This window comes from Enoplosus armatus, chromosome 2 (assembly GCF_043641665.1).
Source record: "Enoplosus armatus isolate fEnoArm2 chromosome 2, fEnoArm2.hap1, whole genome shotgun sequence".
In the NCBI taxonomy this organism is placed as follows: Eukaryota; Metazoa; Chordata; class Actinopteri; order Centrarchiformes; family Enoplosidae; genus Enoplosus; species Enoplosus armatus.
In genome coordinates, this window is record NC_092181.1 from 9,433,408 (window position 1) to 9,505,496 (window position 72,089).

The 72,089-nt window shown below is 45.2% G+C and overlaps 1 protein-coding gene and 1 non-coding gene across 2 annotated transcripts; one reads left to right on the plus strand and one right to left on the minus strand.

Moving 5' to 3' along the window:
* Positions 1 to 7,218: 7,218 nt before the first annotated feature.
* vegfc (vascular endothelial growth factor c) lies at positions 7,219 to 50,511 on the plus strand. Its single transcript, XM_070924835.1, has 7 exons — positions 7,219 to 7,341; positions 24,994 to 25,231; positions 25,861 to 26,051; positions 34,021 to 34,160; positions 41,069 to 41,211; positions 46,407 to 46,728; positions 50,040 to 50,511. Exons 1-7 carry the CDS (start codon positions 7,219 to 7,221, stop codon positions 50,146 to 50,148), a joined length of 1,266 nt encoding a protein of 421 aa, XP_070780936.1. The 3' UTR covers positions 50,149 to 50,511.
* Positions 24,701 to 24,774, minus strand: trnan-guu (transfer RNA asparagine (anticodon GUU)). Its single transcript has one exon. It is a non-coding gene; the product is annotated as a tRNA-Asn (tRNA).
* Positions 50,512 to 72,089: the final 21,578 nt, after the last annotated feature.

Below are 72,089 nucleotides of genomic sequence, written 5' to 3' on the forward strand. Positions count from 1 at the left end.
CTTGATGTGTTTTCTAGTTCAAAGCATGTCTCAGTGTCACACAAACACACACACATACACACACGTCCAATCCTCTCCACCACTCTGTCTGGTATTCTTGTGTTGATCGGTCAGCGAAGGAAGTAAAGAGTTAATCAGGGATTTACATGTCTCCATGTTAGCCAAATACACAAGCCGCACACATAGAGCACATGCAGTTCCACCCCCAGCACGCACACACACACACACACACACACACACACACACACAGGCTCACAGCATTCTGAACACACTGGCTGGACCAAACAGAGAACTTTAGCAGTAAGCTGAAGCGCACTTGGGCAGACTGAGAAAAAAACATCCCGCGAACAGGTTATAACGAGTTGGAGTGTACGCATCGGGGCATATTGTGTTACACATCCGTACTCTGTGAAAACACGCCGCTTGTTACGACGTCCGAGCGAGCCAAAGTGAAGCAATTATTTTCATATCAGCTCAAATTCCACAGACGCCTGTGATTGCACGACCGAAAGCATAGCATTCCAATTAGGGAACACACACAAACACTGACGCACAGAGGGATGAAGACACACACACACACACACACATTCTGGTTGGTTCTCAGTGCGGACGGCCCTGACCTGCTGTTTGTGGTGGGTCCGAGCTATTAGTCTTTGGATGTACTGTGTGTACGTGTGTGTAATGAATGGCCTAACCAAGAGGTCAATGTTGAGCCAAGGATTTGTTGTTTATGTAACTGAGGGCTGGAGAGACGCAGGGAGAGGGAGAACGACACAAGCTAACCACCCCCCCGCAGTAACATCATTCCAATCAGGAGGGCTTAATTGAAAAAGAGGCTCGGAGAGTCATTCTGTTCATTTCGTTGACATTGGAAGTCAGGAAGTCGAAGAACTATGGGAGGAGTCTAGACCCAATCGCGACGTCATCGCTTTACACCAATACCCCCCCCCCCCCAAAAAAAGAAAGTATTGCATTCCTCTCAGCGAGCTGGCCGGCAGTAGGAAACGCATTCAAACACACACACACACACACACACACGAGCTATTAGTTAGGTCATTGACCAGTTTCCCTTGGCCCAGTCTAATTAATGGTGCTCAAGTGTCAACCAGCTAACAAAGGAGGCTTATCTCTCCACTAACATGCTTTTCCCTCCAGCCACTGTGTGTGTGTGTGTGTGTGTGTGTGAGAGAGAGAGAGAGAGCGAGAGAGAGAGAGAGAGAGAGAAGGCAAGGATTTTTTTTTTCCCCAAAGAGTACAAATATAAATATATGTGTAAATTGGGATACCTACGTGAGAAAATATTTCAAATACCTACCTACCTTCCTTAAAATATAGAATCTCATACAACAATCCAAAAAATAACCTCTCTGACAAGTCCCAAAAATGATGTTTTAAGTTACTTATTACTTTATTTATTAATTCTCTGTTTTATTTTTAACGGCTACAATTTGATGGTTAACTTGTACTGGTGACTTTTCCAAATTCCATTCCAAATTTCAACACGAAGCGTAGTTTTCTTGAAAGAAAAGAACAAGAAAAATGGAAAGCCTTTTTTTCCTCCAGACCTTCAAAACACCACATGAATTATAGATAGGCTGAGGCTTTTCCACTTCATGAATTGTTCACATAGCTGACACACACACACACACACACACGCACACTAACAAAACACCCTATTACCACCCAGCCCATTGTTGTTCAGTTCCGGTAGAATAAAAATTCCCACAGTTGGAATGGGTGGCTGAGTACACACACACACACACACACACACACACAGACACACACAGAGACAAATATGACAAATGTAAAGTTTCCCCCCCATAACTGCAAGTTCTTTGGAACTTTGGAACTGCGGTCTCACAGTCAGCTGTGGAGTCACTGGGAATCCACATTAAAAGTGAGTTCCTCCATTCAACCACCTCCGTTCAGTCTGCAGCACAACTCCCAAGGATTATATTTATTTATATTCATGTTACATTATTCAATTATGAACGAGTCCTTTGGATCATATGACGTCATGTGCTTCTTATTGCCAGACAGTCTCCTGTCCCATGTAGCCCGTGTACTGTGTATACAGTATATTAGCCATTCTTTGTTATAGGAGACCGGATCTGTGAAGCGCTTTGGGAACCGTTCAAGGTTGAAAAGCGCCTTCACTGAAGTCCATTTAGTGAAGTCTGTTTACAGCTAAATGCTATGTAAGAGTAACGCTGCACTACCTGATGAGCGACGGAAAGGTCTGAGGTTGCACCATGAAGCACAGATGGTTGTTACGGGTGCATCTGTCCCTTCAGTACTTGCAGAATCTCCCAAAACCTCATAACACATTACATCCAGCTATGTTAAGACTCCCAGGTTCTAGTGATCGCAAAGTTAAGTTACAAATTATGCCCTCATATCAAATGGTAGGTTTTACGAAATAGGGTGCTAATGCTTGCTAACAACAGCCACTATGCCAGCAGCTGGCTTCGACATCCCATCCTGAACTCCGTCATATTGCAGGGGATGTAATCCTCCAGTCTAAAATACAGATGCAGCAGTCGAGTCCCTTCTCTAGCACCGGCCATTTTCCCCGGCTAGGATGCAGACTTGATGTCCTCGGAGGCTGGAGTTTTTGCAACCTGCGCAAACACAATAATTCACCATGATGAAAAATGGTGAAATGCGATGTAAAACTACCAAAATTCACTTTTTAAATGGTCATTTTCAGGAAAGGCTGCATGTTAATCCCTCGCGGACATGGCTATATCTTTGTTTCTAGATACTGCCGGCTACATTACATTGTTGTTGTCATGGTGATAAGTGATCCGCAAACACAGTTGACCTAGGCCTGTCCTGCAATCCTTGGATTGACCCTTGACCTCTGAGGCACACAGGCCAATCAAAACAATGCAAAGCCAAACAGTAATCCCCGTTTGGTCTGATGAGGAGCATGAGACACACACACACACACTCTGATTTTTAGCAGCCATAAGGAAATGAAAACAAAGATTGCATACAAATGTGCACATCAGACCACTTCTATATTGTTGCAGACACAAATGGTAAAACACACCCAAAATAAGTCATTTTCTCTGAATGACCCCCCGCTCACTATTATTTCTGCTAACTCCCTCAGTTTAATCCTAACCGAATATACCCCAAGGAAAATAGTCCATTCAGGCTTTTGCTCTGAGTGTGTGTGTGTGTGTGTGTGTGTGTGTCTTCTAATACTTTGGAATGCCGGCCACACTGGATTTCATATCCCTTAAATATCTGCAGTGTGCCCCCCCCCCCCTCTCTCTCTCTCACACACACACACACACACACACACACACACACTCATTCCTCAGTATAACAGAGTCTTTGCTAAACTTGGAGATGGAGAGAGACCCCCTGCATAGTACAACCTTTCCACTTGTGTGTGTGTGTGTGTCAGTGTTCGGCATATAACCCAAGGCCTGTTCAATAACTCTGTCGCTCTATCTCCCTCCCTGCTCCGTGCCAAGTTATTTCAGCTGAACCTGCTCACACTGTGAACTGGGTTCACCTCGACACTTCTGCCCATCGGGAATACGAGCGCAGCCCTGAAAATCTCCTCTGACGCGGTCCGCCGTCTGGAGAATGTAATCAGCTGTAGTGACATTTTGAAATAATAATCCCTGACATTTTTCATAATTTCACGGGCTCAAAATTCATACATAAAAACATTAGGAGTATGAAATAAAAGGACTGACATTTATTTAAATTTAGCAAAACACAACCAAAACCTTGTCTGACTTCTTGGAAATAAAGCTTTTATACTTTTTTTTTTGTACTCCTGAGCACAATTTCATGTCAAAGGTATGCTGGCCAAAACTACCATTGAACATGCCATTGCAGAACCAAGGGCATTAATAAGCTTCTATAACAGCCATGCTTATTTGGTGTTTTGATGGTAGAGAGCGCTGTCTTAACACACTGCTCCGAAATCTCCCATCAAACCATTTAAGTGAGCTAGATCGCTAGCTCGCTAAATAGATAGATTTGGATTTGGACACATGAACCCGGGGCAGAAGAGGGATGAATGCCCGACAAAGAAGTTCCGGCGATGCTCCAGGACATGAGTGAGGGAGAACCGGACGGGGACGAGGAATCTTCATCTGAGGACGACGAGCCGACATCCCGAAAAGGTGGTCGCAGCAGCCCTCCAACGCTGTGACAGGTGACACGGAAGGAGCTGGCCCAACTGCACGCCGCAATATTGTATTGAAGACCCTTTGAGCGCGTTTGTGTGTTTGATGGCTGCTGCAGCACATTAAGTGGCTGTGGAGCGGAAGGCTGGAGGTTCATTGCGCTCCTCCTAGCCCGGGGTGTGGCGATAACAGGAGTAACACGGATGCGGAGGACTCATTGTCAACCGAATTGGGTCATCCCTTCTTAAGCACCACCATGTCAATGAACCGGTACAGGGGAAAGTGACAAGTTTGCCCTGGTCAGTGAGGGGTGGAACAGGCTAATCCACAGTTGCTCCCCACAAAGTTGCGCTGCCCCTTTATCCAATACATATCCAATAAACCAGACAAATTTGGAGCCGAGGCGAAAGTGTGGTCCTGAAACTGATGGTGTCTTTTTTGGGGGGGAATAGGAGAAACTTTTTTTTTTTACATGACTCCCCCTTGCCCGAAAACTCCTGGGCCAAAAACACCAGCCTGGTGGGCACCACCAACAAAACATGAGTGGTCACTGCCTCCTTCTGCGCACCAGAACTTGAACTTTAGAAGCACTCAAAATGCTCTTTTGCCAGAAAAACAAAAGTCCTTTGCCTTCGTCAGCAGGTTCGTGCAAACAATCGATTCGTTTCTGTCTCCAGAGCAGTTATCACCTCCACTGGAATTTGAGCTAAGTTGTTACCATAGGTTTGGTCAAGTGGTTATCGCGGAGGATAAAGAGTGTGTAAAGTTGTAGACACAAGACGTGCTTCTCAAAGCATTTGGTGCACCACCATGACAGTGGGCAGGGAAGATTTGGTGTTTTCTTTTTTGGACCACAACAGCTGTGCCAGTAGCCTGAGTGTCGACCTGAGGTTTTGCTTCCTGCTGTAACAGCGCTGAGGCTTGGCCAAACGTAACACACGCCGCACCGAGTCATAATTGCACCCTTGTAAGCACCGACAGACCATTGCGGGGTATTTAACTCATATTTTATGTTTGCTTGACTGAGCACTCTGAGGATCATAACCCGGCTAATAAAATACCAGCACAACTTTCATGAATGCCAACTATGAATCATTACAGAAAGGGAGAGGGAGAGCGAGCGGGGGGGGGGGGGTCCTGTTCAGTTTCATTCAGTAGAAAGAAATTGGTAAATAATAGTGAACGTGTTGTTTGTAAATGAGGTGTCAGGTTAATGAGCTAGTTGAAGGCAATGTGGTCTGTGTTTCGAACTCTAGAGCTGACAGACCACCAGTGTCATCCTGTCCGCCCCCCCAAGTTCCCACCATGAGCAAGCACTATGGCGACAATGGCAAGTGTCTTCCTTTTAAGAGGCAGAAACCTCGAGCAGAACAGGACTCTAGGTGGGAGGGGGGGGGGGTCATCTGCTTTGACTGGTTGGGTTGGAGAGAGAGAGAGAGAGAGAGAGAGAGAGAGAGTCAGAGAGAGACAGAGAAACAGAGACATACAGAGAGACAGACAGGCAGAGATGTATGGCAGCACCAGCAGTAAGTAGCCATAGCAACTATGATTATGGTAATAATGGAAATATGACTAATAATAGTAGTTACAGCTGTAACAACAACCGAAATATGATTCATAATAGGAATAACAACATTAATAGTAGCAGAACTGTGGCTGAGAGTCAGGCAGGCCCATGGCGGCAGCCAGACGTACCAGGACCATGATCCACAGGAACCTGCGAGACGACAAAGCACAAAGAAACTCCAGGGGAAGATATAAAGTTAGTAACATGCATTGGAGGGAGATGAATGTGTAAAGATGGAGAGGGGGAGGAGGAAAGCTCAGTGCATCATGGGAAGTCCCCCCAGCAGTCTAGGCCTATAGTCCAGGCAGGCCTGAGCCAGCCCCTAACTATAAGCAAAGTTTTGAGCCGACTCTTAAAAGTAGAGTGTCTGCCTCCCGGACCCAAACCGGGAGCCAGATCCAAAGGAGAGGAGCTTGGTAGCTGAAGGCTCTGGGCTCCCGTTCTGTCCCGTAGTCTAATGATTTGAAGACAATCACTTGGAGGTCTGCTAAGGCGTGCACGCTACGCACAATAGGGGCCTGCAGCAGAGCTGAGAGGCTGAAAGTCTCCCCACCTGTCTGACCGGATGAGGACAGACGTTCGCCCCAGGTCCAGCGGCGTCTTCTTCTTACTCTGCTCCGGGCCTGCGCTGAGGGACCATACCACAGCATCATATCAGGCTTTTTACCTGTTTTAGCTTCCATAAATATAATCAACATGATTACTACACATCATGATTTCTTTTCAATAGATTCCACGTCTTATTATTTTGTAAAACAAAAAAAAGAAAGAAAGAAGAGATGAAGCGAAATATGATCCACACCAGCATTGTATTTCTTGGACCACGAGATAACAGCCAGTGATAATGAAATAATGAATCAACTTGTGATATTTTGATAAGGCCGCCCTCATCCTGATGTGGAAATTATGATCATCGCCAGCTGCGTGGGGAAAGAGGGGAGGGGGGGGGGGGTGGTGGTGGTGGTTGCGTCTTTTCGGTGCACTTCCCATCGGTTGGCGACAGAGGTCGGGAAAGTGAAATATCGATCGACCTCACGGCCACTCGTGGGCTGTCGTCGGCTTTTATTTTGAAGGGGCGACGTGGTCCGGGGGCTTCTCCCGAGTTATGCGGCCCAGCGGATTCATCCGTTTCCATATGACCGGGCTTTCACTCGCAGCGGGCTCTCTCTCTCTCTCTCTCTCTCTCTCTCTCTCTCACGCACACACACACACACACACACAAGCTGCAGCGGACTTACTGTGGGACAAGTACTGGCGGACCCTGACAGAGAGACAAAGGAGGAGAGAGGGAGGGAGAGAGAGAGAGAGAGAGAGAGAGAGACCAAACGAGAGAGCGTTATCAGCGGCAGAAGGAGAGGGGAGCGCAGACACCGGGGAGGGCTTTTTTAATTTTCCCTTTCGCTTTTTACGCTCCCCGCATCACAAACACTCGAGGACTTTTTTTTTTTTTTTTAATTATTATTGTTATTATTATTTTTATTATCATTTTATATAAACATGCACCTACTGGGAATATGTCTTTTGCTCGCATACCTTCTCTACACCAACCTCGCCAGCGACTTCGGCCCCAGCAGCGACTATTATGATTACTACTACGCGCAGGAGCAGATGGACGAGCCGGTGAGTTTGAGCAGCAAGACAAAAACAAAAAGTGCTTTTATATTTCACCTGCATCTGTCAGGGTTGGGGGGGGGCTTCCAGAGAGTCCATCATGTGGCTTCAAAACCAGGACCCACCTGCTGAGGTTTGGCACGTGCAAATCCACGGTGCGTGCGTTGCGTGGAGAGCTGAGGCAAAAAAGCTGGAGGCACAGCACGCTCCACGGTCCACGCTCCCGTGGCTACTTCTGAAATGCGCGGATGAGTGACTGCGTTGTTAGAGGGGGGGGGGGCACTCCGCTGCACGTCAAGTCCAGCATACCTGTCCCTCCCCTGGAGGAGCGCCGCTCAACCTGTCGTGTGCACTCCAAACTCTGGAGGTGTAGTGGTTTGAGAGGAGGGTTTTTTTTCCCCACTGAGAAATGGACTTATCCATTACCCCCCCCCCAGGAAGTGTGCCTGGGGGATCCTCGGGGAAATGTCTTCTTAGTAAGACCAGGGGGGTGCCCCAGAAAGCCAGCCTTCCTACAAAATGGGCGCGTACACCCAGACAAATGCAGACAAATAGTCCCTAGTGCCCTTTGCCTCGGAGATTTACAGTTATGCCACTAAACTGTTTAAAACATGGCCAGACCCCTCCACACCCCCCACCCCACCTCACCACCACCACGCCGCCCCCGGGTTGCTTGCACTTTCTCCCTCTCACTACTTTTATCCAAGTTTTATTCCCCTGGTGTGTGTGTGTGTGTGTGTGTGTGCTTGGAACGAGCGAAAACAAAAGGCACATTAGTAACAGCCGGCGCTCAGAGCGAGAAGCCAAAGCCGGGTTTCTTTTTGAGCGTGCCCCCCCCCACACAACTGATTGTAATCGTCTGCTCCGGTGCGCAGGATATCATTAAAGGTTTGTTTGGGTTTTTTTTCTTTCTTTCTGCTGAGGCTCTGGAGCCGGGGTGGGTGTGTGGGGGGGTCAAGGACATTAGAGAGAGACAGAGAGAAACACCGAGTTGGAGTAACCACGTTATAAACCAGCCGTTTATTGTTTTGCGGCACAGAAGGTGGACACTGACATTCACTGGCTTTTGTGAAACGGCCATTATCCATCCGTCAGCTGGTATAATGAGATGTTGGATTGTTGCACCATTGAAACACACTTTTCCTCTAATGTCATGCCAGCACGTCAGACTTGGGAGTGAACTAGAGTTACTGGACAGAGAAAGTGGACGAGAGAGGAAGGGGGACTGAGAGAGAGAGAGAGAGAGAGAGAGAGCAGTGAACATTTTCCAGGGGGGGGATTAAGAAGGAGTGTTTTCAAATTAGCCAGAGAAAAGAGCCAATGAAGGCAGGTGTCAGAGGGGTCAAGTGTGTGTGTGTGTGTGTGTGTGTAAGGAGGAGGTGGGGGGGGGGGGGCGATAAGCTGCTAAGCACCAACATGCAGCCATTTGATCACAGCAGACTCTTAATTGGGATGATGAGCTTTTCCCCCCTCAGCTCCTGTCTTCTGCCTCTAAAGCCCTGGCACTTCTGCTGAGGAATTCAAGTAGCAACGGATCCCGACTCATCCCTGCTGTCAGGTGAAGAGCTCACATAGCCGTCAGGTGTCTTTAAGTATTAAAAAAAAGAAAAGAAAAAGAAAAAGAAAAGATGCAGCAGGGTAGCTGTTTCATTTGCTTTCCACTCTGGGATTGCGTTGTTTCGTGCTCACAACGAGCGGTTGAGTCTGTTTTGTTCGACTTAGCTGCAGAAAAGATCCCCCCTCGCCGTCACTTGCCTTTTCCTTCGCCTTCCTTTTTTGATCAGTTATGCAATTGGCTTTGTTTAGGTTGCAAAATAGTTTTTGTTCTCAGATTGAGTATTTAAAGGGTCACTCTACCGATTTTGGTGTTGTTTACGGGTCTTGAGGAGTACTACTGCCTACGTATGTGTGTGGCTCCAGAGGAAGCCGCCCGAAATGTGATAACAGTTGTCTCGCATGGCGCACCTTACGTCGGCATAGGCTGGAGATGAGGACTTCAAGTTTGAAAACGTAAAACAGTCTGGAGGCGTGCAGCCCTAAAACCAAAACAACGAGCCACAAGATGCTCAGCGACACCTTTCACATTACGTAGAGTCATCCGAGTAAAAGTCAACGCTAAAATATTGGTTAAACTGGGCTGAAATGAATGGAGTGCAATGAGTTGCACTGTTGCCTCACAGCAAGAAGGTCCTGGGTTAGAATCCTGTGTGTGGAGTTTGAAGGTTTCCCTGTGCCTTCGTGGTTCCTGGATGCTCCCATTTATTTCCATAGTCCAAAGACACGCAGGTTAAGTTGATTGGTGACTCTAATTATAATCCCGTGTAACTGGTTGTCTATCATATATATATGTCAGCCCTGTGATAGACTGGCAACCGGTCCAGGGTGTGTCCAGCTTCTTGCCCAATCAGAGTGGTTTACTTGCGATATGATGGCTAGGACACAGATTTTTACCTTGTCAGCGTCTGGTCCGAAGGCTGGTTTGTTGGTCAGTTAGTCGGTCTATTCATCCGTCCAACACTTATGTCCAGAGTGAAATATCTTTCCAGCTACTGACCAGATAGAGAGACGTTTGATACGAATATTCACAGTCCCCAGAGGATGTTTCCTGACGGTTATCAAGTGTCACCATCGGGGGTAAAATTTCTACTCAGGTCCCCTGATGAAGTCTTGACGTTTTGGATGCTCTTCAACTTTAACATCGCCCTCCGTGCAAAATGTCAGCGTTGCATCAGAAACTAGTGTAATGAATATTACAGGCTCTAGGGACTGCTTGTGGGGGTTTTATAGAGTCTTGTCAAATGCATATTTATTGAAAAAACAAATCAGCGCTACACTGGATGTCTATGTGCAGTGCGTAATCCTGAATAAATCAGGTTCGCTTGATTCCAAAAAATATCAGTATGAGTCCCGGCTTGGAAGAACCCGTTTTCGACTTCCGATGAGGATGTAACACAATCAACATGCCCACTGAATCAACTACAAAACAGTACAGGGTTCAGGCCTAGATCCTCCTTGACTCATCTGACTTACTACGTTTGGCTTGTTATGGAGGAAAAATCCCCAGTCAACATCTCCAGTGAACCCTGCTCAGTGCCATTTTTCTTCATGACTTCCCCAGTGGTTCCCCCTTTGTTTTTTACCTCTCCTCCATGTTTTCATTGGCTTTCCTCTTGTAGTTTTCCTTTTGACCTGCGGGATCTGCTCAAGAACATTTTTTTTTCTTCACTTCACTTTTTTTTCTTCTTTTTTTTTTCCGAGGGTGAGACCTATCAACCCGCCGTTCCTGCACAGTACGAGAGAGACATATTAGTTCTGACAGTATTTCGAAATGATAGTGTTAGTGGGTAAAAAAAAGTAGTACTTTACGGAAACAATACAGTGAAGGCCAAAAAATTGAGACAAGCGCAACAAAGTACAAAGTCATATTTGTTGTTATTGGCAACTTACTGGCCGTTACATGTGAAAGATTACCAACGTGACAAATGCTCGGGATCCGAAAAGACAAGGGCGTTTGAAAAGTGCAGTTCTCAGGGCTCAGTTTTTTGTTTGAGACATGTGTCCATGGAGCAGATGTTGCCAGTTAATATCATCTGTGGCATGTTTTCTCTTAAACATATTTACCACCTGAAGTCCAACATTCACACTCTTTTAGCTCTGTTTTGGACTCTACCAACTCCTGAGGAAAGTATCTGGCTCTTTAGCTGTGAAATGCTCAGGAACATGTCACCAGTTAGTTTGTTGCAAATGTAGTTCTTTGGGGACAGGATTGCTGATTTTGTGGTGTATAGCAACTGCCCTGCTGAGTGTTGACTTGGCCTTACATTTGCCACTACTGTAAGTGTTTGGCAGGGCAGCTTTAGCATTTTGCTGTTCTTCAGTCTTATCTTTCCACTTCAAGCTACTGTGCTTTTTTCTATATATATATATTTGTTTTAGATTAATGAATGTGTTCTTCCTGCCTTGTACCCAGCCAGTGGTTTCCATTCATTTCAGGGTGCCGTGTTTATATGTTTATATCGCAGGTAAATGAAGGGAAGGCAGGCAAAAACGCATTCATCGATCTAAAACACTACAGCACAGTTTTAAAATTGCAGTCAATGGGTAAAAACATGCTGTAATTTCCATCAGCTTTCCTGGACTAAACACAGTGATCAGTGAGTGTTTGACAATGGAACTTTCCAAACGGAGGCCGAAGTTGTTGATGTCAACCAGCGCCAGATTTTACATAACAAAGTGGCGCTATTCTGCAGCAGATTTAGGCTGCGGTTCCTGCTGAGCTCATTTAAAAACCCACCTCGGTGCTCTCGTCTCTAGACTTTACACACACTTGTTCATGTCGAGAGTTAGACTTTCCATCTGTGCGCGCACAGAAACGGCGTTTCTGTTATGTTTCAGGGACGATTTTTCTACTTCTGGTCTCCCCCCTCCGGGAAACCTTGATAGAAACTCGGGCCAAGCTGGGATGAAAGGCCTTCCTCCAAGTCAAATATTACTGTTATCTTTGAAATCCAATGAGGGGTTAAAGTGATGATGGTTTCTGGCAGGGCACTGTAGCTTGCCAGAAAGTTACAACCTTCATGTAATCTGTAGATGACCCTGAACCCTGAAGTAGACAGATCGATGTGGTGAAAGAGCTGAGACAACGCCAGCATCCCTCTCTCTCTCTCTGACTCCCCAAGTCTGTCTCAATGTCTCTCTCTCTCTCTCTTGTTCTCTGTGGGCTTATGTTGCTCCATCACTCTTACTTCATCATGATGAAGATGACTAAGAATATAAATATATCACTGCGCTTTCTCTCTTTCTTTTGCCTTTATCCTGACCCAGTCACCACATAATCGCTTTTCTCCCAGGTTCTATTTATACTCTTCCCAAAAGCTTCACCCCTGCTTTTCTCTCTCCCCCTCTGGTTGCCTGTATCTCTCGCCCATATTTCACAACCCCCTGGAGTCTGTAGAAGAATGTGTTGTGTAATTAGCGATCATTTCGAAGGAATTTTCTGTGATTTCTCCATGAACCGTCCAGCTCAGTCCCACTGGTCCGCCAAATACCAACGTAGTTAACTTTAAATATTACTCTACTCTACTCTACATAAATTTTCCTCCCGATTCAAAGAGGAGTAAACACAGCTTCTGTTGAGCACCTGTTAGGCCACCTTATAGTCGATTGGTTCAAAAGAAAATATGAACATTTTAGGTAGCAGGTAAAGGCTTTGGTTAAGGTTTGAGCAATTCTGATGAGACGTGAAGAACGCGAGAGACTTGTGCTCCCGGTGTGTAACTGGAGTTTTACACTTTATGGATGAGAATGCGCTGTGTTTTGGTATCCAGTGTCACAGTTTAAGGATGGGCGTCTGCACCAACCCTTTACTTCAAACGGCGTTGTTTGGCATCGTTTCTCTCACTCCTCTTTTAGCTCCGTTTTGGTCTCCACCAACTGCTGAGGAAAATATCTGGATCCTTAGCTGCTAAAGCTCCACTACGCTCACCGGCTCACCCATCTCAAACTCTGTCCGTCAGCCGTTTATCTGCCAGAGTTTCTTCCGCTGAAAATGAGGTTGATCTGAGCGGCAAGGCAGAACCAAAACAGTATGAAAATGCTGGGACGCTCTGCAGAGCTGAAGGGACCTGCAGGGTTGGGTGATAAATCTGGTCCGGCACTACAGGCAACCCCTTTCACATTACTCGTCATCTAGCCCGCTGTTGTCGTAAAAATATTGATTACTGCAGCTTTAAAAGACTAGTCTGCGACTGCGGCTGTCTCCTTTACTTCAGTGGGACGGCAGTCCTGTCTTAGTAGTGTTTCTAAATGGCTGTGCAGTGATTTGGCGTCCGATAAACCTCCAAACTCGTGGAGCTCTTACTCAAGCTGACTTTTCTGTATTTCATCACCCCCGGGAATGAAGCCGCCTGCGGTTGTAATGCTAATTACACATCAGGAAACAACACCCCCCGAGCGGTGAATCCGCTCAGCCCCACTTCCTGCCAGGTGAAGCATAGGGATAAAAGGTCAGATCAGTTTAAATCAATTTATTTTAATCTGGGGGGGGTAATATAAGCTTAATTTGACTACTTCCCCTGATTTGTTTTATATTGTGCACAAATTTAAAAACTGCATGCCCTGATCACCGCTGATGTTTTAACACTTGTCTCCTTGCATTCACATTTATTTGACGGCTGGAGTGTTTCTGAAGTCTGTACCTATGAGGTACCTATCTGTCCATTTGACCTGTTCCTCATGAGTTCCTGGACATTGTTTTGTCATTTGCTTGCCTCCACCTTGGCATGTTCGGACGAGGGTCGGGGCGACATGTTAAAATTTTCCACCTGGCCACCGCCAGCCCAAGAACCAACGATTGCCGGTATATTCACGCAGGTGTGTGCAGAGGGGGGCGGGGGTGAGTCCCCACTTATTCTGTCTTCTTTTTCCTTTAAAAGACTGTGATGTTCTCTGATCATTCACAGAAAAGGGACTGATCCTGATTTTAATATTATTTCAGTCTGATCTCTGACCTTGTCACGGGCTCACCCAAGCTTGGGAAAACAGCAGGGAGTGGGGAGTGACAGCAATAACCCCACCCCTAGCACATCATGTTGCTGGTGTTGGTGTTCAGATTGACCTCATTTTGGATCGGGCCCGGCTGTCCTAAAGTCCGCTCTGCATCTAGGTCTCTCTAGTTCAGAAAAGAAGTCATCCATGTTGTGTCGAGGTAGGTTTTCCATATATCTGTTTTGGATCGGGTCAGACGTTTTGGACCTGGGAAGACCTCTTGTCGAGTTGCGGCTTATGAAAAGCTATATGAACAGCAGTGTCCTGGTGTACAGGTTGGAGTGGCAACAACTAGTTGATTAGTCGATTGACCGAAAATCTATCGACGATCTTCTTACAGCCCCAGCCAGATCAGTCGGCCCAAGCGCCACCGCAAGCAGCGCAACTGCCCGCCCCCCAGGAAAGGGCGAAAAGCCAGAATGGACCTCCACCTACCACACCTATGTCACATTTTTAATGTTAAGATGCCGACCATATCATCATCAGCAGTCACATGACATCACAAGCGGACGGTATTTTTTATTGTAGCTCAAACAGACCTCGGAACAGTTTTACTTAAAACTCCACTGGCATGTCCGCACCCCCACCACCAGGGGAAACAAAACCCTGGACCATGTTTACACGAACATTCCCGGTAGAGAAGACTGTGTTTGGTTGAGTATTTTGGTGTGAACAGTGTGTTAGCATCCGCAGCCAATTCAATTTGATGGTGATACCAGCAGGTTAAATGAATACATTTAGAATCATGTTATGATTCGAACTGCAGAGTCAAACATGATCAAAACAGCTTATAAATGAACCTGCAAATGCCACTTGGGTCCGGTTAGATGCTGGTCGCTGCGGTCCTTAAAGAACATTAGATTTGACATTTGACTACAAATAACAGGGACGACTAAATGCGGTTTCAGTTAAAACCACGTCCATCAGCATTGCTGGTTGCGCGGAAGGCAGGATAAAAGTGTCCTCGGAGCATCCAAAATGAGCCGGGTCTCTGTCAGGAAGAAGCGTTTTAGATAATCCAAGAAGAAATGTCTCGTACGCCACAAAATGCTTAGATCTTTCTCAAAACAACCCTTTAACACATTTCATGTCGGTCAGATTGAACTCACTTAAGTATGTGATGGGCACATTCAGAGTGCGTTGACATCTGAAGGTTAACCAGTCGGTGTTGGACCCCCCCCCCCCTCCAAAGACCTGACCTGCAGACCTCACCAGTTGACACGCTGTTTTTAGGCTGTGTTGATCTGAATGGGGGGGTGGGGGGGCGTGAATGGGAGTGAATGAAGGGTGAAACGGGGTCAATGAGGATGGAATGCATAATGAAGTGCGATTGTCACAGCAGAGAGGCCAAGGGGCAGTCTTTCTGCTTAAAAAAAACCATGCAGTTTGCAATTTGTTCAACTGAAAACATGACACACTATCCAGCGCGGTGGATCCATCCTTTATAGCTTGTGTTTATATGTGTTTACATAGCTATATTTGTATCTACGCTCCCTCACGGCCACGCTCACAGGGAGTCATAACATTTAACATCGAGGTATGGGACTGTGAGGTCCTGTCATGTGGTCCACCAGGGGCGTTTCAAGGAATTGACAAGGTCTGGGGATAAAACCATAGACCATCTGGGGCGGAGGACACGGTACGTGACTTTTTGTTTTTTTGGGGATGGTCCCTGCTCTTCTGCCTGAACCTCATTGAGTTTTACGGCGTTGCATGATCTATTGCGAACATTACATTACGTACATGTGAATTTTTAAATAGCAAAATGGACATCTGCAGGGCAGCTGATCCATCTCCAAATTGTGTCACCAACTCCCCAAGTGCACTTTATCCTTTAACTCCTGTCATCTATGCCTCCATGACAAAATCATGCATCACCAGGGCTTCATTTGTGCCGTATTTGCCTGTTTTGGCGTATGGTTGCCGTGAGCCCCGCAGCAGAGCAAGTGGGCGTTTGTGCTGTGAAATGGTGAAATGAGTGGGGCTAAATTAGGGGCCAAGTGGGGCCGCTGCGGCGCTGTCCGTAGTACTGAAGCGGAGCGGAGACCAACAGACGGACGGACAGAACTGATCGCTTACTTCAGTTTCTCTGAGTGATTAGTGTGAATCCTCTGATTAATAAACGTCAGTGTTCGCGATGACAGTTCAGGTTTCACAGCGAGCATCCAGCCGTTGTCCAATGTGCTCCAGGCTCTGTGGATCTTTGATGTGCAGGTAATAAACAATATTGTCATAAAAAGACCAGTCTCCCCTCTAGGGGCACCGCTGGATGTCAGATATGAGCTTTCTGACTCCACTCAAACGCTGAATCACAAAGTGAAACTCTATACAAACACCAACTACATACTGGAGCCTTAACGCTGGGACACCTAAATTGAATGCAGCCATTGCTATAATGTTACTAGTTACACCTGTGTTTGAGGAGTCCAAATCCCTTAAAATTAACCATTTGACATGAAAGCCACGCGTGCAGCAAACCCCTCACGCCAGACTTACTGACGTTGCATTACAGTTGTCTTGTAGGATGAGGCAATAAAATGGTTAAATTATTTTTTTCTTATACAAACGGCAGTGTGTGCGTATTCCACATAAGAAAAAATTTAAAAAATAAAGTTTGGAGACTAATCCGTGCGATGTAAACTATTTCTACTGGCAGTCTGCATGTGCTTATTCCACTAATTTACTCAATTCCATTCCATTTGAAAAGGTTTTTTTTTTTTTATCCACCCATGTTATGCTAAAAAGTGAATTATTATCATTATTTTGACTTCTTTCTATTTTCAGACTAATCTATAAATGAAGTGAAAGATGGGTTGTCAGTAAAAAAACAGTAAAAAACTGGAAACAGTAAAAAAAAAAAAACACTACCACTGCTTTTTCTGAGTATAGAGGCACTTTTAAACGAACGTGTGTACTAGTTTCAACCCATAAACTAGTAAAATGGGGGGAAATAAACATGCGCCGCAGGTGCAGCCAGTAAAAAGGCACGTCCGCTCTCTGCGCTGCCTTTTAGAGTGCAGCAGGACTGCCGTTGCAGTGTTCCAATCTAGCTCGCAACTCTGTTTGCTTTGTTTTCCTCGCCGCAGGTCGTTTCCCTCGCCGCGTACTTTGACTTGTGTGTGTGTGTGTGTGTGTGTGTGAAACCCAAAAACCTGTATTTACACAGTTCCTTCTTATCCAAGTAAGTGCTGGAGCTCAGTCCTTGGTGCCGCAACGACTCAATCGACACATGGGGATCGTTCAAACGTCTAATCTAATCCAATCTAATCTAATCCAATCTAATCTAATCGTCCCCGCAACTCTCCATTGTCTCTCGGGGTGTTTCCCCCACTACACCTTGCTCAGCACCATATTACACACCGCCATAAGTATAATACATTTTCTTTCTGTTTTTGTAAGGAGTTACAGATGTTTTCTCCCTCTCTTTCTCTTTGTGTGTGCCTGTGTGTGTGTGTGTTCTGTGTATGAACAGCTGGTTTAACACTCAGATTCTGCAACACACACACACACGCACAAAAAAAAGGTTTGAATCAATTGGCAGTTAAAATTGAAATTTGATTAAAACTGACAGCATTGCCATGGCATATATGTGTGTGGGTATCTACTGTAAGCCTATATCTCTATACTTGAGCCTGCCCGTGTGTGTGTGTGTGTGTGTGTGTGTGTGTGTCTGTGTGCAGGCACAAGTCTGAACATTTAGTGACAGTGTCTATTTGTGGACGTATTCAGGCAGAGGAACTCTTAACTCAACATCTTTCACGGAGTCTCGGGCCAGACACAAGTAATAACAGCGAAACCTCAGTGCCAGAACTCACCAAAACCCCATCCGGCTCTACCCTGCGCTAGCGACAGTGCTAACCACGGCACCACCGTGCTGCCAATGCTCTGGGGGATATAATCAGGAAGTATAATGTCACCGTGGCTGTGTTCAAAATTGCATCCTAACGTGTTATTCATACTAAATGTGACGTAAAATTGAGTATGTAGGGCTTTCCAACTGCGTAGTATGTGGATTTTGTGTATGCGAGAACTAAGAATCAGAGCTTTGCAGGCAGGATGTCATGGTCCGACACACAGGCACAGACGAGCTAGACGCTGCGGCACAGGTTGGAGTAAATCGACATACAGGAATAACAACTTTTAGATAATTTAATGATACATCTCTTCAGCTTAATGCAAAACAATGTTAAATGAACTGCTCTGGACAACCGCCACTGCAGCTCCCGTGTTGACTCACTGCTGGTTGGTATTGGAATTTTCTGACCATTTCGACATGAAATTGTGTCCACGTTATCCAGTTTTTGACAACTGGACCATGGCATTGTTGAACGCAAAGGTTTTCCACGCTCTGCAAATTTGACCACCGTTGGATTTTCAATTTCTTTTTGATGTTATAAGGTGACGTTTTGGCCTGAAAAGGTCGGACCAAAGATCATAAAACGTATCGTGTTTCATCCACTGCTGACCGTGCTTATCCGCACACATTTCCTAGAAATCTCGTTGTGTGAACGGTGAGGCGGAACTATTTCTGGCTTGTGTCCACAAGAGTCCACTAACTGTTTACTGTCGTGAGAGCATTTAGAGTCTGAAGCTGTTCTCGTGATGTAAACACTTTGTGCGGCAGCGGCTGACATCAGCGGCTGTTGTTGTTGTTGTTTGAAATAGCATGCTGCAGTTACGCATTGGCAGTCCCGGTGTAAACATGCGCGCGCATGTGTGTGTGTGCGTGTGTGTCAGAGCAGACACATGATCAAGCACTTGACTTTTAAACAAACACACAACCATGATTAATTTTTAACTCAAACACACACACAGAAAGAGAAGGAAAACACAAACTACTGACTCTTGGTAAGACCACCAAGCTAGTGGTTTGTTTGGCAAGGAAAAGCCATGGTTACTGACTTCACATGCTTTTGCAACAGACACACACACACACACACACACTAATACATATATAACTATATCCATGAGCATAAAACCTGTCTGATGGTACAGTCCATAGACTGCATGTAAAGATGGACGACATGACAGCTCCCCAGCAGTGAGGGCAAAACATCTCGATCGCCCCCCCCCCTGCTGGCTGGCTGCAGTATAGGTCATAAGCCCCGCCCCCTCCATGTTAGCGGATGGGACGTGAGCCAAACTAAAAAAATCACGTCAAATACATTTTTTCCCAAAAGATGGTTTCTGCCATTTTAGGTAGTTCGTGTCACGCTGATGTTTGTTCAGGTCTTCATTTGTCTGATCAGTTTGGTTTGAATCAGTTATTGGATGCCATAAAAAAAAAGGGGGTGAAATGTCATGATTGACAGCTGAGATTGACTGTGGTGTGTTTGCAATTGGGTCGGGCGGGTGTATGTGCGGGACCTCGTTGCTCCCGAGTTCTAAACACAACACTGACACATATTCTCACTATATGAAGTTGAATATTCTCTCTCTTTTAGCTCTGATTTGGTCTCCACCAACTCCTGAGGGGAAACGTCTGGCTCTTCAGCTGCCAAACGCTCCGCTATGTTCGCCGGCTAGTTTGCTAACTGTGGCTGCTGTTTGTCTTTTGACTAAACACAGCTGTCTGCTGCTGCTGCCGAAAACAACGATTGATGAGAGCAGTGTGGGGAAAACCCGAAAGAGTGATCCAAAGTAGACCAAAAAGGGGCTCTGTGGAGCCGGTGAGGAACCGCACGGTCGATGATGATTCTCTGTGGGGTTTGCTACTTTGAGTGACCCCTTTCACATTGCTCACTAGTCCTTTGAACAATTGTTGATTTGGCAATACGGAGTAGCGCCATTCTGTGGGTCACAAACTGTAGTTTGTAGTAGTAATTATATTGCCCCCCTGTCGGGATATTCAGGGGACGTGGATGTGGTGTCCAAATGATCAATCTTTGGCACGGAATAGAAGACCGATTAATATCCCCCAAAAGAAACGAAAAGCACACACAACGAACAAGACGATATGCACGATAAAGTGAATGTGGATATTATACGTTATCCATTTCCCTTCATTAATTGTAGGTTGGCATCGTCGCCCGTCCACGTTAAACGCATTCCGACGGCACCACAAACCTCTGTCGGAACGCTCCCAGTTCATCCCAGGCGACAACAGGAGACGTGCAAGAGGCTGCAAAGGAATGTGACAGCATGTCATGTCAGATATTCCATTCTAGTTTGTTGTTTTTCCGCATTGTGTGAGCACGATCTGCACATGCATATGCACAGCGTGTCCCATCAACTGCACCCGTAGGTATTTCACGAGTTACTCCAGGTCTCCTTTGGACAAGCCAGCGTATGATATAATATGATATAACATGTCAAATAAATGGTGTTTTGTCTCAGAACAATAAAAAGAAATGTATCATTGTTGTCTCAAAGGAACGAAAGCAACAGTAAAAACACCAAGGATCAAAATCATAGATGGCTGTGAGCTGCGTACAAAAGCTCGCATGTATTTTATTACAGTGTCCTAGGTGGTTTATATAATGTCTTAAGAAGCACGTTGGATTTCCTCTCTTTTGATGTGCTGTGTGTTAAGTATCTGACAGGCCTTTTTTTTTGTGTGTTTTCTTTTGTGTCTGAGCGTTTTGCCATCTGTGTTCAGAGTAATGTTTCACTGGCTCTGCTTCCTCTTCGGAAAATCCTGTTAGCGGGCTGTTTGTGTTAGCTGTCAATTTTGCTGCAAAAAGAAAAAGAAAAAAAAGAAAGTTTTTTCTGTTCTTCTTTTTTTTTTTTTTTTTTTTTAGGACATTGTTCTGCGTACGTTGCCAGCGTAGGTGTGGCTCTCAATCAGGAAGCTCGGCTTTTCTTTTGTTCGTAATTGCACAGAAATCTCCCTTTTGTAACGAGTCATTTGATCGTTGGTGATTTTCTACAAAGAGAAGAAACCTGAAGAAATGAGCACCAGTTTGTTGATACGACTGCACCAATCTGACTTTTGCGTTCTTGTTTTGTGATACCGCCAGTCATTATTCTCGACAACTGGAAATACGAGCATAAAAAAAAATCATAGTTGACCTTTGTGGTTTTTTTCTTTGGTCAAATTAAGCTATTTCAAAGTCCACTGTCTCGTTCTTCCCAAGGATTTCAACCACATCTCGCGGCCCCCCCCATCAGCACATGAAAATTGCTCATTCTACCTGTCCCATGACCACATATAAATACTTTGGTCACATCACGACAATTGAACCACCTCCATGAAAACGGAGTAACTCCCGTCCTCTGAGTTGAATATTCTGGGAAAAACGGACTTTGAGACATGACTTTTTTATCATAAAATATGTTATATTTGCATCATTTTGTCTTGCTTTAACAACAATAGCTTTAAATTCTGAATGTAACCAACTGAAGGTAGGTGACAGATAGATAGATGGGAGATTTAACAGTGTGGAATGACCAAATGCAAGGAGATGAATACGGTTTCTGTAGGGACTCATTAGCTTTCGAGCCCATTTAGACTTTGACATGCGTCTGGATATTTGAGACGAATCTGAACACGGTAAACTGAAAATACAGCCAGCGCTTATGTACATCATCTCTTTTGATTTTAGACCGCTAGATAGTTCAGTTTGTACTTGTGCGCGGCAACAAATCTTTCCAAAAACACTAGACAGCATACAGATGCAAAACTCTTGGGATGTAAATGCTGGATCTTTTCCCAGAACCTTACAGAGAGATAAAGCCTGTGTAGGATCAAAAGCTCTGGCAAACCTCATATGTGAGGGTCCCCAGACGGTGGATGAGTGTCAGCCGCTTTACACCGTGCAGAGGAACGTTGTTCTCTGGTTTCAAGCTTTGGGGAGTCTCACAATCGCAAATATCACCTGAGCTGTTTGTCTGCCGTCTGACAGCTGTCCGACAAGCCCACCGCTGTCTGCTTTCTCTTCCAGCTCGTCATCTGCAACTTGTCATTGTCGTCCGCCTAATATGTTCGATGTCTAAGGGCGCTCTTCCACCTAATCTGGTTTGGCGGATTCAGTCAAAACTCTTGAGGAGCTTACACGTTTTGTTCAGGGCGTTTAAGCTGGTGTGGAACCTGGCAGCCTGCGGCTCTCGGTTGGATTTCGAAGCGAACTGCGATGCGGTGTCTTCGAGGTGGGACCGACCGCAGGATTTCGTGATAACAGATCTTTGGCTTTGATGACATTGCCTGTCAGTCCGCACGACTCCGCAATCCACATCTCTTCAGGCTCCTTGGTTGGTTGTAAAATAGCCCAATAAATACTGGATTTCGGTGGCCAAGTTTGAAACCTTTGTTATACCTTAACCTTTGTTCTGTTTCCACACTGAGTGCAACACAGAAACAAATGACTTACCACTCTCTGGCAGCAGCAGTGGTTTCCTTTACTGACCATGGTACTCAACACACTATGACCCTCTTGCCATAGGTTCTGCTGACAGTACTCAGCATAGGTTGTTGGGTTGGTCGGTTCACCACTTTGGTCCAGGCTGAAATACCTCAACAACTATTGGATGGATTGCCATGAGATTTGGTGCGGATTTTCGTGGTTCCTGGGTGATGAATCCTATTACCGCTGGTGATCCCCCCGACTTTCCCTCTAGTGCTGTCCGATGACATGTATTCATAAGGCAAAAGCAATGGTAATACCATAAAACGATTGTGACCGGACCGGGCCAGGTCGGCTGGAAATCTGCCCGAACGGGCAGGCGCATCTGCCAGGGCAAATAAAACATGAGCTTGCAGATTTGTTTGGTTCCCAGGCTACACTGACAAACAAATCTCTTCTCCAACAGAGCCAACAATCAGTAGGCCTGCATGTTTGTTGCTGTGAACGATTAAAACAAACATGAAGTTGAAGTCACAAATGAAAATGAAATACAAGTCATTGCAGAACACGTCGAAAATGTTAAGCATCATGTCGGTGTTATTGCACTTAACTCACTGTGAAGTTACTCAACTCTGCCAGATATGTCCGAATAGAAATGTGTATTACACGGGGCTTGAATTTCAAAAGTAATCGAGCGCTCCAGACGTGGCTTCTGTCCCTCCCGCTTGGTCTCTCAGCTGTCTTTCTCTCTTGCTCGCTCACTCTCTCTCTCTCTCTCTCTCTCTCAAGAGAATCACCTGTGTTAGCAGTTACAGCGTGCAGATAACCATCAGCAAGACAAGTCATTCACATAAACGTTTTCATGACCACTTTGGCGCCGCCTGCGCTGGGCCCTATTCCACCTCACATTGGACGAGCGGTTGTTGTTCTTCTGCAGTTGTTAGTTTGACTGGCTTTGACTGACGATGATACTTTAACTGCACACACACACGCGCGCCATATATGTCTTTGTTTAGCAACCCTCACTTTCATTTGGAGTATCAATCTAGGCACCGCAAGCTTTTTGGTATGTTTGAACAATTCACAGATGCTGCTGGTTTTTGGATGAGGACAGTCTCTTTTTTTAGCACAAGAAGGATCCCGGTTGGCCTTATGCTCCTCAGTCTGTCCATGTTTTATTGCTTGTGTGGATTAGTTATATTGTCACACTTAGTGAGCTATGCTTTTCTGCTGATGAATATTGGTTTCCAACGTCATAAAAGTCTATGAAAATGCTCCCTGGTCACAGATGAAATACCCTCCAGCCATAACATAACACAGAAATTAAAGTGGAAATAAAGCTGTAGTGGATGGCTGATTTCAGGGTTTTATAAGCCTCTAGAAAATTGATTTCCATGCTTTTGAAAACTGCAGCAATTTTGCACATGCACAGTTTGAAGTTAGTAGGCTGAAACATGTCAAACCACCAATATGGGGTTAGGGGTTAGGGGTAGGGTAATCAATGATTTGATTAGTCTGGTGGTCTCAGCGGTGTTGACGTTCCAAAACAGTTTCAAATCTTCAAACCTTTTAAACATGCAGGAAGCATCCACAGCAGGAAGGACCAAAATGGTGAATGTGGTCGCTCCAGTCAGGGTCCTTTTTAGAGCTGTCGCATTCTCAATTGTTTGCTTACGGCTTCTTTGACCTAATGTGACGGAAGAGAAATGCCCTTTTCCCACGTGAAGGGACAGTATGTGTGTGTGTGTGTGTGTGTGTGTGTGTGTGCATATTTGCGGTCCAAACACACAAGCAGAAACACACAAAAGCAGGGGAAACAGAGACAGGACACATGCAGAAAGACACACGAAGAGACGGAGGAAACCCAGACGGGAAAAAAAAAAAAAAATGTGCAGACAGAAGCACATACACAAAACATGCATATGCATATAGAAATACAAATAAACACATTGTTTCTAGTAGGAAATGGAGTGTTGTGTGTGTTATCTCTGCAGTAGCCATAAACAGACTTACAGAGGCACTAAAATACAATGGGCAGCTTCGCTCTGCCTGTTTGACTGGCCTCTAATACAAAGGCCAGTGTGTGTGTGTGTGCATGTGTGTGTGTTTGTGTGACGACCTTGCATGCAGTGAACAATCATATTGTCCTGTCCGGTCAGTGATTGTTTGAATGTTAAACTGCTGTTTATCATAAAATAGTACAATGGCATATATAGCATATACAGTATTCAAGGGCAGGAAGTGAGACAGCGTTCACAGGCACTTGCTATACATTTGTCATAGAAGAAAAATTAGTTGAGCAACCGTTTTCAGACGGTTTCGTGACCTCAAAAACAACTGTCTTCTTTCTAAGTCTTAAGACCCAGATATTTAGCTGTGGTGCCAGCTTACAGACTGACAGGTAACTCAGTGATGGGATCATTTCGGTGCGTGTCATCATCAGGACATGGGGAAATGAAAGTTGACGACGTGGGCATCAAGGTGAACGAATAAGTTCAGAAATCACGCATGGACCTCGTCCATGAAGAATAAGAACTCACCGTCCCTGGGTGGGCTCGAACCACCATCCTCTCGGTTAACAGCCGAGCGCGCTGGCCGATTGCGCCACAGAGACATGTTCACGAGTTGTCATTTAAAACAGAGTGTGTATTGGTCTTATCTCGTAGGGACTTGGGGACTTGGCCATTGACTTGCACAACAATGACTTTGTGATGTGTTCTTCTGGTACAACAGGAGTGTGCTTCCTGCCAGTCAGAGCTGAGTATTCAAGTTGGGTAATAATATGCAGGAACAGCTGTATAGTAACAGCGAAGGTGTCTCTTGGCTCTTTCAGGACTCTCCATCAAAGCCGGACATGGAGCAGAAGCTGCGCTCAGCCTCCAGCGTCGATGAACTGATGAGTCTCATCTACCCTTCATACTGGGCCACTCTGAAGTGCAGATCCAAACTTTCCGCCGCCTCCTCAGCCTCCAAGCTCTCTCAGCGACCACAGCCTCACCGACTGAGGCCGCCGGCTGACACAGAAGAGGCAACATTCGCTGCTGCCTACCTCAACTTGGATGTCCTGAAAAGTATGTCTTGCACTTTGTATAACTTTAATATCTTTTTTTTTTCTTTCTCAGTCTTACAAAAATAGAAACTGGGTCATCACAGCCACACATCACACAAATGCTTCCCTGAAGAAAAGCGTTGCAGAGTGCTGCACTCAGGACTGTTCTTTAACAAATAAACTAACCTTATGTCCGTTTCTGCATCATTTAGAGCCCCATTAGTAGGCAGGCTATAATGACTATAATGCTATAATAATAATGCATGAAGAGGTCCCCGAAAAATGAATGCTTTAAGACTAAAGCTAAAGCGATTTCACATTTCATAAGCAACTATTGCCCTGACAACCAATTTGCTGAATTAATGTCAGAACTGAGATGACCCAATAATAAACAGTACCTCTGACAGAAAAGAGCATCTGTCACTGAGATAGTTTGACACTCTGGTGGTAATAAGTAGCACAAGATGACTCTTTTGTTATATTTGGAGGGATCCATTTATCGTGCTCATCACATCGGCCTAACCGTGATGCGCTGACGGTTTGGTAACGGCCTCAGACTTGACCTAAGTTGTACACTTGTGGGTTAAAAAGCAGTTGAGAAAAAAAAAGAAGACCTGTTGCACGGCGGTCTGACTTTCTGTGTGTGTGCAGGTATAGAGTCGGAATGGAGGAAGACTCAGTGCATGCCCAGGGAAGTGTGTGTCGACGTGGGCAGGGAGTTCGGGGCTCCGAACAACATCTTCTATAAACCACCCTGTGTGTCCGTCTACAGATGTGGAGGATGCTGCCACTCCGAAGACAAACAATGCAGGAATATCTCCACCGGTTACCTCAGCAAAACTGTGAGCAACATTCCTCCCTTCTACTCTTCCTCCTCTTCTCATTATGTCACTCCTGTTTTGCTCATGAATGAATGAACGAACGAATGAACGAATGAGAGAGTCACTGTTATCTAAAGTAGCAGCGGCGTGATAATGAACTGATAGAATGGGGATATACTTGAGGATACTCCACTGTTGCCAGGTTCTCACCTTGGAGGGTTACTCTACTTTTCCTGTCATGTAGCTAATGTTACTAGCAACTGACATGCTAATCTGACCACCGTGTGGTTCGTTCCACAGCGTGACTCCAGTCCACATGCACTTCACTCATTATCCATTGGTATTTTTGCTGATTGTGGTGGTCATTTCTTGGAGTATGTCCAAATGCTTCACATCCCTAAAGTCTGTACAACCTAAGCCAAAACCTTATGTAAGTCAATATACCGTAATAATTGATGAAAGTACTGAAATTGTGTCATACATTAAAAACAAAATACAAAAATCAGACGTTTCCTCATCTAATTCTGCTAAATACAAGACATATTGATCCAAAAGATTTCTAAACGCAGAAACATGGAACAAAATATTTCTGAACGCTCCATAAGTTATTTGAATTGTGTACATTTTTTAGTGTCTCAATCGCTCAGACTGACCAACCAGAGCCACGCCGCCGCAAGTGGCTCAAAGTGCTTGCACATGCTGTATGTATTTGCCGCCACAGTCGGCAGTGTTTGCATGTACTTCATTAACAAGCTCACGAGGCGGCTTTGCCCCGGCAAGCTGACGTCTCAACTGTTCACGTCATGGAGAAACCTGGTTACCTTAATCGGGCTAGGTTTCTCCCGGAAGAGTTATGGATTGTTGGCCATGCACGGGCAACTGCGTTTGCAACGCGACGAAGGACTGCAGACAGGGAGGGGGCGGCAGCTGAGGTCACCACTGAAACAAACACAATAAGTCGTTCTCCGCCTCTGGACATTTGACTATCTTTCGCTCGGAGACTTTGCCACTCTGATCACCGACTGAGGACAAACGTGTCAGCTGTATGCAAAGTGTTCATATGTCAGCTAGTTACCTCAGCAACTGCAGGAGCTCTCTGGAGTGTGTGTGTGGACTTGACCGAGCTTGTTTTAAACTAGCCCTATTTAAGTTTGCTTCATGCTACCGGTGGGGCTGCATGTGTTTCTGTGCATGTAATCTTAAGGTCATGTATTAATAACAATAATGCTGAAATAAAAAAGACATTAAAGTGGTGAAAAAGAAAATGCATACCTTGAACAGTATGTGCACATACACGCACATATGTATATGATATAATGATACTAATAGTAGTGACGGCAAATCGGGTTTTTGCAGGAGTTTAGTGCAGCCAGGGAGGAGGCGGTTGGGGAGGGCTAGCGGGGTACACCGCTTAGTTCAGCGCATCAAGATGCCGATGCCGATTTCCCAATTAGATCTAAACACAAAGAAGTACAACTGAACTCATCAGTTTTGCAGGTATTTGGCCAAAAAAACTAAAATATTAGACAACCTGAAATTCTGACCCGATGATGGCCAAGTGGGTACAATTCATTCTTTGGGGGGGAACATGAATATACCAAAATTTCATGGCCAACCATCCAATAATTGATGAGATATTCCCGTCTGGAAGACAAAGTGGAGGACCGACTGCTAGCGTGGCTAAAAATGTAAAAGCAGTGTCGATCCAAAATAAGGTTCAAGACACAAAGTAACGCAATATATCCCCATTATGATGATTCACAAACATATGTTTTCTATTCTGTATTTCCAAATGACGGACAATGAAGGCACCTCTGTGTTTCAGGGATAGTCAAAAAAGGAAGCATTATGTGGTCCACGTGGTGAATGTGTGGAACAGATCCAAAACCAGTTGGGAGATTCTGACTGAACGTTGAAAGAAAGCAGCGTGTGTGCATTAAAAAACAGACGCAAAATGTTACATCACCACGAGAGGCTGTCTCGCGAAACTGTCGTCGGGGTTGATTCGCAGTAACTCAGCCAGTTAAAGTTGCTTTTGAGCCAAGTCATCTTACTTGCACCTAAACGCGTTTCCAAAGACGGATTTTCATTGGAGCTGGGGACACGGCATTCCTCTTTGATTAACTGCCTGCGCTGTGTGCACATATTAAAGAACTAGACGGAAACTGTCTTCTTTTGGGAGCAATGAGCGAGCAGCTGAGAGAGACCTGACACCCAGGGCACATAAACCAAGATTCGCTTCATGATTCGACAGCGCTGCTATGAAAACTATAAGTCACCGGAACCAGGCCAGGCAGTAGTTTGGTGTTGACGTCTCGGACGGAGGCGCTAATGTTTACTTCGGTGTGCATCAAGTGCTGCTGCTGCTTGCTTGCTTGCTTGCTGACCCCCGAGCAGTGTCTCACACAAGACCTTGGACGTTGTAGATATCAGGGAACATGTTTTCTATAAACATTTCCTGAAGAAGATCACCCGGCACGGCGCCTCCCCCGCAGCTGGACAGGGAGCCCAGTGCAAAACACAAGTACACCGCGAGGACATGCCTCAATAACACTGTCTGAGACGATCTTCTTGCACCTGCACGCGACGCAGTGTGTGATGTTAATGGGCCGATACTATTTCGACTTTGGTGGTTCCATGACGCCTTCTCGAAACTGGGAGTCTCAAATATGAATATATATGTGGATATACGCCCGCTGTTTTTAAGCTGACTTTAGCATTTCTGGACATCCCAGTGTTTTTTCCTCGCATGATAGTGATGATAATAACCATCTGCAGTTAAATACCAGTATTTCCTATGTTGTTGTTGTTGTTTTTTTAAAATTTCTAATCTGACCACCGTGTGACTCCAGTCCTCATGCACTTAGCTTATTATCCATTGGTGCTTCATATCCCTAAAGTCTGTACAGCCTAAGCAAAAAGCTTATGTAAGTCAATATACCATAATAATTGACAAAAGTACTGAAATTGTGTCATAAATAAAAATAAAAGAAAATACAAAAATCGGACATGTTTTCCTCATCAAATTCTGCTAAATAACACACAAGACATATTGATCCAAAAGATTTCTAAACGCAGAAACGTGAACAAAATATTTCTTCTATGTTGTTGTTGTGGTTTTGTTTTTTTAATTTCTGAATTTATTCAGTTTCGATTGTTTTACATGTAAAAAATAATTGCTGCTGATCTGGGAACCACTGCTTAATCTTCATATTGTGACATAAATGCGGTCCTGGTAAAATAACAACTCCACAACGAAACGCAACCCGAACAATCTCTATTGCATCTCATTACTGACCTCAGGTACCGCGCACCAGCAAAATAAAGCCACGAAAATGTTGCATATTCTGTGCTCTGAGTCTTAAATGGCTCTCGGCAGTTTGCAAGAGGATCTGAGAGGGTCAAAATGGAGTAACCCTACCTCAACCTGGAAAAGTGCTAAAAGAATGGACCTGCGCCTGATGGAAATGGCATCAAGACTGCCCGTCGTGGCTTTAAACAGCACCAACCACCAGCTCCTTGTGATACAGTACATTCCCGGGGTATTTACACCTCAGCCACCGCTCTGTGGGTAAAGCCTCTCAGCCGGTTCGTTCATTTTTCCAAGTCGCTGTTGTTAATGGACTGGCTTGTGCAGCGTGCGATAGCTTATTGTTTCAGCTCAGCTGCTTTATTCATTTCCCTGAAGGGGTTCATTTAATGAACTGGCGGTGGCAGTCTGGGCTGGTAGCTCCTTTGTTAGGTGATCATTTAAAGCTGATTTCAATCGGGGGAGGAAGTCTACTGTTGTCTGTGTGTGTGTGTGTGTGTGTGTGTGTGTGTGGAACCTACATGTGCAAATGCATTTTGGCGTGCGAGTGTACATGCGTCAACAACACGTAAGCAGCAGAATAGAGGAAAGGAAAAGGAGGAGAAGGAGGATCGGCGTTAAGGCTTATATTGATGGGAGGGCGGGGGGTGGGGGTTCCTTCCTGGTCCAGCGAAAGGTGCGGCTGAGGGGCAGAGGGCTCTTAAATCCTGGAGCCAGCTCACCCGGGCCAAACCAGGTGCTGCCTTGTCAGCAAAACTAGTGAATTAGTGATTTGGCGCTATATAGATAAAATTGAATTGAATTCAAACAACAACCTGTAGAATAACAGTGCGACTGACAAACAGTGACTAAAAGTGGCTACGTGAATGTATCAAGTGGTGGCCATATCGTTCGTAGTTTCGTTCTTTCGACTGTGAGGACTGAGACTGGCTGTCGAGGAGCTTTTCGTATTCCTCCACGGGAAAGAGCGTACCGTTGTCTCTTGAAAAACAAACAAAAGAAGAAGTCAGTCCTGAGACAGACTGAGAAGGCAAAGCCGTATTGCGGGTTTTGAAAATTGAACAATGAAGGGTTCTTGGACCCCAGACTGTAGCAACAGAGGCATGCCACCCTTTAGTTGGGGTAAGGAGAAAGGAGGCCAAGGTTGAAGCTGAGAGGCTTTCGCCTGGCAGCAGTAACAGAGGCCGTGGGTGCCGAGCCACAGTCCTTTTTTTTTTTTTGAGGTTTCACAAGACATTCTTTCACCCCACTAGATTTTTCCTAACCGCTGTTTTTGGCTGCAATCCCACACCACTGGCCAGAGTTCGGAGATCTACATGGGCCACACGGTACGTCATCCGAATTACGGCAGACTCGATAGACAATTTACAGCGCAAGGGATTTTCAAGCACTCAAAATGGACGTGCGGAAAGGTGAGGAGTCAGGTGCAGTCCCGTTTCGTCATCCTGAAGGCTTCACTGCGCTGATTTGCTCTGGCAGTGCTTTGGCGACAGCTGGCAGGTGCCGAGAGTTTTTTTTTTTTCGACACTTAGCGGGTAATAGAAGTCGCGCTAAACTGTGCAATTTACTATTTGACTGACTGTAAGTATCTTTTAAGTGTTTGCGTGCGGGTCTGGTGGCTCTCTGCGCCGTCATGGATGCTCTTTGACGTCCCTTTCACTCCTCTATGCTGTGCCTAATGTGCTATGGTTTTGTCATTGTTGGCCGTGTTACATTTAATACCTCACATGTGCTATATTAGAGATTTTTTTTTTTTTGCTCCATTAGCAATGTGGCCCAACCACGGTGACGGTGCCAACATTGCGTCCAGAGCGACATATCTTGACTAACTAATGGCCAGATGGCAAATACATTTGCTGTGTGTATATTCATGGCACCAAGCTAGACAACGAATTCTAATGTTTTGGATGACCTTCGAACCGTTCATTCAGCCCCATCATCAGGCCATAACTTCCATTTGTACTGCTACTATTTAGCGAGCGCATTCATTCTCCTCAGTGGATGAACCCTTTCCATTTTGGGCACTTTACGAAACCAACCTCAGTCAAAAGTTGAACTTGACACATTAGATACACAGCGTACAAAGCAAATTTAACTAGGAAGGTAACAAAACAAACACGACGTAGTCAGTGACAGCTCATTATTTACTTACATGACTAAAGTAAACAGGAGGAAACACAGCAACTGTGGCTAGTTGGAGGATAAGGTCGCTGAGTTTTTGGCAGAGCAGAAGAGGCAACCGTTTCGGGGATTTAAGCTAGAGATGCAACACTAGAAAACTTGTCCTCATCATCATTTCGATATTCAACTAGCTAATTACGTGGAGGCAAGTGAAAGAAAGTGTGTGTGTGTGTGTGTGTGTGTGAGAAGTGCTTTCTGCAGGAGTTCTCCATTCAGCACCGCAAATGCCAAAACACGAGCTAAAAGACCAGTCGTGCAATAAGAGCATTCTTTTTTCTTTTTTCTTTTTTTTTGTGGCACAGTTCACAATGAAGTTGGTGATCTACAGCATAAACAAAGGGTTCAAATCATTTGAAATCATTTGCGGATATTAATTCAGAAACATCCCCAAATAGACTGCCGTGATGGAGATCATTAGCAAATTAGGAAACAGGCTGAAGAACCACCCACAGCCCCTTCCATTGAGACGACTATCAGTCCAATTGCAACACATACCTCTCGAATAAACACTGAGCTAAGGTCTGAGCTGCAGTGCAACTGATGACGAATGGAGCAAAGACTTCCGAAAGAGCTCAGCAAAGTAGTGCCGTGATGGTAACCCGCGGCGGGTTTAGTAATCGACCCCTTACCCTTGTGCCACGCAGTGCGCTATTACAGTTTGTTGCCGCAACATACTTAAGGTCTCCTCAAGGATGAATCAATGAGGTTTCACAATATCTCAACAAGTTTAAGTTTGTCAATCTTAACTTTTCCTTCGCCCAGAGGACAAATCAGCAGCGACGCTGCAGTTTGTGTAGGGACACTCGAGCAGTGTGGAAATTGGTCTCTCTAAACACCGGGGTGGGGGGGGGGGGCTCGGTTATAGTAAGCGACGGCAAGCCTGAGGAGTTTAAGCAGATGCACAAGCCGAAACATCGCCACAAATTTAAGAAATGAGTGCAGGTGAACTTCTCAGCCTCTCTTTATGTGTGTGTGTGTGTGTGTATTGTAACCATGGTGAGCGCTCACCAGGTCAACAAAGACTTAGGTCAGCTTTGAAGATATCCTCATTAGGACGAGTGGGAGAGAGAGAGACAGCTTAAGCAGTTTAAGGGTCTTGAATAGGAGTCATTGAGACTGATTACTTTCTATTCATGCTGTTCAACGCCGTGATTGAAAGAGTGAAGTGGCTCTATCTAGTAAGTATCTGCATCAGTGCCATGTGAAAACCCAAGCCTTATTACCCTTTTTTTAATTTATTTTTTATTTTCTTGTCCTTCAAGTGGCACTCATTTCTCGCTCACTGTTTCCCAGTTTAACGTGTGCTGATTTCCCCAGTGATTCAAGCTTCAGGTTGAACTCCCAAGGTCCTTGCTAAAAGAATGTGCCAAGTGGTTGCTTCTTGTGATGGACTGCCTTTACTGGCTGAATTTGAAGTATGGGCCGGTTGAGTGGGACTAAGTACGTTCCAGGACTTTCACAAATTGAATTAAAAAAAAAAAAAAAAACGCATGTAAACAGAGCGACAGAGTAGGAAGAGCATTGATTGATTTGCGGCCTAACATATTATCGCCTTCTCAAGTTTTTATGGCACATCTAGCTGACACGGAGAACGTTATCACATCAGTCCTGGTGAAGAAAGTCAGAACAGCCAGACGTGTTCAAGCTGTTTATTTGTAAAAAAGCTAACCATACCAACTTGTGGCTGAGGATCTTGTCGGCTTGATTTGATGTTTTTCTGCCCCCTAGTGGCCAAAAATCTATGCGTTGCGGCTTTAAGTAAATACTAGTGCCAAACCAGCTTGCCAGTGTTGATGATCAGCTGGTTGTTCCAAAAAATTAACCATCCAACCATTTAGTAATTCCGTGTAAACGTGCATCGGGCCTTCAGTCAGTCTGGTGAGTATGGGTCTTTCTGCAACAGCTGAAACAAAATACTACAAATGTGGAACTAAAGGGATCACCAGAGTCATCACTTTTGGTTTTGTTGGCAGGGCAGCGGCAGAGAAACTTGGCAACAATGTCCACTAGTCATGTACGGGAGCTGCCATCAAAAAAAACTATTTGGGATAGAAAGAAAAATTCCTGTGGAAAATTATGTCTTACTGTCTGAAACATCGCCATGCGTTGTCCAGTGATGGCCATTAAGCTGTTTTTTTGTAAAAAAAAAAAAACAAAAACCATAGAACAATGAGTGGTCCACAGAGGAATTCATGTTTTGCTTGTCTGCTTCTTCAACCAGCAGACACAACTTTATCCACTGTATTCAACTGGATTATTATAGGAACTTTATGCAACCGCGAAGAGCCCTCAAAGACAGCAATTTCTTCCCAGTTTGGCAGTAGGGACAGTACTGCAACGTGCACACATTCGCATCTAATTAAAGGCAACACGATCGGTTAAAGGTCGAAAAGACAACCTGAAGAATTACTTTTATTCCTTGCTATTTGTAACACTGCACGTGCGCTGCTGACCTTGACGACGCCACAAAAACGGACTCTCTCCTCGCTCTTTTTGCAGCTATTCGAGATCACAGTGCCGATCACCCAGGGCACCAAGCCGGTGACCATCAGCGTGGCCAACCACACCCAGTGCAGCTGCCTGTCCAAGCTGGACGTCTACAAACAAGTCCACAGCATCATCAGGAGAGCCCTGCCTGAGTAAGTACTCGCTGTACTCACTGCATCTGTCTCTCTCACACACACACACACACACACACACACACACACACAACCAGCCGACAGTTCTGTCAGCTTTGAAAACAGTATTCAGACTCAAGGGAGACCTATGTCTACTTCTAGTCTCCTCAGAGCTGTGTGTGTGTTCAGGACAGGAACAGCCTTTTCCTTTTTCCAGTAGACGTGTTCTTATTGGCAACACACACACACACACACACACACACACAGAGTGTTTGAGTTATTGTTACGGAGGTTGCTTCCTGTGCTTTGTGTGTGTATACACTGGCTCTTTCATTATCATTATCATCATATTGGTCAGGTGTCGACTGGATATACTGCCACTATGTGTAGAAGACACTGAGAATGAACAGGCTCAAAGCGGTGCATGGACTGCACAGGCTTTCACCCGGATTGTCTCATTGCCAGACCTTGTGTGTGTGCATGTGGAGTCATCGTGGCAAAATGTGGTCCTGGAGACGCCTATTGCAGCGGGAGCTACCACAGAAGTGGCTTTGAGTTCTTTGCCAGGTGTTTATATGTCTGTCGGTGGGCAGATTTAGTCAACACGATCTCACGGGTCTCAACCGCGCAAGATGCAGAAATGAACCTTTGTTGTTTGTTTTAAGTCACGGCTCATTGTTAAAGGTCCCATATTGTAGAAAACCGCGATAGAATATAGAGCTGAAATGAGCATAATATGGGACGTAATACATGGCTGCCGAGTACTCATGTAATAATGTAGTAATAACTGCCGAGAACTTGTGTAATAATGACTGCAGAGAACTCATGTAATAATGTAGTAATGACTGCCGAGCACTCGTGTCATCATGTAGTAATGACTGCCGAGAACTTGTGTAATAATGTAGTAATAACTGCCGAGCACTTGTGTCATCATGTAATAATGACTGCCGAGAACTTGTGTAATCATGTAGTAATGACTGCCGAGAACTCATGTAATAATGTAGTAATGACTGCTGAGCACTCGTGTTATCATGTAGTAATGACTGCCGAGAACTTGTGTAATAACGTAGCAATGACTGCCGAGCGCTCGTGTAATACTGTAGCAATGACTGCCGAGCACTCGTGTCATCATGTAGCAATGACTGCCGAGCACTCGTGTAATAATGTAGTAATAAATGCCGAGAACTCATGTAATAACGTAGTAATAACTGCCAAGAACTCGTGTAATAATGTAGTAATGACTGCCGAGAACTTGTGTAATAATGTAGCGATAACTGCCGAGCACTCGTGTGATAATGTAGTGATAACTGCCGAGAACTTGTGTAATAATGTAGTGTGTGTGTGTGTGTGTGTGTGTGGTACACTACTGGAGAGTAATGACCTGGTCAACATGGAATGCGCACTTATAATGTGCCATAGACCTTCGCAATGAATCTAAACCAAGGAAAGACATGAGGGGTTGATCGATGAAGACACGTGCATGCGCGGGTTCGCAGAAAGAATTGGAATGTAACCTGCATGAGGTGTAATGCGAAGATCCGCTCTAATATGACTGATGTCCTGTTAACGACATTGGGAACCATGCGCATTTAGACTACCCTAAATATCTACAGCTTCAGTCTTCTCACGGAGTGTTTCGTGGTTTAGCTTTTCTGTCTGGATGTCGTAGTGGCTCACCAAATCCACTTCACTGATGTTAATAGGCTTTGATTCAGTGTGTGTGTGTGTGTGTGTGTGTGTGTGAGAGAGAGAGAGGGAGAGCAAGAGAGAGTCGGACCACTTGTGACGTTAGAGGAATGTTGATACGTGCTGGTATTTGACAATACATGCACGCACACACACACAGCAGTGGCGTTAAACACAACGTGTAAGTTATGGAAACGCATTGTTGAGCTTTTCACACCTACAAATCATCCAACATGTAAGAACACACACACACACACACACACGCGTAAGCATGAAGCATACGTATGTTTCACATTAGGTGAAGTGAGACCAGTCCAGCCACACACCAGCCTTTTCCCCCCAGAAATTTCTCTTTGTCTTTTCCTCCTCCTTTTTCTTTCACTCCCCCCCCCCCATTAGTGTGTATGCGTCCATGCCACCGCACCTCTAATTGAAAGAGGTGCGATGAATGTCTTTTCATCGCCAGACTCTTTCACAACTTCGAACGATTTGTCCACCTGCTGTCTGTCTCTGTGTCCCTAAATGTTGCGTTTCAGCCAGACCTTTTCAGTTTTATATCATTGACTCTGTGTGTGTGTGTGTGTGTGTGTGTGTGTGTGTGTACAGTATTTTCAGAGGAAGTTTATTTTTTTACAATTTGGATGATTTTAACCTGTTTTGAGCTCACACACCCCAGCAGCTTGGTTTTCGGGAACTGTCCCTTTGACAACTGCCCATTAGTAGCATATTCGTCCAGTTCTCATCTTAGCTTTCTCTTTTTCGTTGGCTATTCTTTCAACGCTGTCTGTCGTGGGGGAAAATGGAATTTACATTACTGATATTTGCTTCAGTTGTTGTTGTGGATGTCCTTCACTTTACAGCTAAGTCTCATTCACTCATTCGCACACTGATGGCTGACCGAGCTGCCACGCAGGGTGCTTGCCTCCATCGGGGGCAACTTAGGGTTCAGCGCCTTGCTCAAGGACACTTCGACATGACGGGGGGGAGCCAGGGGACCGAACCCCCGACCCGCTCTACCCTGCTCTTCCTCCCGTGCAAGTGTCTTAAATCATGAATAGCTGCTCATCAAAGTGCAAAGTGGAATGTCCCAGTCTTCTCTTCAGCTTTTATATCTAAATCCACATATATTGAGTTGTTCCCCATTGTTTTGATTCATGCTACATAATTAGAGCTTGCCAGTTAGCTGCATTAACTCATTACAAAGTTACACGAGGCTACTATGACAATCCACTTGTCTTTCAAAAATACCCGTATTACCTGCATCGACAGCCGGCTAGAAGACAACCACGACAGAGGGTTAGAGGCTGTAAGACATGGTGGCCCTGGCATTGTGAAGAGCAATGTCAGTGCGGAAGACATGAGGTGGAAGAGAGACTGAAAGGAGACGCGAAAGGATGAACAGTTATTAAAGAGGAATGGGGAAAAGAAAACAGGAAGAATTTAACTAGAGAAAACAAATACCAAGGTCATGTGGTCTTAGCATAGCAAACAGCGGCGCTGCTGTAGTCACAGAAAGATATCAGCGACTCTCCACCTATCTGAAGTTGACCCAAGAGGCCTGTCTTTGATGGAGATGTTTATTTGCCCACAAGCTGCTTCCTCCCAGTCTCCCGATCAGCTAAACTGCTCTGAGCCGTATTTTATCCATTTAAGGATCAAGGTTCAAGGTTTATTTATTTATCATCGGGCAACACAGGGTTGTTGTTTTTTTTTTTTAACTTGCAGATAAGCCTCCGGGCTCTTTGAATCCACTCCTGCACATACAGGCCGATCGTCTTGGTAATTTCTGTCTCTAAATTCGTCTCTTCATCTTTTCTTGTCTTCTCCTGGAATGTCACATATTACTTTCTAGTCTCGCGAGTTGACTGGCAGGTAGGCATTTCTTAAGAAGGAGGGGATGAAAGCTTTGAGCTTATACGCTTATCAAGAAAATGTATTCCCTCAAGGCTATGATTACATTTGATTTTCTAGTATATATCAGTGCCAGAAACAATGGGTCTACCAGGCGGATGATGTGGGTTCTTGGGGGTTTTAGGTAAAACATATAAGAAGGCTTTCACGGGAAACTCATTCAGCAATAATTTTGACTCCTTAGAAGAAATATCACCATCAAGAAACCCCTCTTTAAGTAATGTTCGCAGCTTCCTTGGGTATTCCGTGGTTGGGTTGCATTTCACTTTACTATTATTTCACATAAAAAGATGTATTCTCAAGTTGTCTGACCAACTTCATTGGCATAATTGGCCATAATGACAATGGCAACCCCCTTTGTCAGCAGCTTTAATGGACAATGGACCTGTATCTCAAGTTCAGACAATGCTTTCGGATGATTTTGAGTGAAACTTTTCTTTTTAAAATGGCTTTCAAATTACAGTTCAAGTCCGCAGTATGTATGGTTTCTATTCTTGGTTGGGTGAAAACTGTTTTTCATTTTTCATGAAGAATTCTTTTCGTCTTACATCTTTGAGAAATTTCTGCAGTTGTTCAAATGGACTCACAGATGGGGTGGGAATAAAGGAGAGACCAACTGACAACTGCCGATTCCTTCCCTGGCCTTGGGATCTGGTCCGTCGATGGTCTGAATCGATCTCTTCCTCTTGCCCTGCCACGTGCATTCGGCTTTGGACGTCTGCTGGTCTAGGGTTTCGGGTGGTGGGAACTGGCTCTTGTTCAAAACAAAGGGAGAGGCAGAATGGCTCGAGGAGTTGTGTTGGGCCTTCTTCTTCTTGTTTGAGGTGGTGGAGTTAAGTCAACACTCTAATCTGGAAAATTTAATTATCCACTTATGGAGAACTGGGCCCAGCCCTCGCTATTTTTGCATCAAAGACCGAAAATAATAACGGAAATAAGTCTTGGGACTTCATTGTGTTGTTTGTGACTTATTATCCCCTTTCTCACGATGTCAAATGAACTAACGCAAAATTAAAGTCTTGCTGGCATTTGATCATCAACTAAAGTATTGGACTCAGGTATAGATCGTAGTTTTTAGCACCAAGTGAGTTAGACCAGTGAACAAGGCAAATATCATGGAGCATAAGTACCTTGGCGAGTGAATCAGCCAATAATAATGATAATAATAATAATTTATGGCCTTGTTTTTAGTAGTGTTTGCAAAAGCAGATGTCTTAGGGATGAAATGGAGCAATGACTGGGGAAAGTAAGACCACCAGTTAGATCCTCTGGAAACCTCTTGATTAGAAGTTGGATCATATGCATAGCAAAATATGAGCTACTTATACCTTTCCCAACAGTCTGAATTCAGAGTTGAGGGGTTGCTCATCTCTGCCCTACAAGAGGACATTTAGATTAAACAAAGAGCTGAGCCATAAAGATTGAAATGCAAAGGGGACCACCTTTGCATCTGCACCCAGGGGTTTAAGTCTTCAACTCCCGCACGTCTGTCTTGTGTCCTGTGTCTGGCCAATCCGTTTGACTTGTCTAACATGTCTTTAAAATATCATTGCTGGAGAAGAGCAAAATGTTTTTTAGTATGTATTGCAGAGCAGCACTGCTGAAAAACTGCCGTAAGCCAAACAACTTTGAGAAAATTACGTATTTTTGTTCAGGCTGACGGTTCAATCGGAGAGAGACGGTAAAATCATAGTCTCCTCACTTGGTTCTGCTGCATAATATTCAATCATAAAGAACTGTGTGCGATTCTAAAGCTTGGTAAACCCAGCTACTGTATGTAAGCATTTTGTATTCCAAACACGCCATAGTAGAAATTCCAGAGATGTCTTATTTCATTTGAAATCCCAGAGACATCTCACCAAAGATAATCCTCTGATACTTCCCTCGCCCTCCATGTTACCATTCACACGCATACAGATCTGAGGAATCCCATTTCTTGAACCAATGAAGCGCCCAGCGTTCTGTCCCAGGCAATTCCTGCAGATCAGATAGAGAAGAGATGATGACACAGGTGATACTCTTTTTTTTTTGAGTAAACATAAACATTTTGAAGATCAGGTAAAATGAATCTGTCAGGTGAGATTAGCCTGGATTTTGTTGTAGAAATTTGACCTTTTCTGTCACAGTTATCAACAACCTCCTAGGAGTGTCCCAGAAAGGAGACTTCAAAACATACTCGCAGCAACAAGCCTTGTATTATATCAGCTTATCAAGCTCTTATGGGTAACCTGCTTGCCAACAGTTTCCCACCTGCACATTTTGCAAACATAAAAAACCCCCCAAGTGTTTTATTACTGGTTTGATCCACCGACCCCTGAGAAACACATCAGGTACGCTTTGGATCGATACACTCATCATAGTTTGACCGCCTGCCATTTGGCTCCATACAGCCCATTAAATTACAGTGCACTGGCAGCACAGTTTTACATTGAGGGTTGATGCTGGAGGATTCAGTCGCCCTGAACGATGAACCGAAATAGTTGGGCTTTCTTTATTGACCCCAAGGGGGATGTCGGCTGCCCGGCTCTCAGAACCCACTGGGCACCACACTAAAACACCAAACAGCCAAACAGACACACTTAGAGACTAGCTGGTGAGCACAGTGGACCATTTAGCAGCTAGAAGTGTTGTGTTCATGGTGATTGGAGGTTTAATGCCATTCACTGGACTAGACTAGAAACTACAGGTAGAAGAGGCAAGCTGCAGGGACGCTGGCTGTGGTTCCCGGTGGCTCAGAGGTCAGTGTCTTTGGTAGTAGACTGGAGTCCTACAGAGGGCAGCGTCCAGTGTTTGATGGTGTGGAACTCTGCGAGGGCCACTAAATGCGTCCTGTCAGCGACCACCTTAACATGTACACCAAGGGTTTTCAAAGACTTACACTGTGGGTCCACCTCAGACAAAATTTAGACGACTAATCGTGTGTCTTCAAGTGTGACTCAACGTATCCACATTGTGATTCCGAGGTCGGGCTTTCCTGGGCAACAGATTGCGCGTGTCAGTCGATATTCCGTCTGGTCGACAAAGCTCATTTGCTCACTATTCTGCTGTATTATATGAATTGAATTGAATTGAATATTATATGAAGCTTGGATATTAGTAATAGAAGGATTTCAAATCAACAATTTCGCTTAAGTGGTTATTTTCATTGGTAAGTAGCGATATAATATGCAGGTGGGAAGTTGTGATTCAGTGTGCGTGATTTTCCATTGCATACAGTCAGGAAACCCCCTCTGGGGGTGTTAGGGTTAGCAAGAACATCTCACGAGTCTATTTTAAGTCTTTCTCTCTCTCTCTCTCTCTCTCTCTCTCTCTCTCTCTCTCTCTGTGTTCAGGTGTCCAGTAGCCAACAGGACATGTCCTGCTGGTCAGACTTGGAGCAGCAGCCAGTGTCGGTGTGTCAGCGTGACCGTCGATGTGAACCACAATCCCCTTCCTCCACCACTGCCCCCTCCACGGCCCTCCCAACAGCGCTTTGGTGAGTATTTGCCCACAAACAGATTTATGCTGTAACTGGTCCAGAAACCACTGTAGAGGGAACTGTATTTGCTGATTTCCCCTGCAGTAACTTAGAAAAGAGGAAGAAAATCATGAAATTACAGCCACTGATAGGCATACAGTAGGTCTAACAGAGTAGATAAGGACAGCCAGTGTGTGTGGTCATGTGAATGGGTCTTTATTTTTGCGCGTCCTTAGTACCTGATATGAAACCTAAATAGATTAAATCATAGCCCGAAATGAATGATGTCGACAGGAAAACAGCATTTAATGTGGAAATACTACAACGACCATTCCTTAAATTCACTACAACTAATGGGAGCTCTCATGTGGGGGAATCTTTAACCGGCATTCTCTTTTTTCAGTTTTGACCACCTCCCATTTTACCCATGGACTGTTTGCTTTAGAGTTTTGGCATTTACCTCCTGTCCAAACCTTTCCCACTTAGTGGCTGATAGAAGCTTACTGTAGATACACTGTGTATACCGTATGTCACCCAATGAGCAACGGGGGACTGCAGTGCAGAAACGCCAAACCAGGTGCCAAACAGCGCGTTGATTGCGCCATTGATCGAATCTCATGGATGCTCGTCTCCTTGTGAACAGCTGGCGCAGTGAAGAGAGTTGAGGGTCAGATCCCAAAAAGCCAATGCTGCAGATCAACCCCACACAATGCAGTGCAAATAAATACAGTAGCTGCCATCAAATACGACCAGTGGCCGGTGTGGCTTGTTGCTGCACGATGACGTGTCCCCAGGGCCTGCAGTGAGCACACACATACCAAACACTGGAGCAAACACACACTGTTAGTAGAGCCATCTTTCTCTATGTTAGTCTTTGTGACAGGAGAATGTTCAGTGTGTTCACTGAGGAGTATTTATGACTGCAGTGTGTTTGTTGAGAGTGTGTGTTTGTGAGTTCCTCCGTGTGTGTGTGTGTGTGTGTGTGTGTGTTTGGCTATGATAACACTCCGGACTCAGTATAAACAAATGAGAAACAGGAGAATGCGGAGACCCCAGAGAAGCAGACTCTCACGCAGACAAATACACACTTCCACAGTATGTATTACGGGGCCCAAACAAAAGGTCTGCGAAAGATAGCAGGAGATACTTTGTAGTGTCGAACTGGATCTCACACACAAAAAGCCTGGGGGTGAATCAGAAAGGCCTTGATGAAATAATGTGTCCCTCAAGAAATAATGGCCTTAAACTTTCCTCCAAATACCATAGGTCCATTCTCACCACAAACGGCCGAATATTGTTCAGTCTGATATGATACACCTTGAAAATAAAACACCTACATCAGAATGCTGTTTGTTGTTCAACACCAGAGCCCCCCCCCCCAGGGCTGTGTGCTCAGCCCCCTCTTGTTCACACTGCGTACATGCGACCGCAAGCCCCGACATGGAGAGAGCCCTGTTGCGGGCGACGCCACCTGCCGCCATTTTTGGTAATTGGTTCATTGAGATCAGAGTTGACGCAGCTCTCTCCCCACATGGCTCTGGGCTGTGGGAGAACCCGTAGGCGTATGCCAGAAGGGGGGGACAAAAGTGTCCGCATTCCAGCTTTAAGGAACATTAAGCATCCCTGGCTGGAAACATTACAAAAATGGCATGGGATGCGCACGGCCCCAGGACAGGAGGGCTCCGCAGAGGGTGATTAAAACCACCCGTAACATCATTTGAACCCATCTGCCCAGGTGAGGTGCCAGCGCCGAGCCCAAAGGACACTAAAACGGGATACCCCACCGCAGCCGCAGCCCGTCCACCCTGCGGACATCTGGCGAGCGACACAGGAGTACCTGCTGCAGCAGCACCACCAGACAAGCTTTCCTTAAGGCTGTGAGGCTCCTCAACTCCGCCTCGTCCTTCGCACAGATAACTGACATGGAACTTTCTGTTATGCTGGTTTTGCACCATACCGCTACCTTTTTGCTCTACCCTCATGCCTTTCTCTTAGCACTATAATTTAACCCCCTCTTTAACCTCTTCAGGGAGGATTCATTTGTTTGTCACAAACTACAAAGTGAAATAAGAACAGGAAAATGAATGCCTAATTTAAAGCTAGTAATCAAAAGGACACTGTGGCAGACTGCACTTTACACGGCTCATTTTCACTTTATATACTTACACACACACAATACGTTACAAAACTCCTGACCTCACTGAGCCCGAGACCAAAACAAACCATCCTGTTGCGCTCAGCCCCGCATCCTGATAGAAGACTTCACCGCAGCCAAGACCTGTTTCCTGCGCCGTTTGTTTCTCAAGTGGATTTTGGCACGGTGTCCATTCTTAAGGGCATTCTAGCCAGGGCTTTCATGAGGCAGGCTGGTAAAACAACAAGCGGAGGTGATGCAGTTTGATTGTGCCCGCTGCCAATCAAGTCCCACAGGCTCGACTGAACGGGTTCAAGAACTCCTTTGCCCCTCGCTCTGTCACACTTTGAAAATCAGAGTGTGGGCTCTCAGTAGGCTTCTGTGATCCTGCGTGGACTAAGCTTTTTGCTGTTTTGGTTAAATGTGATGAAAATGATGCAAGGTACACATTTCAGAAAGATATTCTGATAATAAGGTGAAATCAGTCAATCATTCAGTATCGTCAGGTCCCAGTTGAATTAAAGCAACATTGGGGTTCCTGTGTCATCTTTCACTGCAAGTGAATTTGTCAGAAGATAAAAAAAAATCTTACACTACCCATGATCCCGTCCCAATGATATACTGGAGCAAGCCACTGCCTTGTTGATATTAAGTCACAGGATTTAGCTATAGCTTTATATATATAGCTAGCTAGCTTTAGGGATGTTTGGCAACATTTGGTACTGTCGGGAATACAGTTTGAACCAACACCCTGTTTAATGTCAGACAGCTACCCCAACCAGCCCGCTGGTGAGGAACAATAAGGAAGAAAGACGCGAATCAAGTCACAGTCAAGCGACACGTGGAAAAACTCAACAGCGACGTGCCTCTCCAGGAACAACGCTTTGGTTACTCAGCATGAGCCACAGAAGCCGCTGTAGGCCGCCTGGAATACTTTTGTTTTTGTGTTGCGGAATTGTGCTTTGGTCAAACTTGAAGGCATGGTGGAAAAAAAGAAAGAATGCAGGGCGGAAAGGAATTTGCGCAAATCAAGAAATATTCTCTGGCTCCCCCATTGAGACAAAGCAACTTTAAAGTTGTTTTGATGTAGTTTTGTGCTTCATCTAATGATTTTGGACAACCACCTTCAGATATAATCTATGGAGAAAGTGTTGTTTCTTTTTTAGGTTAAAGGTTTTTCTCTCCAGATAAAAAAAAAGAAATGGGAGCTTCCCAAAAACAATATTGATTCCAAACATGGCTTCCATATGATATCCTGGGATGGAGCAATTTGGGGTGGAGTGATCACACATGTGTTGCTTCGTTCCCACAGAGAGACACACTACGCAGCCCATTGCACATTTACTTCCGGTAAAAGGTAAACAAGGTTCTTCTTCTTCTCATGGGCGTCTTCCGGTCTGATCGGCGGCCAATCACGTAGGAGGATGGTCAGCATGACGTCGGGTTGCGTTTCTCCAAAAGTTGAATCTGTCTCAACTTTTCGCTGCAGCGGCGCTGCATTTTTTTGGTTTTTAAATTATACAATTATTTGGCTGCAATTTCCAAGAAATTTCAAGCTTTCAAGTTACTTGCTAATTATTATATTATATTATAATTTGTGTTACCTGCGTATTGGACACTATCAGAATATAATTATTAACTATTGTTGGGGTAATTTGGGTGTAATTTCAAAGAAATTTAAAATACGTTACTATCTAATTATCACCTACTTACCACGACATTTGCCGACCTGTAAAATGAAGCGTTACCAATAAATGCTTTCTACTCTTGAATTGCATGATTTGCTCCCTTAAATCTGTTCCCTGAAACTAAGCAATGGTGACTGAATCGTGTGACATGTTCCCTCAAATGAAGCATTTGTGGTGTTTAAGTTGTTTTGTCATACTGATAAGTTGCGCCTTTGATTTATCTAACTTTCTATCCTTGAATTATGTAATATGTTCCCTCAAATTAATGATACACTCAATAATGACATATTTGTTCCCTTAAATGAATAGTTTGTGCCCGAATTTACATAGTTTGTTCCCCCAAATGAATGATTTGTGCTTTTTAGTTCAATGTTTTGTTCCCTCAAATTAATACTTTGCTCTCTGCAATGAATAATTTGTGTCCTGATATTACATAACGTGGTTTTTAATTGCTAAATTGTTCCCTCATTTGAACAACTTGCTGTTGAATTGTGAAACTTCCCACCATTCCGTTTACGGCCTTACATTATGTAATATGTTCCCTCAAATATATAACGTGCTCGCAAGTTATGCCATTTGTTCCCCTCAATAAATATTTTGCGCCGCCAAATGACATAATTTGTTGCCTCTAATTAATAATATGTATCCTTGAATTATTATTATTATTATTATTATTATTATTAATATTTTCTGTAGTAAAACTGGGTCAGTTTGGGAGAAGCAACATGTAGCATTTTATCAACCCCGACCCGATACAATAAATGCTACTTATGAAAAGTGTTCTCCACTGAGACTTTGCCATACTTTCAGTTGTGTGTTGAAGATTTTGTTCTGCTTGGGGCTAAATAAAGTTCTAATTGAAGCTCACTACACAGATTTAGGTCGTAAAAGTCTGTGCTGGAGTAGACACAGCTTGCATTTTGTCAGCAGTAAACTGTGTGGCTGTGTGTTAGCTGTGTTTGTTCATCTGTGGACACACACACACGCACGCACACACACGCAGCATGTGTGAATGGAACAGTCTGAACACCCGTTTGTCAGTTTCTCAGCTAAAAAGATGATTTGCCGGTATTGAAAGAGAACCATCTGTGTTGCACCCAAGAGCTTGGCAAATCCGTCCCAGGAATTTTTCTCGCATAGCCGCATAGTTTATCAGTGTCATCAAACTTCTGTCACACACGTTTTTATTGCAAGCTCGTGTTTTCAGTAATAACCAACACTTACTGCAGTACTTTGCATGGGGGTATCATTTGTTTCCTGAACAATGTACGGCAGCAAACGACAACGTGCGCAACCTTCGCATTTCACTTCACAAATCTAAACACTGACACCCGTCAGGCTGATATACTTGTATTCACTCTGTGCCTGTACCCCTCCTTCTGTCTCTACAGACGTATTCCCAGCGAACGTATGTGGCCCAGATAAGGACCTGGACGTGGAAACCTGCCAGTGCGTGTGCCAGCGCGGGGTCCAAAAAGACTGCGGCCCGAACCGACACCTGGACCGCGGCACCTGCCAGTGCGTTTGCAACGCCCCGCCTGCCCCCTCCTGCCCGCCGAACCACGTCTTCAGCAGGGAGACCTGCCAGTGCACGTGCAGCAAGGCGTGTCCGCGGCACCAGCCCCTCAACAAAACCAAGTGCTCCTGCGAATGCAACGAGTCGCCCAATAAGTGTTTCCTAAAAGGGAGGAGGTTTCACCAAGCCACATGCAGGTAAGTGGGGGGGGGGGGGGGGGGGGGGGGGGGGGGCACACCGCATACACACACACACACATAGACAGACAGGGGAAAACCCGGAGACACAGGGTTAAATAATAATAAATGGAGGCAAGGCCCGGGACCATGACAACAGCGCGCCTGTTCACCCGCCCATCCATCCGTCTGTCCATTTTCAAACTTTTCATCGGTATTTCGAGTATATATACTGTATTACCCTGTGACAGAAACACACAAAGTAGATGAATATAGCCCATAATAGGCCAATGATACGCTCACTGTAAGCCTCTATAGGAATATCGCAGGGTATTATAGCAAATATCTACAGCAAGAAGTGTTTCATGGCCATATAGAGAATATCTGCACCTACAGACGACCAAACAATTTTCCCACACACAATGATGCCCTCTTATTTTAACTTTAAGTCTACGTTGCTGTATTTGTAGTATCGCATTGCCATGAGTTATGTGAAGCCGAGTGGAATGGGAATAGAGTGAATATCTCATTTATGCACCAGTCAGTCAAATGAATGGCTATGTTGCTGTGATTATGGCGAGGCATTTGGCGGCTGCGAGGTTCACGTTACACTTGCATCACCCCTAGAGCAGACAACCCCCACTCTAACACACACACACACACACACACACGTACATTCACACACTGATGATGTTGGTGGCTGGTTCGGCAGTGGTAGGCAGTTATTGCAGTGAACCTGGTGTGTAATACAAGACCTCAGTGCGCTAATGACTTCTCCAAGCTGTCACTTAACCATTTCCTCTCCTCGCACGGGAGGAAGCGCACACACACACACACACACACACACACACACACACACACACACACATCCATCCATTCCGTCCAGTCTTGACCCTTTGTGACCTTGTTTCCAGGGTGATTTATGGGTATAACATAGCGGTAGGAATCTAGCGTCTGGGATCTGGCACTTGTGTGTGTGTGTGTGGCCTTGAGCGTGTGTTTGAAAGAGAGCGTGCGTGTCCGTTTTTTGAGCTCCTCTATGTATTTCGTCACCGGTTCATAGGTCTCTTTAGGTGACCATGACTGAATATTCTGTCATCCACCAAGTGGCACCCCGTGCAGCCGGGAAAAAAACGGTGGCAATTACAAGCCAGTCCCAGAATGCTCGTCGTGTTGATGAAGTGCACAAGTACTCGCATCATGGGTTCCTGGGAATTTCAGGGATCCCCTCCTCATGTACCCATTTGAAGATTGGACAGCCTTGACTCTGGGCTGGGGTTGGCCAGATATGAGCTTTTGACGGCTAGTGCTGATGTTTTTGGGCCTCAAGCTGTTGACTTTGATGCCAACACTGACTTGTATGTAAGCTAATTTGTAGTCACAGTCACTTAACTTAACTGCATTCTTTTCAGGATTTAGACCACACCTTGCTAACGAACAATAAGTGAAACTGTAAAACCCTCCTGCAACTTTGGCATCCCGTTCTGGTGAGAGCTCCCGTGGTTGCAAAGCATGGGCTGTAAATCACACTGGAGTTCTGAGAGGCTGTAGATTTTACTGCTATGAAATCTAAACCTTCGTTTTAACGTTTGACCTTTGGAACACACAAGAAAGTCGAGTGTTTGTACAGCAGCGGTGGTTCACGAGCATTTGCAGCAGCGGGTGGCTGTACTGAAAACCTGCAGGCTCAGGGGGAAACAGTGGACCGCATCCAACAATCACGGATGTAGACTATTGACCAAATCACACTAGTGAGACATCAGATCGGAACAGTACCTTGGAATCAAGCTTCAAGTTGACTGCTCTCCATTAACAATACATTTGCAATCAAAGAAACCTATGCTATGATCCACTCACAAAGAGCACTGGTTGTCATTTGCATCGCTACCAAAATCAAACCGTTTTCAGCATTGATCGACAGGTCTTTAATTAGTTCAGGCTAATACTATTACTCCATCCTGGACGGATAACGCTTTGGTGATGTTGTAGTGACCAGGCCTATATTTTCAAATATGATCAGTTCGGAAACAAATTAAATTGTGACTCTCCATGTCAGCATACCTTGAGTTGACATTGTCCCTCAGTGCACAGAAACGTGAATGAGTGAATGATAATGTTGCTCTATGTCATTCGTCTTTTCTTCTAGTGCCACCTTGAGGTTACCATTCTGGGTTTCTAGTGAAATGTCTCAACAACTAATGGATGACATGCCCGATATTCATATTCCCCTCACTTAGTATGATCCCCTGACTTTTCAACTACATACTTTTTACGATCAAATACCTGCAAATGATCTGGCAATCTTATTCTAATGGGCACATACAAATGCACTGAGCACATTCGTGCTCCCAGGGGGGATAAATCTATGAGATTTTTTTATTCCTGCAGCGCCACCCTGAAGACATACTTTTTTTGTCCCTTTTCTGGCAAGAGCAACAATGTAAAAATTTGCGGTGGGCTGAGCATTACGAACACCTCTTTCTATCTCTAACCCTGTAAAGATCCATCCATTTTCCTTATCTCTCAGGCAGAGCCCAGCCACCCTGCGGAGGAAACTAATTTCGGCCGTTTGAATCCGCGATCTCATTCTTTCGGTCACCACCCGAAGCTCATGACCATAGGTGAGGGTTGGAAGGTAGGCTCAGCTCCCTCCCCTCTTCACCACGATGGTCCGGAACAACACCCGCATTACTGCTGACAACGCACCAATCCGCCGATCGATCTCACGCTCCATTTTACCCACACCCGTGAACAACGACTCCCCTGCTTGAGGCAGTAACCCCCTCTCAACCCGGAGGGGATCAATCCGCCTTTTTCCCGGCAGAGAACCACGGACTCAGACTTGGAGGTGATGACTCTCATCCCGACTGCTTCGCACTCGTGCTGTAAACCGCCCCAGTGCGTAGTGTAGGTCCCAGTCTGATGAAGAACCACGTCATCTGCAAAGAGCAGAGAAGTGATTCTGTGACGCTCTCCCCGGCTGAGCCTTGAGATCCTGTCCGTGAATATCACAAACAGAATCGGTGACCCTGTAAAGAGCCTCCTCTGTATGCAGAAGGTGTTTATTACATTGCTGAAAGTTGCAGGCCTGCGACAACTAACTTGATTAATCTTGACTCGCCTGCATACCTTCCTGGGTAAGAGTAAAACTGACTGATACGCAGTCCATGAATTGTTCATTGATATCATTTATATGCGAAAAAGAGACCCAAGCCTGCCAAACCAATACGTTTTATCTGTATTTTACTTCCCTCGCACAACCTGCTTCCAGACCTTTTGCTGTTATGTAATTGATTTTGACGCTAAGTCCTGTTTTTCTTTCGTTTTCACAGTTGTCTCAGGCCTCCCTGCGAGGTGAGGCGGCGAAGGTGCGAGCCCGGTTTCTCCTTCAGCGAGGAAGTGTGCCGCTGCGTACCGTCCCACTGGAGACGGCTGGACTAACCGCCAGGCTAACGAGAGGCTAACGAGGTGCTAACAAGCAGATAACGAACTTTTAACAATTGGAAATTATCACTCGTCCCCCCTAGACCTGCTGGTCACGAGTATCCCCGTCAGCTGATGGCAGCTAAGTGTGCGGACCCTGGTTAACGTGTGGGGGGGTTGGGGGGGGACCTTAGTGATTGGAGTGCAGATATGGGAAACTGGCGATGTGAAGGTGGGAAATGCACTGACTCGGCTATGAGGACGTTTTAATGGGAGAGAGACTGATCGGAGCCCAGAAACAGAAGGACGGACTAAAAGAGACAGAGTCAACACTCGACACTTGTTTGAAAGTATTGTCTAAATAATTTGTTTTAAACTATTTTCGGGGTTTTGTATTAATTATGTCTCAGTATTCCTATGTCAGATATTGATTATATAATTTATTAAATGTTATTTTTCAACCTCTGTTTATTGCAATTTCAATCTTTTTTTTTTCCATGAAAATACACTGTGATCAATATTTTTGTATCATGTATAGTATATGAGTAAAATAAAGTATACTGAATGTCGTATAACTTAGTTTGTCTGTTCTGGCGCAAGTTATACTGAGATTATTCTGATCTTAATCCACCTCAGTTCCAGAAACAAACACTAAAATCTGGGCCTAAAGGTAAAAAAACAAAGATTTAAGTAGAATCTATGTTGCTCACTGTGTGAAGACTAGATTTTGTACTTTTAGAACCACCCAGGTTCTCCTTCCGTTGCTTTCGGTTTATTCAAATTTGTGAAACTGACTGTTTTTATACCTGAGCTGTGACATGGGTTGGATTATTCTCATAGTAATGCTTTTCAAAGCTAACACACATTTGTTTAAAAGAGAATTCCCGCATTCAGAGGATCCCGGATAGTCGAGTCAGAAGTCTTTATGACTCAACTATGTCGTCGACAAAACTGACCGTATTGTTGTTTCCAACGCGCTTCCTTCCTGGACATTCTCCAGGAATGAGTCGTCCTCCCCCCGCGGCTACGTGGACTGCAGGCAGCGGGGCAGATGAAGCTTAACACCGCGCAAATATAGAACACGCCCATCGGCTTTTGAATGGAACATGCGCACCTTCAGTCTTCCAGACGTGTCTTTAATGAGCATGAGAGGACGAACCCAGCAGTTAAAGCTGAGAAACTCACTGACATGTCAGGCCTCTTAGAAATTGTTTTCATAATGACATGGCGGTGGCAACGTAATCGCTGCCTGGATTGTGTTCAGAGGCAACGCTCCTTTGAGCGAATGAAACACTTTCTCTAAAGTGCAAGACTGTCTGTGCTTAGCTTTGGGCTACAGAAGCAAAAATCTTAAAAGTCTCAAACCACTGCTGACATTGACCATGCTCTTTCCCTAACCTTAACCAAGCACTGCCAGTGCCTAAACATAACTGTAAAAAAAATAATAAAAATGCTGCAGTCACTGCAAGTGGATGTTTTATTGAGATTTTGGCGGAAAAAACGAATGAAATCGTCAGAGAACATTTTACTGACACGTTCAGTTTTGCTACTTGGCAGGCACGTTACTTAACAACGTTTCCTCATCAACAGAAGACGCCATTCGGTCGGCATTATGTTCCCTCAAAACTTAAATTACTTGTATATAAACGTAATTTCTAGGAGACAGGCAGGTCTGACAGAGAGCTGTAGAGACCGTCGCGCTTTTCAACCTTCACTGTGCCCAAAGCGCTTTACAGCTAAGCCTCATTCACCCATTCACATGCCGATGGCCGACCGAGCTGCCGTGCAAGGTGCTTGGTCTCCATCGGGAGCAACTTAGGGTTCAGTGTCTTGCTCAAGGACACTTCAGTGCTAACCACTGCGCCACCATGCCGCTCCCGACTGCATGTAAAGATGGCCGGACATGACAGCTCCCTGAAAGTGAGGCCAAAACAAATGGCAAATGTGGATTATGCCGGTTTTACATCAATCTTAAACCGCCGCCTGCTCTCACACACACACACACAGCACACATTTTGACGTCAAGTATGGAAGAGAAAGAAAGGTGAGGTTTCCTCTTCCCCTGCCTCCTCTTGTTCCACTATCTGTCTCTGTTCTACTTGCTCTACACACACACACACACACACACACACACACACACAGTTCAATCCCAATCTTTCAGGCACCGCATGTGTGTGTGTGTGTGTGTGTGTGTACAGAGGACGTGCTGCTCCAGAGGTTGATATACTTCATAATCCACTCCAGATGTAGAATGTTAGTTGTTGAAGCGCCATCACTTCTCATGTCAAGCCAGCTAATGTGTGTGTGTGTGTGTGTGTGTGCAGTACAATATGTGTATCTTTGCCTTTGTCTGCGTTGTTTGCGTCTCACCAGCAGAGACAAAATAAACCACCAAGTCTCGCATACACACACACACACATTTATTCTCTCACATCATTTTAAAAGTGAACTTATTTCCAAAGTGAGGAAATGCCAGAATATCACAACATTTGATCAAGAGGGGGGGGGGGGGGGGGCATCAGGTGCTTGTTACCAGGGATATTGTTGCCATCCTGCATCTGTTTCTCAGTCTACAAACCAGAGTGTAGCTGTTGCGGATTCGGACCTTGTGTCCGAAGGTGGAGCTGTTATTTCCATTTATTATTTCCGTGTGATAACCAAGTACAAGGAACTTGAATCTTTTTTTGTTTATTTTGGTTTTAGTGTCCAGGAAGTAAAGGTGGGACAGTAGTAGAGCCTCCAACAAACACCCACAACACGCACTCACGTAATCGCACCTCCACGGTCTCTCCATAACAGGGAAGGAAGGTAACAGAGCTACCCAGGTCTGCTGATGAGATAGATAAGATGTTGGCACACACACACACACACACACACACACACGATGTGTGATTGTGTGTGTGTGTGTGTGTGAGAGAGAGAGAGAGAGAGAGAGAGAGAGAGAGAGAGATGTGAAGATAAAGCTCAGTGGCACAGAAAGCAGTTCACACCATATATTACAGCAAAGTCCAGTATTAACAATCCCACTCCCTTCCTGCCATTCAAACCCTTTGTGACTTATGATCTCTGTGTGTGCAATGTGTGTGTGTGTGTGTGTGTGTGTGTGTGTCTATGCACGAGAGAGAGAGAGAGAGAGAGAGATGGAGGGAGAGACACATTGGAGGGAAATGGGTGCAGGGTGTGTCAGCTGCTTAGATAACACAATAGAACAAGGGACGCTATAAGCGTGTGTGTTTCTGTTGCTGTAATGCTCTTGCTGCATTAGAAAGGGATCGGCCTTGCTTTTATCATATCGTGTACGGAACCAAAAAAAAAAACAGTTGATCAGCTTCATCGGTTCAGTCCCCCACATCTAACGACATAAGCCAAAACTGAGTCTGAAATGAAATTGTTATGGGAAAATACTTTGGTTCGGTGAGCTCAAAATGGACAGGTGTGGCACTGTATATATAGAAAGCTACAGATATGCTGAAGACACAGCACAAAATTCAGTTGAAAATCCTGCTTAAACCTTTTTCTTTTTTCGACGACGGCTTTTAATAAGTTCCGTGAGTCAGACATTGGCATTGGAAACAGAACAGGCAGCCACTTGAGAGTGACTTATTGCGCTCTCTTGTCCTGCATGCAAGCAGCAGGGGAATGACGCCATTGGCCGGTTGGTCTATCTGTCCAACACTTGCAATGCATTTAAGGAACATTTTTCAACTCGGGTCTCATTCCCATAAATGTGACTGCTCTGACCGCTGGGTCACGCTTACCTTTGCACGAGCCACCTCCGTTGCAGAGTTGCAGACTCTGGCAAAATTGCGTAGAACGTGGCAGCTTGAGCTCCCCAAATAAACTCATATTACACATAAATTGTTTCAAATACTATCTGAGTGGATCTGTTAGTCGGCCAGCCAAATTACTTCACCTGCTGACGTGATTCATGATACTAACTGATGTATTGTGACAAATGGTGTTAAATTTTAGCCCAGAAAGGCTTTGGGAAGTCAGGGGTGATACAGTTTAAAGAGCGACAAAGTCCATGTGGGGAGCAGAGTGGGGTGGACGAGTGCGTTAGAAATACGACTTTCAGCCACAAGTTTGCTGTTCCGTTGTTTTTCAGAAAGCCTTTCTAACATGGGGTTAACGTTGTGAAGCAGCCGCAGTTTGGTTAGGATCAGGCATCAGAACACCCCGAGGGCAAACTTTCCCCACGTACAATTTATGATATGATACAAAGCAAAGGCGTATAACTAGCGGTTGCTTTCTACTAGTGAAGGACGATGCGACCATTGCACCTAAGCTAAGCTAAGCTAACTTAGCTATGTGGCTTGGTTGCTTCCCAACGTTAGCTGAGAAAGTCATTTGCACGGCAACCGCAAGCTCGTTCGTATCACGGAGCCAGTGGTCCAAACAGAATATAGGAACATTGCGGATGGCAACGTTATTCTAAACATGATTGTATATTTATATCAGGATGCTGACTGACGTTCACTTAAGGGCCACCGGTGTCATTAAAAAACGCCTTACTTGAAAACCCCACGCGGAACTTTTAAAGCTGCTGAAGTTGATCAGGTTGTTAGTTTCATTCTCGCTTTGGCTCGGCTTGCTGCGAGACCTGCCGTCAAAACCTGCCTCAGTCGGCCCATTAACAAGCTGCTGATACCAACTGAAATATCCCATTACTGTGGCTCTCACTGTTTTATTGTCTCGTGATGTTCTAAATGCTGATTTATTCCAGACCGGAGTTCTTTTTTTTTTTTTTTTTTGCATTGAAAGTGGTCAAATTTAAGAGGTCACATTGAGCCCGCGTGTACACAGACGCACATCCTACACATCAGGTTTTTATTTAACTCGAGAGTGTGTCTCCTGCGGGCCAAAATATTCAGACAGTCCACTAGCTGTGAATAATTGTGAATGAAAGCAGCAGAGATTAAAAACACCTGTCTGGATGCTGTGTGTGTGTGTGTGTGTGTGTGTGTGCTGCGCAATTCTTAGTCCTAATCTCGACATCCATGAAATAATCTCAAAAGGTGCAACAAGCTGTCTAACAGAGGCAGACTGCATGACGTAGTAACGGATCACGTGCGACGCTGACGCAAACTGCCGCACGGTGAGTCAGTGTCTTCAGCTGTGACCATGCCAAAGACAACCAGACGATGTTGAGTTAGTATTTCTATATGTGCGTGTCTGATGTTTATTCCGGGGCGTGGCGTGACTTTTCCACTAGGTGGGGCCGCGTACTGTCACGTCATAAAAAAAACTGTGCTGAGAGGCTCTACCGCGTTTACACACACATAAAAATAAACAAAAATATTATTACAACAGAATTTTATAGTTCATTTTTATTTCATATTAGAAGCCTTGCTTTGGGTTTTTTTCCCAACAATTTCAAGTCAATTTCCAAAATTACACTTTTATTTCATGCCACTTTTTTTATTGCGTAATATCGCATTTCACGACCAGCGGTGTTATTAACGCGACCCCCCCACCCCCCACCCCCCTTTCTCGCAATCACATTATCTCCCGGTTCCTTAAGCAGGCAAGCTTAACAGCTGCTGCCAGATTTAGCCAGTTAGCTCCTGTTAGCTGGAGCTAATTTTTTTTTTTTTTTTTTTTTTTTCACCTGACTTTTGCATCTTTAAACCAGTGCATCTTTGCATTGCGGGATTGTTAGCAGAGGTAGTGTACACGCCATGATGGACCTGGATTGGATTTTGATATAAGAATACAGAGAAATTGATTTTGGAATCTTATTTTGAGATGTATTGTTAAGTCGGTGGGGTTGAAAAAAAAATAGCCTGAAATATCATTCGTGTAGGTTTCGGGACACAAAATCTCGGAATGACGCTCCAGCTGCAACAGCAGAGATTGTGGACAAACTTTAAAGAGGGTTGAACGAGTACATGTGGGAAGGCATGAGCTTTGAGTAAGAGGTCAGCATGTGATGTCTCTAACCCTGTTACGGCGCGTACCTCTGAAAACCTCTCTCCACCGCCTGACCTTCCGCTAACCCTGAACATGCCTGTCTGATGGGAAGCCTATCAGCCAAATACGTTTTTTTTTATGTAACATCTTTGAACAGTGCAGTGTGTGTGTGTGTGAGTGTGTGTTAAGAGAGAGACAGAAACAGAGAGGCAGAGTTACTACTCCTCTCCTCTGGTTATGAAAACACAGCAACCGCCAGCACTGGCAGACACTTGGTCTAGCTAATATTAAATCCCCGGGAAAAAAAACACACATTATTCTATATAAGGTCGTCCATTCTGACGTCTGAACGCGGGACTGAAACAGTCAATCACACATGACGTGGCATATTTAATGAACGCAAGCCTTTATTTATGGCGGGATCACCTCTCACATCATCAAGAGAATGTTTGCAGTGGGATCTGCTGGAGTCCAGGCTCGGGGAGGCTGTCGTATCAAATACTTGACATCTTGATTCACTTTGTTAAAGTGCTGTTATAGCTTTCAGCAAAGTAAGGAAAATGTGCACAAGCGCTCATGCAGAACAAGACAATGAAGAAATGTATGATGCACTAACTCACATATTTATTCAAGAGTTATGAGTGGCTGAATTAGAGGTCCAAAAGAAAACGTGGACCCAGTCTGACTCGCTGGATGTAGGCTGCTGGTCCTTCCTCCTCCTTCCGCTATCTGCACGTTGTAAAAGTTGTAAAATCACATGGTCTACATACGTCTCCAAAGTGTGGAGATAGGTCTGGCCATGCAAGACTACGCATACCTGACCTGAAAAGAACCAGAGTAGGAAATGGGACCCAAATGTGGTGCATTTTGGAGCACCAAAGTTAACTGTGCCTGGCCGTCGTTTTCACTGTCGACTGAGATGAAATGCCACAGCCTGCATCAAGCTGTAACAGTTATTTATAACAATGTTGAATGGTATAGTGACAAGCCTCAGTCGAGACCCTAACATAGGTTGGGGGCTGTGTGAACCATGGACCCATAGAAAGGGGAAGCTGTTGTCGTGTGTTGATTCGCTGGTTAAAGGGTTCATTCTGTTGCAATGCAGCCTGGGCCTTAAAATGGTAACTTTGGCTATCATTACATAACCATGAAAGTATGACCAAGGTTGTAATAATCTGGAATTATCCGTTCAATTTAAAGTATCCTTTGTTCTCGGGTTGAGAACCATGTCCAAGTGTTGCTGGACTCAAACTCGAACCAGCACCGACACTAGAAAATCTGGACCTGAGACCTGGTTTGGCTTTTGGGCAAGTTGAGTCCTCAAGTTTTCATGAGGTCAGTTAGCCCGAAGACCTCTTTCATAAGATGAAAAGAAACTCTTAACCAACTTGTTCAGTCCTAACATATGAGTTCATTGATGAGACTCCGGCGTGAAGCAATAATAAACATGTGCTCTTCTTCCAGTCGTGACCAGTCTGAGGGTCCCCCTGTTTGTGCTGGAGAGACAGACTCTTCAATGTATTTTTATTTTTTTAAGGCTATCAGACAGTTGTGACTCACCAGGCAAAGGATAAGGGATAACTAGAAAGTATGACGTTTCAAAAAAAAATACTATGTTATCGCCGACCAGTGGTGATGGTCGATCACTTGATTGTTCCAGATCAAACATATTTTACCAGCCAGAGATGTGTATTGTGGCCCACGATGCTTAGCAACAAAACTTGAGCTCAAACACTGAAGCCTAAAGTGCTTCCAGACACCTCAATGTCACAACTGTTACTCATACAAAACTGTGGCCAAACAGAGTTTGACTGGTCCCTCCAAAGGAATGTAAGCCTCCTCTGACCCAATGACTGGGTAATGAGTCAAAAGTCAAAGTAAACCTTTCTGTTGAGACCCCTATTGTGACATTTCTAACATTTTTCTGCAACAGTTGGAGGTCATTTTATTTGTGTGCCTTGGATGGCGTACATAACCTACAGAACAAAAGCAGCAGCCAGTGACCCTTCACGTTTGCCTCGCTGCCAAGTGTGGCCGAATGCCGCCGCCTTGGTTGGTCTCAACAAGCACTCTCAGAGGTTTAAACACCTACCACTAGTAGGTAATGATCCATATGTAAATTTCAACAACAGTGATGTTGAATTAAAGTGAAACCTTGGGACAGAATGCCAGAGCGGCCTTGAGCTGCACAGCTGCCAGCCAATGCAGCAAAAAAAAAAAAAAAGGTCCTTCTGTCAAAAACAGCTAAATGCTGCTATCTTGTGGCCGTGTCGAAAACTTACAATGGAGCAGGGTGATGCACGGGGTCAACTGTGGATAATCAGGCGGTTTTCATTCACAATTCCTCTACCATTGAAGGTTTGCACAACTGATGTGGAGAGCCATGGTGATTAATAACTTGTGTCATCCCGATTGACTGTGTATTTCCTGTCTTATCGTTCTGGGAGAGGGATTTTTTTTGTGGGTGGGGGGGGGGGGGGGGGGGGGGGGTTCCTTATCCACATCGAGGTTCTTAAGAGTGTGGTATGCTGTACAAATTGTGAAGCCCCTTGAGGTAAATTTGTGATATGTGATACTGGGCTGTATAAATACAATTTACTTGACTTGACTACTTTCAATTGAATTAAAATTGGAAGGCAGCGAATGACCTGGGCCTGAATACTTTGCTAGGAGGCTGTGGGCCCCCTACACAGTTCCTCTGGCTCATTTTTTCCGAGAGTCCCAGAAACCAACCATTATCGGAATGTTGGACTACTACCCCAGGTCCCAGGTTTACTGTAGTTTACTGTATGTCAGAGCTGGATTTGGACCTCTATAATCAAAATCCCACAAAGTAATTGCCACACAGGCAAACTGAGGTGTCAGTGTCAGAAAGCTTTGTCCATAAAATCTCATTGGTCCCTGAAAAGCTGTTATGTTGTACACAAAGAACTTACCGCCCACATCAGCCTGCAAGGACTGACTGATCAGACTAACAGCTTGTAGATTAAGACCATGGTGTGGTACTTCTAACCCTCATCATTAACCTCTTCTACGGTAGATTGATGAAAGTTAATGCGCTGTGGGAGGGCCCAGCCTTCTGGGACTGTATTTGCTTTTAAGCAGCAGGCGGTATCCCAGCATTCACGTCTGCGGCTGCCACTTTGTTCATCTGACTTGCTGGGTTAATTAGCAGCTGCAAATCATTTATTGGTGTTTGTTTGAAGCTACGGGGAGTAAGTACCACATGAGAGGGGTTTACTGAAGCAGCTAAATTCACATAATGTTGTCCACACTGGGAGTCACACAGAAGCACCGAGGTGTGACTGGGAAATGCTTTCCTAGAAAGGTCTGAACAGCATCCGCTCCGAGTCTGCTTTTCCTCTATATTACATCAAGCAGAGGGCCCAGAGCCCTGACGAAAGGGTCACCCCGAATACTTTACTCCTGAAGAGGTTGCAGAGTGTTTTGCTGTGGGATGGTTTACAGTGATGGGAGGCATCACCAAAATGGATGGGTCAGGTCAGAGTATACTGATCTCCGCTCACCTCCCCCAGCACTGAAAAAAGCCCACACAAAAGCCCTCAGACGTTGCTTCCAGCGGCTCAAAGACATTCCATTCACTCCAACTTCTGCGAAGTTCTTAAGAAATCTCATTTTGTACTGAGAGTTGTGCACTCGCAAGGGAATATAGCATTAAAAGGGAAAAATCCGACCCAAAGCAGAATGCGCATTATGCCATTCTACTGAGTTTGGACAGTAACGTCGATAGCTACGAGCTGTCTTCTTTAAGGGTTAAATCAGAGCTGTTAAGACTGCAGTGGTGAGCATTTCAACTTTAATGTCGGGCTTCTAGCTGGAAAACATGAAATGTTTCCAAGACTATTTTCCCCCCCCCATTTCTATTGTAGAACAAAAGCACTGGTGAACTCTCTGGGCAGATAAACATGCTCAACGTCAAGAACTTTGACCACGTTTGACACCAAGCAACGCCGACGTTGGAGTCAGAATATACAACGACTATGAACACATTGCTCTGAAAGTGTTGGGTCGTATTTTGTTTGGGGAAAGGACTCACAAGATAGGTCTTTTCTGAAAGGTTCTTTCCGAAACACACCACCACATCTCCACTGTCTTTAGAGCGTGGCCGCTACTGCACAAGCTGTCAAAATTTGGGGACACAATGACATTTTATTTCCTGTATTCACGTACACTCATATAAATCTAACAACATCACTTATGCACTAACCCTGCAAGTTTAGTTTTAGTTTCCGTGATAGAGACTTACATACTTACAACTCATTCATTAGGATAAGCAGTTACAGATGATGGATGGATGGATGGATGGATTTATTTGCCCGGGCTGGTTGTGTGGTAACTCCAGGAAGTTACTGGTCCTGGCCCAGAAGTAGTCCAGTGCATAACCAGCGTAAAATGGCAAATTATTACAATTTCTTTGTATGGGGATTAAACAAACAAGATATACAATGTGAATTAGAAAGCTTTAGAGGTGCCTTGGACTGAGTCTGTTTCCTCCGTTTCCTCCGTGTCTTTATGCTAAGCTAAGTGAGACAGACGCCTGCTTGCGGGCTAGTTTCACGCTTAGCGTGCAAACGTGTGAATGGTATCAACCTTCTCATCTAACTTCTCGTCTTTCCCAAAAATGTCGAACCGTCATCGAACAAAATTCTGTAATTTCCGTGATCTCACGTGCTCGGGCACACGTCTTTGGAACATGTTTTGGAAGTGGGGGAAAGCCCAGCTGTCGAAGCCTGGAGCCCGGAATGGAAAATAGCAGATAAGTTGTTGATTATTTGTTGGCGAGAACTAAAAAAAAAAGAGAACGAAAAAAATCAGTGCAATTTCTCTTAACCCTCCTGTTTAAGTGTTGGATATCTGCAGTCGGAGCGCTTTCAAAACTGTTGCGTCCAAACTGTTACCAATGCAGTAAATTTGAGTTACGGCGAAGCTACGGTTCATTTGGAGCCTGTTTGAGATTCAGCACCGAGCAGCCTTGTCTGGTGCGCAGCAGTGGAGATGGGGCCGTGGGATCGATCCGTCTGTCTGTCTCGGGTTCGTGTAAAAGCAGGTGAAGCGAGTCGTGTTTTCCCCGCTTCCGCAACATTCCCATCCCGGAAGTTTTTTCTTGATTGATCCGGAGCGCTGTCGGATCGGAAGCTCAGCGTGTGGATGGGAATGAGAGGCACTTCGTCACGGCCTGTCAATCACACCCACCACCCCAGCGCACACACACACACACACACACACACACACACTCTGAGCAGCTTACACACTTCATAGACTTGCCTTTTCCCTACGGGAGAATAACCACAAGAATATTTAGTTCCCCCACATTACCAACCCCCGCAGACACACTTCTGCGCACTCACAGACACAGAGGAAAGCTCACTCATCTGGCCTCTCTCTCTTTTCCCGCCCTTCCTGTCTCTTACTCTCTCTCTCTCGTGGCAAATCTTTTTTTTTTTCTTTATGTCTCTAGTTTCATCACCGTCCTCCTGATCGCGCATCGAAAACATGATGGCTCGCCGATGTAAGATGTCTCCAACTAACCAAGCAGCGACGGAAAACCCTACGACCGTGTCTGAAACAAAAAGAAGAAGAAGAAAGAAGAAAGAAAGAAAGCACAACATCTGACAGGCACTTTAAATTCAGTCCTCTTTGGCAGCGGCTGGAGCTCAAACTCCAAAAGTAATAATAATACTAGTTGTTATCAGGTGGTCGCAGTGTGGAGGTAACTGAAGTGGATGAACTGAAAATGTAAATCTACTTCCTATAAATGATCCATAACATATACCAACATTCCATTCTATGTATTACTGTACTATTCTTCTGGCCAAAGATATCAGGACATCCATTAGAAGAGCCACATAACAGTTACTGGTTTGACTGATTTTTTGTTTTTACATCTGCAGGCCAAAAGAGGTTTAAACTGAACTAGGTTTTGTTGAAAAGTGTTTTCATATGACCAGGTTTTGGGGTACCCACGCTGGGTACAGCACAAGCTGCGGATCAAACATTTTAACCACACTTATCCTGGTTTTAACATAGATGTACAAGCCTCTGTTGATCTGCGACAGCGACACTGTGGGTATTTTAGGATTCAGTTCATAGTCGGGCCTCACGAACTCAGCAGGTAAGCTGGGAGGGACATTTTGCAACTACAACAAAATTGGGGATCTTTTGGCAAAAACATCTCAACTCAACTTTTCTGGAGCTTTTACGCACGTCTCGTGGTCTTCCTCGGGGGTCCTTTCACGCTCAAAGTTTTAGGTCCATTCAACATGTGGTCCCTACGCATGGCGTAACACCACTACAGCGCTCCATCTGTGTGGTTGGAAGAGGCAGAACGTGTTGCATTGTGGCCCCACCCCATTCAGTGATGTCACAGCTGGCGTTTCCATCAGCCGGTGTGACATCAATGGCGAGGGGGCGTGGCCAAAAGTGCAACATGCCTGGAGTATTTAACACAGAGTGCAGCGTTGCAGAAATGTCCTGCACTGTGTTAGTCATTGTTGGTTTACCCATGAGCTACCTTACATCCTATCTTTCCTGGTGAGGAATATTTTCACCTTTGGCACCTCCTAGTGGTCGTTAAACTGATCTGACTGTGATTCCATTGAAATACATTTGCTTCGGTCTGAAATTTCACCATTATGGATGTTAGCGGGACTCTGCCCTTCGCCTCTCAGGGGTACTCGTGGGGCTTTTGTGCAGTTTTTGTGTTTAGAAATCTTGTTGACAAAAAAAAGTTAATGATGATGACAATGATGATGACATGTAAACCTATGCAAAAGCTCCAGCTTCCAAGAAGTAGGAAGACTCAGTAGAGGACAGGTATATAAAACTAGAATAAGAAAAGGGTTGCTGTGGGGGCAGTGTTACTCGCAGGATTTGTTGGAGCATTTCGCTCCTCTGGGCTTCTCGCAGAGGACTTTTCCATGGCGTCCTTTGATATGGAGAGTCCTTGGAAGGAGGCCCGTTAATGGGCAGCCGCATGCAGGCTGCTCCCTAGGTCTGTTTTCACCCGCAAATGGAGAGAGAATAATGAGAGAAGGGTTGAGGGACAAAGGGTATTATAAATTGCATATTCAATCGCTCTCACTCTGTCCACGGCGGAAAAAAGCCCCTCACGCAATCCACCGAGGAAATGGTTCACCATGAGCACGAACGGCTGCGAGCTGGCTGAGGCAAGAGCAGAGCTGGGACGTGGGAGGCCAGTTCCCCCGTAATTGACTGCTGGTCCACGCCTTGAAGCGGCAATTGCAGTGAGAGATTAGCCCGCGTGCTCACCAACCCTCCCACTTAAGATTAACAAAATGTTATAATGTGTGTAATGACTCAGTCGTACCTTGAATGCGCCCGTCATCGCGCAGAATTGCTTTCCTGCGTCTTCAGGCTTCAGGAAAGCTCCCTTCTCTCTCTTCATTCCTAATGCTGAAGACCTCTGGGGTCATCTAGGTCCTGGTGTAGCTTTTACCAAGAAAAGACCAGGAGTGCACACAGTGCCTTTAATGGCTTTTTACGGAAGCTGTAGTCGCAGGGACCTAAAACAAGATTTTGTGTTTTGCTTTGAAACTTGCACTCTTTGGAAGATCTTTTGAGAGCCTTGACAGGGGGGTGGGGGGGCAGCACATATATATACAGCTGCCTCATATCAGTACGTGGTGCAAAAACTGTACAGCCCCTTTGCCAGCAGGCACCAGCGCAATATTAAAGAGAAAGTTAGATGGATTGAGTCAGACGATTCTCGAGTTGCACTACAGATGTAATCTAACAGAAAAGGAATTTTTGACATTTTTCTGTTGAATTCACCTTCACAGTCAAATCGTGAAGAGACCTGAAGGCCTTTGACACAGCTGCAGGTGCTCTTTAAATGTGTCCATGCATGGCACAGTGCTGCATGCATCCTGGCATGACACCATCTATGGGAATGCATCCTGCAGCTGATGATACATGAGATACATCGAATGTATAACGAAGTACTTAAATCAACCCAACTGAGAGACAATGTGTGAGCGTTCACTCGTTTTGCCAGCACTGACAGGATACATACATATATATATATATATATATATATATATATATATATATATATATACCCTGACACCACCACATGAAAGACAAAAACAGTAGCAGGCCTCCCACTATGTTGTCGTAAGGCAGCCAGGCAGTAAAGCAGTCAGCCCGTCTATGTTTAGCAGGAGCGGTTGCTAATTGGCTGTGTGTTGATGGTCTGGGGAGAGAAGATGACACTTCTGAAGGTATAGAAGAATCCCCAGAGCAATCCTTTTCCCTTCTCTGTTCTCTTCTCACTCTTTGCAACACACGCACACACGCACACAAAATGTTCTTCAGGTATGATTTCCTTTCTTTGAATATATGTCACCGAAATGTCACAGCTAAAACTACGACTCTGAGTAAAGACACATTCAATGTGAGTGTGAGGAGTGTGTGCAAGAAGAAAGGACAGCTAATTTAGCAGGATGAAGCAGAGACGGGGAGAAAAAAAATACAAATAAACGTCTGGACCGTTACGATCCAGCCCTGCCAACTCTGAGCCAGAAGAGAAACTGGGGAATATTTGACAAAACAGAAACCCCGGAGGCATCCTTCCCTCTCAGGGCCCTGGTAGTGTTGTTGAGGAAGGTTTTTGCACGTGCCTGTGTTTCTATACTGCCTTGAAAAGGAAGCATTCGTCCTCTGAGGACCATGAGCGTCCACTGCCAATGTCACGGAAGTCAAGTCCAGGAACCTTTTACAGAGCGGCCCGGCCCCCTCTCCCTTCCCTCGGGCTCGGTCGCACCTCGAGAAGTCAGACAGAAATCAGTCAACACCAATGGACTCGCCGCACAGTGAGCGGATGAGTGCAAAGCTTTTGTGTGGAGTTCAACTTCTTCGTTCATCCCCTACCCCACCCTCATTTCGTAGGAAACAAAACTGGCCAATGATGTTTTACTTTCAGTCTGATCTTCCTCCAGTCCTGCTGAGCGGTCCTCTTCTATTCTTGAGATCTTTTCCACTTTCCAAATGATCCTTCTCTTTCACTCTGACCAGAGGATTGAACGGACAGATCGATGGCAAGGCAAAAAACAGTTTGAATGTTTAGGGGTGGGGATTTTTGTCCCTGGGATGTAGGGTTTTGTGTCCTGATGCTACAGGTTGCATCTTGTATGTCCCACCCTTTGGCGGCCCTGTGGGACGAACAAAAACTCCACCACTGACCCAATAAACCACAGCGAGACACCTTTAAAACGACCAAAAATCCCAGTCCCCATTGCCAGAAGCCTCTTCCCCCTCTGATGCTGGTTTAGGATCTTTAAGTACTTCTTTCATGCCCAGGCCAGGTGCACCTCATTGGGCAATCACAATGTCACAAACGCCTGGGCAAGAGCAAGAGTAACATGGAAACAGTAACATGGAAACACATGCTTGAGAGAGAAAGTACCAAGGCGTTTTGTCACAGCAACTACGGTGAAACAAACCGGATTTCCCAGAAACACCCCTCCTGACACGTAACCGTCCCCTGAAACTGCTGCCGCAGCCAAGTAAATGACTTTCATGCCGTCAACTGAAGCCAAGCAGTTTGCTGACAAACTAGCAGCAAGGATTTACGCTGGCACTGCACACATTTAATGAAGGAATTCATTTAGCCTCCTTTTTCTGGGACGAAATAAACTCGTTCCGGAAAATTACCCAAATGTTAATAAGCATTTCATAATGACCTTTGAGCCATGTAAACTGTCCTACAGTTACACGGGACGCATTTTGAGGTTTCGTCGAGGATTGGAGTCACAGGCGGGTTTAAGTGGCGGCGGTACACGGGCAGCCGTCCAAACACCTCATACACTGCACATACGCAAGCCTTGTCACAGCGGGAAGTGTCCGTCCTGTCCTGTCCACGTTAGTGAGGATTATCTCTCTGAACGTTTGTTTTGCCACAGAGATTATTTTCTGCAGATGATCCCAAACCCCCCCAATGGAACAATCCAATTGGTTTTTTGTGGAGGGAACTGTCAACAGTAAACTTTTGTAGTCTGATGAATGCCATAACAAACAGCTGAATTTACTTGGAATAATATGCCCCCCCCAAAAAAAAGGCCCTTTAACACAAACTTTGGTCTCGTCAACGGTCTTAAGAAATGTGTGTGTTCCTGAGCCACAAATCGCAAGGCCGATATTCACCTAACCCTAAGCCTTTCTGCCCGAGAACACTGACATAGCGCTCACTTAGGTTATATAAGGGCGGGGTGGCTCGTAGCAAGGGCCTCCCACATTATAAAATGGGGGGGGAGAACCTCCCTTTTTGTCCTCAGTTTCCTTTTTTCGAACACAAAGCTGAGACCCTGAATGGCCTTAGCTCCGCCAGGTCTCTGCACAGTAGCATTGGTGTGTTTTCGTGTGTCATCTCCAGCTCCCCAGATTACAGACTGAACTTGCTCAGCTTTCACCTCCTCGGGCCGGGGGAAGTTCAGAAGCGTGATTGATTCTCTGTCACTACAGAAAACTTCAAAAAGCACTTCAAATGACTTGCAGTTAACTGGCTGTCTGCTTCCAGACTGCTTTTTTTTTCTTTCTTCCCCCCACCCCTTTAAAGTCTTATTAGACATCACATCAGAGACTCCAGACTTATTCAGCTGTGTCACTCCCGCTAGGATAGCCACTTATCCTGTCAACCCTCCCCCCCTACCCACCGGACATGGCAGGACCCTTATTAACAGGCAAAGCTCCAGTGGGTCGTACCAAAACCCCCATGGAGGGGTGGTCATCAACACTGTGCCGCTGCGCCGCTGAGTGACAGCTAAACGGCTTAAAATGTCACTTTGAATAAGAAGCAGGCCACACACAGGGACTCGCACATAGTGCATACAGGGATTCACTAACACAAATGCATACACACACACACTCAAATGCATACATAACAGATTGTGCTGTCTTTTCTTTGGTTTTTTTTTTTTCCTCCTGTGGATGACGGTTTGTGTTTCTGTAGGGGGCACTCTTTCCTCTGTTCCTCAGCCCCCGGAGTTCCTCATTAATTCATTGTTCAGAACGCCGACAAGCGAGCGTCAAACTGAAACCTTAACAGAAAACAGTGGAGAAGAGGAAACTTTTTTTGGGGGGGGGGGGCATATCAAGTTCAGCTCTCATCGCACACCAGATCTTATTCTTTGTTTCTACGTGAAATGACGAGTTTGTTTTAGTTTTTTTTTCGGTTGTTAACATGTGTCGCTTCACCGTTTTGTCCCGGTTCTCTAATCAATCTTCGATGACGGTGATTCATCACAGTGATTGATTGATTGGTTGATTGATTTGGTACACAGCCTGAAAAAGCACTCCTCGTCTCCCGTCACCATCATCTTTAGGCTGGACGCAACTTACATTTTACGCCGCTATTCTTATCTTTGCGCGGCGCGTGAAGCGCGGCGAGTAGCCCCACTCCATCAAAGCACCCAGCCCCCCCACCCCTCTGACATTTGGTTCTTTATTTACGCTCTCCCCTCCCGTCGTGATACTGTTTGTTTTTCTTCTTTCCCTCTCAGAGCACACACGTCGCTTGTTCACACTTCCACGTGTGTCCTCATATTCATTCTTTCCTCCTGGCTCTGGTTTTTTCGTCTTCTGCGACTCCTGAGGGAAACATCTGGCCCCTTTTTAGCCACTAAATGCTCCACTCATGTTCAGCTAGTTGCTCATTTCTGTCGGCTGAACCGAAAAACAGGGAAGTTGTGGGCCACGACACCGAAACAGTCAGGGGAAAGATGCTGAGAAGCAGCATATAGAAATCAAAACTAAATGAAAATCTCCCTTATTTGTTTTTTTTTTTTTTTTTGTGGCTTTTATGACTGAAGCATGTGTTACCCATGACAGACGAAACGGCTCAGGCAGTGACTTCATTTAGGGATCCTGGTGGCCAGAGGGTAGAACCTCTTCCGGAGCCTAAATATCAGCTGCCAGCGCTGTTTGAAAGCCACGCTCGGGCTGTAGGCGGGATAACAGACCTGGGACCAGCTGACAGCTTACCACTTTCAACGGAATGTGCATGGAGGCAGGAAGATTTTTCCTCTAAAAATCAGTATGCTGCATTAAAACTACTCCAACAGGCACAATTTACTCAACGAAGGCGACTCAAGGACACGCCATGGAGTAAATGCAACTCGTCACTAACCCACTTTCAAACCTCGAAGCTGAGGGAATGACGGTCCACAGTTTGTGCTGTGGTGCAATAAATAAAATGCATTTTGAATTTTTATTGTATCAAATTTAAGATTTACAGTAAGTAGATATTAAGGTCGATATTAATTACATTCCCATTTTCCAGTGTCCTTGAGGCATTAAGTGAACTTCTGTTAATTGTAATCCATATATGTGTGTGTGCATTCGGTGTTTACATGCTTGTCCATCAGGGCTGCGCTCACAATAACAGAATGTTTATCTTTTTTTGTTGCTGCGTCAGTGTTTTTTTTCCTCTCTCCCTGTGTTGATTGGAAAGCCTCGCCTGCAGCAGGCCCAGGGCTGCGTCAAGAAAGACCTTGCGAAAGCCTCTACGGAGGCACACAGCTACGGAAATGTTAGCCCGCAAAAAGGCCGGCTAATGCCAGCTTCTGCCAGTCAGCCACATAGCACCGGTCAGGCCGCGCCCGTGATTCGACGCTGAAGACGGGGGTTCCTGTTGGATTCTGGAGGCAGGCTGGGACTACTCGCTGAGTTTTTCGTGGCCGTTCATCACGTATTCTTATTCATGTATTTACCGAGCTGTCCTTCATTAGTCATCCTTAATCTGATGCCAAGCCCGGTTGCATTAAAGTCAACGATTATGACTTCACAATGTTGCCGCCTCACTCAGCTGATGAATTGTTGAAACGCAATTTTTTTGTGTTTGTCAAATAATACAGAGTGAGTAGATTTCCCCAAAGACTTTAAGCACGGGGGGGGTTACCAGCCCCACCGAAACGGACTGACTTATGGTACAATGACCACTCATGTAAATATCATAAGCACCCATTGCTGTATTTTGAGACAGTAGTTGCCAATATATCCACGTTTTGACAGTAGCGGGAAATCGGAAACCTCACCATGACGCGACGGGGAGTCCAACACTAACTAATCCCAAAACTGCTATTTATCGTTTGTACAAGAGCTTGTTGGAACTATTTGTTTTACGGTCACGCGGAGATGAAACCGATGGATTGAATCGTCGTCAACTGTGACAGATAATCGCGGTTTAGACATCAAACTAGTTGAAAAAAATGACATTTGAAAGCCTCTGCAGTTCTCATTAACTGAAACTACAACTATCCATGGGAAACGTGGCTCTGTGAGCTCCGTGGATCAAGACCTGTCGCTGTTGAGACGTTTCAGAACACCTGTCTTCAAACCTGGGGAGCATGCAACAAAAACGACCCGTCTTTTTTATAATGTTGACGAACCGACCCTTTAAATTAGTACTTACACCATCATATGACATATGTAGAGACTAAACAAATGAGCTTTAGGGGTGTTGATGGTTTTTTTTTCTGGTAACGAATGAATTAAAACGTGTGAAGACTGAAATCAGCCCGCACGGTCGGGGGGCATCAGTACTATTTTGTGCCAGATTTTGCCCTCGGTAACCCCTTGGTTACCTACTGGAATGGGCGTATAATTCAATGCATTTCTTCCTTTTCGGTGACGATGGCGCGCTCTGTCCACGGTGCTGAAATATGAACGCCTAAAAGAGATTCACTGCTCAATCAAACTAAACTAACCTGCAGGTGTCGGAGGTAACGGAATCTTTTTTTGCTCCACTGATCAGGCAAAAATTAGGAATGTAACCCATCAGACTACTACAGAAGATTTGTGTGGTGAAACACTGAGAAACACCAGCGAGCAGGTACCGCGTGTCTACATGTTGGCTGGCAGAATTGGATGCAAAAGCTTGCGTGCGTGCACATGCATGAGTGCAATTACTTACTTACTTACGCACACACACACACACACACACACACACACAAACAGAGAGAGAAATGCTGCCAAGTAGCTGAGCACTCAGAGGCAATAGGAAACCAGATGTTTAAACAATGAGCAAGCGCCCCTCAGACGCAGGACGTGGAAGAATAGGCTGGAGCTCTCCTTGCACCGAAGAAACAACATTTGCCGCTCGGCTCCCTGTGGTACAAGCACTGATACGAGCCCGGCAATTAGCGCGACAATGCTGCGCACGCCCCACACACACACACATACACACGCAGATTTTGCGCGACTTCACCTTTGAGAACAGTCTAAGTAGGAAGCCGAGGAACAGTGAATGGCACGGAAAGAGAATCAATTAAAACCCCAGATGTTTTGACAAAGAGAAAGAAAGCCACGGTTTTTTTTTTTTTTTACATTGTTAAACAGATGGCAATTACACAATACAATACATTACAATTCAATACAAGTGCTGTCACTTCATGATAACGGAGCAGGAGACGCCGGCTCATTCACGCCAGCGACACACTGAGCTGGGAAAATGAACGTCGTTGGAGAAACCGATGACGTGGCACCACCACATTGAATGAGCTGTGTTTAGATCCACGAAGCCACGCGCATCTCCAAACACATGGCGACTCCAGCGAGTTCACAGAGTGCTGCTATAATTTGCTGCTGTGTTTTTCCACATGCCGTTTTGTTTTTTGTTTTTTTTTGGGCTTGGTTGCCGTGGCCAACCTGTGGCAGTCCACTCCTCCTCTCAAACGAACAGCAGCGTGGTTTGGAGTTTGATTTCACCTAGCTGCCTGCGTTCCAGCCTCATTTTGCGGGTTCGCTGATCGCTGATCCGCATTTGTGTCGGAGCTTCGTTGGTCTGGCTTGCCGGAATGGGGCTATTCCAGTCGCCGCTCCCTCCCCACCCTGCCGCCAACTGCGCACCGCCCGTGGTTTTAACGGGGGTCCAGTGAGCTCCTCCAGAGCCAAAGTATAGGTAGGCTTCACCTTCAAGTTAAGTTACCTCATTGAGGTATCTTAAACAAGGATGCCTTCCCACTTCCTGTGAAGTTCTGGGGATTCGTGATTTGGTTTGGATTGGTGACTCTCTGACTGAAGGCACGTCACAAAGAGTTCTTCAAAGTTCTTGGTTTGCACCTTGTGCCACAGTGTGTGTGTGTGTGTGTGTGTGTGTGCGCACAGGACATGCCAAACTTTCTAATGAGACGGTGAGAGGAGGCGGCTGACTTTCACAAGTCGGGCCCTAGATGATATCGTGGCGGCTCGAATAAACCCATCTTTGTAGCGAGGCACGGGCCTGATATGGCGGCTCCGCTGGGGTCAGGGAGTTCCGATTTCTCAGGCTACTTGGCTTCACCTGAAAGATTGAGCTTTGTGCTGTGAAACCCATACGGACGTGTTCGGCTCAGGCCATGTACATTGGTTGTCTCATTAGCCTGACCTTGGCCTGCCCTCCATACCTCCTTAAAAAAAGAAAAAAAATGGATCAGAATGGACTTGGATGTGGCTCAGCATTATGAGCGGCGTACGCTCGGCTTGGAAGCGGGAACATTTTCGGGCCAAGCTGGAAGAAACCTTTTATTTGCGTGTAGCATTAGCATGCTATTCTCCAGCTCATCATTAGTTTACTCGTGTGCCGATAACGCATCTGCATAAACTGTGTGTAAAGCAGGCTTCCATTCTTATGTAGTGCAAATGATCTTTACATAGAAGTCCACCCCCCCCCCCGGTATCTACAGTAAAATTACTGTGTGCGTAATTGACCTTTTGTGGTGGACTTAAAGTGGTCTTTTGGTTTGTCCTCGCTGTCATTAAAAGCTTGCCATGTTGCAGGAGGGCCGGCGATTGGCATTTAGAGACATTTACACGATGGTATTTTATGGATCAAATAATTAAAGTCACACCTTTTAACTTTAAAGACGCGCAAAAAAAAAAAAAGGCAGCAATAGGGTAATCTGCAGAATCCTCCACCCTGACATACATAACGAAATGTTCCTCGATAAATGAACCAGTGGAACTTGTGCTGCCCTGCACAATTCCATCTCATAATACACACAAAAGACCATAACCACCCCTGCCGTTCTGTC

Excerpts from the sequence above, each read along its gene's own strand:
- vegfc (XM_070924835.1), top strand. The coding sequence starts at position 7,219 with ATGCACCTACTGGGAATATGTCTTTTGCTCGCATACCTTCTCTACACC. Across the intron at positions 25,232-25,860 it reads CAACTTGGATGTCCTGAAAA|GTATAGAGTCGGAATGGAGG; the intron begins GTATGTCTTGCA and ends GTGTGTGTGCAG. Across the intron at positions 41,212-46,406 it reads GCCCTCCCAACAGCGCTTTG|ACGTATTCCCAGCGAACGTA; the intron begins GTGAGTATTTGC and ends CTGTCTCTACAG.